General features: G+C 45.9%; 2 protein-coding genes across 4 annotated transcripts; both read left to right on the forward strand.

Annotated features, from left to right (window-relative positions):
• Window positions 1–4,382: 4,382 nt before the first annotated feature.
• On the forward strand, window positions 4,383–30,103 carry LOC137353108 (heterogeneous nuclear ribonucleoprotein L-like). 2 transcript variants are annotated; one of them, XM_068019101.1, is made up of 13 exons: window positions 4,383–4,513; window positions 11,555–11,685; window positions 17,301–17,538; window positions 17,921–18,006; window positions 19,032–19,128; window positions 19,538–19,610; window positions 25,092–25,151; window positions 25,858–26,141; window positions 26,388–26,509; window positions 27,752–27,953; window positions 28,472–28,529; window positions 29,552–29,647; window positions 29,758–30,103. In XM_068019101.1, exons 1-13 carry the CDS (start codon window positions 4,421–4,423, stop codon window positions 29,814–29,816), a joined length of 1,599 nt encoding a protein of 532 aa, XP_067875202.1. In that variant the 5' UTR covers window positions 4,383–4,420; the 3' UTR covers window positions 29,817–30,103. The 2 variants fall into 2 exon arrangements, with proteins under 2 accessions (XP_067875202.1, XP_067875203.1); XM_068019102.1 differs by having other exon boundaries at window positions 4,383–4,492.
• Window positions 30,104–40,035: 9,932 nt separating this feature from the next.
• On the forward strand, window positions 40,036–67,430 carry ech1 (enoyl CoA hydratase 1, peroxisomal). 2 transcript variants are annotated; one of them, XM_068019105.1, is made up of 10 exons: window positions 40,036–40,134; window positions 45,917–46,082; window positions 49,353–49,441; window positions 50,256–50,380; window positions 52,781–52,829; window positions 56,930–56,994; window positions 59,719–59,789; window positions 63,194–63,265; window positions 64,817–64,967; window positions 65,192–67,430. In XM_068019105.1, the coding sequence occupies exons 1-10, from the start codon at window positions 40,098–40,100 to the stop codon at window positions 65,294–65,296; spliced, it is 930 nt and encodes a 309-aa protein (XP_067875206.1). In that variant the 5' UTR covers window positions 40,036–40,097; the 3' UTR covers window positions 65,297–67,430. The 2 variants fall into 2 exon arrangements, with proteins under 2 accessions (XP_067875206.1, XP_067875207.1); XM_068019106.1 differs by lacking the exon at window positions 40,036–40,134 and adding an exon at window positions 40,265–40,347.
• Window positions 67,431–67,778: the final 348 nt, after the last annotated feature.

The following is a 67,778-nucleotide window of genomic DNA, read 5'->3' on the forward strand; positions in this document are numbered from 1 at the left end:
CCGAACCCTGGCACCGGGCAGGCAACACAGCTGTCCGGACTCTCACCCTTTGCCGCGGAGAACAGTGTCAATCCCCCTAACTATACTGTCCCCTACTACCACTACATTCCTTTTTTCTCCCTCCACTTGAATGGCTTCCTGTACCATGGTGCCATGGTCAGGTTGTTCATCCACCCTGCAGCCCCCACTCTTATCCAAACAAGCTGAAAGAACCTCAAACCTGTTGGACAATCGCAAAGGCTGAGCATCCTGCATTCCTGCCCTCTGGGTCCCCTTACCTCCCTCAGCTGCAGCCACACTCTCCTGTCCCTAACCACTGACCAAATCAGAAAACCCTATCCTAAGGGGTGTGACCACCTCCTGGTCCAAAATGTCCAGGTAACTTTCCCCCTCCCTGATGTATCGCAGTGTCTGCAGTTCGGACTCCAGTTCAATGACTCTGAGCCGAAGCTCTTCAAGCTGCAAATACTTACTGCAGATGTATTTGCCCTGGATCACACTGGCATCCAGGAGCTTCCACATGCTGCAGCCATGACACATCACCTGTCCTGCCATCCTTAATGTGTTTTAATTAACTACTTAATTGTTTTATTAAATTATTTTTTTTATATATATTTTATTAAGCTTACCACTAGTTCCTTTATTATTTTAAACGTTAGGATTAGAATGGACCTTAATTACTTACTAGACACTCACCAAAAAGGTAGCTTATTCCCAAACCAATCACCTACCTGCTTGCCTGTGATGTTTGATGCTATGTTTGATTTAAATTAAATCAAATTAAAAGCTTACCTGTATTCTCCCTGCTCTCACTGTTGATTGTGACGTCACTCAGCTGTCACTTTTCGAATTTTCCCTGCTCCGCTCCTGCTGCTCCCGCCGTGCTCCTCTCTCTCTCTCCGCTCCTGCCGTGCTCCTCTCTCTCTCTCCGCTCCCGCCGTGCTCCTCTCTCTCTCCGCTCCCGCCGTGCTCCTCTCTCTCTCGCTGTGTCTCTGTCTCCAGTTTGCGACTCTGGGCTTTTGGAGCGCTTTTTAAACCTCTGCTCCTGCCGTGCTCTCTTTGTGGGTCAATCTGCCTACATTTACCAACACCATCAATTAATGAAATTTACGGTTACCTTTTACTGATGTCACACAGGATGTTTCAATGTGTGTTTATCCTCCAATTCCCTGGCAACAGAAACACTGCCATGGATTTTCCAAACTTAAAAGGTGTTTCTGGTTCACATTCTATTGTAACAGGGACCTTGAAAGACCTTAATAAAAGCAAAATACTGCAGATACTGGAAATCTGAAATAAAAACAAGAAATGCTGGAAATACTCAGCAAGTCTGCCTGCATCTGTGGAGAGAGAAGCAGAGTTAATGTTTCAGGTCAGTGACCCTTCATCAGAACTGACAAATATTAGAAATGTAACAGGTTTTAAGCAAATAAAGTGGGGGTGGGGCAAGAGATAACAAAAGGGAAGGTGTTGACAGAACAAGGTCACAGACTCTGCTGAGTATTTCCAGCATTCCTTGTTTTTATTACCTTGAAAGACCTTGTAATTTTTAACTCTCTTCTTAAAGGGGAATGTCAGTGAGTCTTGAAGACTGACCATTTATTCAATCTCTAATTCTAAATGGTATAATAAATTAACTATTTAAATTCTACCTAAATAAGCCTATTATACCTATATTCCATCACAGATAAAAACAGAAAAATTCTGGAAATACTCAGCAAGTCAGGCAGCATCTGAGACGAGAGATGCAACAGTTAACATTTCGGGTCAATGACCTTCCATCCGAGCTGGTAGAAGTTAGAGATCGAGAGATCTTCAGAATTCTCTATCCCAGAGGTCTGTGGATGCCCAGTTGTTATGTTCAAGACTGAAATCGATAGATTTCTGGGCGCTAGGAATCAAGGGTTATGGAGATAAGAGCATGGTGGTGCAGGTTTGAGTGGTCATATGGCCTTCTTGTGCACCTATCTTGTATTCTTATTAACAGCTTATAAGTAATTTGACAGGGAAAAGGGGGAAAGAAATGTCTGTGATAGGCTGAAGTGATTAAATGACAAAAGGAATGATGGGGGAAATGCAAAAGTGGGTGGTAACGGGACAGATTAGAAAAACAAAGATGGGTCCAGAGGAGTGGCAAACAGTATCAGTAGAACCATTACCAGCACATTCTGTCTGAGAAAATGGGAGTGGTGGCTATGATCTGAAGTTGTTGAATTCAATGTGGTTATCTGTCATGGGTTATGCAGGCAGATGGGAGAAAAGTTTGGGCATGTTCTCCCCATGCCCAACCATTGTAGGAATTTGAGGCACGGTATTACATAACTGCTCCAGTTTTATTAGCTACCCTCTTTTATCGGGGAATGTTGACAGTAGGCTGATCTGTATGGATGGAACCTGTCATATTGATCTCTGGGAGAGGGCGCAGATCCCCAGTATTTCCCATCTCTGTGGGACCTATAAATATCCACAGGTATTTCATTCATGTTTTATTTGGGAGTGGCTGTACTCTGCTTTTGTTTTTAACTGTGTAGATGAAGTCATGGAAGAGATAGTAAAAGCAAAATACTGCAGATGCTGGAAATCTGAAATAAAAACAAGAAATGCTGGAACCACTCAGCAGGTCTGGCAGCATCTGTGGAAAGAGAAGCAGAGTTAATGTTTCGGGTCAGTTCCAAAGAAGGGTCACTGACCCAAAACGTTAACTCTGCTTCTCTTTCCACAGATGCTGCCAGACCTGCTGAGTGGTTCCAGCATTTCTTGTTTTTATTATGGAAGAGATAGTGTTTGCTGGGAGACACTGGAGGAATGTTTTGCCTGTTGAATGTTATTTTTAGACTGGACAGTATTCGGCCAGCTTATTCACAGCGCCTAGTAAAGATCGATTTTCTAGTGTGTGTCCTTGAATAAAGTAAACCAGAGGGCATTAAAATTTTCGTCAGGAAAAAAAGCACCAGCAATTTTTCTAACATTTGTGCAGGAGACTTCCTACAAATCAAAATTAATGCAATTTTAACAACCGACATAAGCAGCTAGCAGTGAGGTATGAGTGCGAAATGCAGTGTTCAATGATTTGAGAAAGATACTTATTTAATTTTCATGTACCTGACCGCTCAACAGTTGCAGAGCTGCTAATTAAGTGGGCAGCATTTCCGATAACTATAGCAGGCTTTCCATTGTGACCTATAAGACTATGGGCTCTGCTGTCTGTGTGATGTAAACAGGACACCTCAACAGTATATGTCTGCTATTGGAACAGCAAGCTGACATCAAGGCTGGTGTATGCTTCAGTCTATTTTAAGAAATCTAAGGCAGGACCATTTCCTGATAAAAATCTGTAAATTTGCCACGTAAACTGGTACAGTTATCCTGTTTAGTATCCTGTTACCATTTCATTAAATAAATGTCATAATACTGCATGTCCAATCACATGCAAAGCTGATTCTAGGAGTTAAGTAAAATGCAATGGTTAGATTGTCAAATGTTCATTGCCTTTACTGAGTAAACAACATGTTCACTTGAACAGTAAAACACAGCCAGCACACAGTTCTACATTCTGCCTTTCTAAAGTAGGGTTGTGCCTGGGGACTATTTACAACTTTCTCTGGCCAGACTTTTGGTCATATGCCCTAATATATTTATGTAGTTGTGTCATATTTTGTCTAAAAAACGCTCCTTGGCATTTTTTTTAAAGTACAGGCGCACACATAAGTATTAAAGTGAAGTGGAAAAGTCAAAGCTTCCCTCAACTAGTGAAGGTAGAGTTTTGTAAAGACGCAGTAGTTAGCACCGCAGCCTCACAGCTCCAGGGACCCGGGGTTCGATTCTGGGTACTGCCTGTGCGGAGTTTGCAAGTTCTCCCTGTGTCTGCGTGGATTTTCTCCGGGTGCTCTGGTTTCCTCCCACATCCAAAGACTTGCAGGTTGATAGGTAAATTGACCATTATAAATTGCCCCTAGTGTAGTAGGCAGGGAATATGGGATTACTGTAGGGTTAGCATAAATGGGTGGTTGTTGGTCGGCACAGACTCGGTGGGCCGAAGGGCCTGTTTCAGTGCTGTATCTCTAAATAAATAAAACATTCACTGCTACCTTCGGTACAGGGTTAACAGGGGCCTTTGTTATAGATGTACGTTTGTTAGCGTGAGTGACGTGCCGCCTACCAATCAGCATGCAGGAAAAGGCGCCTGTAGCGAAGCCACCAATCAGATGTTAGGGTAGGTGGGTCCTCGTCAGCAGCGCCCAATCAGAGCGAGGCCGAAGTGTGTGCTTTGTTCCCGAGCACCAATGGGAGTGGAGGGTGGTCCGGGCGCGGTGTGCCAATTCACCAATCGGCGCGGACCGGGGCGGGGCTAGGCCGGCCGCGCGCCTATTTATTGCGGGCGCCATGTTGTCTCCTTGTGGCGGAGTTGGAAGGCGACAAGATGGCGAACAGGCAGCAGGTGTACGATGGGCGCGCGGCGAAACGCCAGCGGACTGAAAACGATGGCAACCGAGTAAGAGGGACCAGAGACCGGGTACCGACGGATGGAAAAAAAAAATAAATATATCGCGCGGGCGGTATAAACCGCACGCTGGCCGCTCCGCCGTTGTACGGTGTGGAGCCGGGCCGGCAGAGCCGGCGCTGGGAGTGGGATCGGGATCAGCGTGAAAGGCAGGGGAGGGAGGCCCCCGCTTTGTGTTGATGAACCAACCCTTGCCCCCTATTCTGTCTGTGTGTACTCGACTCTGGTAAAGTCGCTTCAGCCGCGCCCTGGAGCCTGCGGCCTACTTCCCGGCGCGGTCTCCCGCCCGCCATTGTCTCTCTCGACTGCGGGAAGGAGCGGCGATTCCTTCAGTCCCGAGTCGCGCTTTCTCCAAGCCCCCTTGGTGAAGCTAGAGGTCGAGTTGAGTGTCGGATTGGGTTAGTGTCCTTACCCCCTCTCCCCCCCCTCTCCCTCCTCATCCTCACCTGCCCCTCCGGCCGCCATTAGGGGCGCGGGTTTTCCCACCCTGAGTGGCAGGGCGGGGACTGGGAGTGTTGGCGCTGGAGCGCGATTCCTTTGTGCGGTTGCACGGTGAACTGGGTCGTTGAGTGCAGCCTTGTTGGCTTTGCGCTGGGAAGAATCCCCTTTCGTTACTGGCAGTGTGCTTTGGGGTGAGCCGTAGAGTAATTGCGACACAGAAGGTGGTCGTTTGGCCTGTTTGTGAGTCCATTCTCCCTTTCTGTCCCTGTAACTCTGAATGCTTATTTCCCATCCAATTTCCATTTGCAACCATTCATCGTCTTTGTTTCTATCACTCTCCTGGACAGTGAGTTCTGGATCATTGCCACTCGTGTAAAGAAAGCATGATCTTCACATCACCCTTTGTGCCTTGCCCAAAATCTTGAATCTCTGTCCCTTATTCCTGTACCATCAGCTAATTGGAACAGCTTTTCTTTGTCCAGCTTATCTAAACCTGTCATAATCTTGTACAATATTGTCTGCATTTAACTCCGGACCCCATGCAGTGTTATGCCATCCGGTCAAACATGGGCAAGGAAATCTGATAACCACTGACCCCTGCTGTGCTGTGCCCCCACCCCCCCCCCCCCCCCCTCCCAAACGTTGCTGATCAATCTGTGGCTTTCCACGTTGAACATCGTAGAAGCACTGTTAGCAAGGGCACGAAATGTGCTCTGGGTGCAAGACTTCAATGTCCATCACCAAAAGTAGCTCGGAAGCACCATTATTGGCTGATTTGGCTGAAATAGTTGCTAGAATGGGTCTGCGGCAGGTGGTGAGGGAAAAACCTACTTGACCTCGTCCTCACCAGTCTACTTGTCACAGTTGCATTGTCCACTGTTTGTGGAGACAGGCATGTCTTCACATTGAGAGTACTCATCTTAGTGTTGTGTGACACTACCACTGAGTTAAATGGGATAGATTTCGAACAGATCTAGCAATTCAAAATTGGGCATTCATGAGGCACTGTGGGCCATCAACAGTAGAATTGTATTTGACCACAATCTGTTACCTCATGGCCCAGCATATTCCCCAGTCTACTATTACCATCAAGCTGGGTGACCAACCCTGGTTCGATGAAGAGTGTAGGAGGGCATGCCAGGAGCAGGACCAGGCATACCTACAAGTGAGGGGTCAACCTAGTGAAGTTGCAACTCAGGATACATGCCAAGCAGCATGCAGTAGACAACGTTGAGATCCCACAACCAAAAGATCAGATCAAAGCTCTGCAGTTCTGCCACATCCAGTCATGAATGGTAGTGGACAATTAAACAACTGACAGGAGGAGGTTCCACAAATATCCCCATCCAACAATGGGGGAGCCCAGCACATCAGTGTATAAGACTAGGCTGTAGCATTTGCATCCATCTTCAGCCAAAAGTGGATGATTCATCTTGGCCTCCTGTTGAAGTCCCCAGTATCACAGATGCCAGTCTTCAGGCAGTCCGATTCACTCCATGTGATATCAAGATATGGCACTGGATACTGCAAGGTTTATGGGCCCTGACTACATTCTGGCAGTAGTATTGACTTCTGCTCCAGAACTAGCTGTGCCCCGAGTCAAAGCTGTTCCAGTACAGCTATAACACTGGTATCTACCTGGCCATGTGGAAAATTGCCCAATATGTACTGTGCACAAAAATCAGGACAAATCAGACCCAGCCAATTACTGCCCTATCAGTCTACTCTCCATCAGTACCATGATGGAAGTTGTGGACAGTGTTATCAAGTGGCACTTGCTTAGCAATAACTTGCTCAGTGATGCTCTGTTTTGGTTCTACCAGGGCCACTCAGTTCCTGACCTCATTGTAGCCTTGGTCCAAACATGGATAAAAGAGCTGAACTCGAGGTGAGGTGCGAGTGACTGCCTTTGACATCAAAGCAGCATTTGACTGAGTTTAGCACCAAGGAGCCCTAGCAAAACTGGAGTCAATGGGACTTGGTGGGGGGGGGGGGGAAGAAATCTGCTGGTTGGAGTCATATCTAGCACAAAGGAAGATGGGTGTGGTTGTTGGAGGTCGTCATCTCTGTCCCAGGACACCAATGCAGGAGTTCCTCAGTGTAGCATCCTAGGCCCAACCATCTTCAGCTGCTTCATCAATGACCTCCCCTCCAACATAAAATCAGAAATAAGTAATCATCAGCAAACATCCCCAGTGTTCACCATTTGTAACTTCCCAGATACCAAAGCAGTCCATATGCAGCAAGACCTGGACAACATTCAGGCTTGGGCTGATAAGTGGCAAGTAACATCTGTGCCTTTGACATTCAATGAATGGCATTACCATCGCTGAATTCCGCAACATTAACATCCTGAGGACCATTGACTAGAAACTGAACTGGACCAGCCACATCAATGCTGTGGCTACAAGAGCAGATCAGAGGATGGGAATTCTGTGGTCAGTAACTCCTGTTTCCCCAGTGCCTGTCCACCATCTAAAAGGCACAATTCAGATGTGTGATGGAATGCTCCCCACTTACCTGGATGGATGCAACTCAATGTTATCCAGGACAAAGCAGCCCACCACCAATGCACAGTGGCAGCAGTGTACTATATACCAGATGCACTGCAGCAACTCACCAAGGCTCCTTTGATAGCACCTTCCAAATCAGTGACCTTGTCCACCTAGAAGGACAAGGGCAACAGATGCATGGGACCACCACCACATGCAAGTTCCCTTCCAAGCCACATAGCATTCTGACTTAGAACTATATTGCCATTCCTTCACTGTTGCTTGGTCAGACAACTCCCTTCCTAACAGCACTGTTGGTATACCTACATCCCAAGGACTGCAGTGGTTTAGGAACCACTACCTTCTCAAGGGCAATTAGGGATGGGCAATAAATGCTGGCCTAGCCAGTGATGACCACATCCCAGAAATGAATAGAAAAAAAAACTCCTGTATCAGATCTCCCTCCACCTTCTTTGCTCCAAGGAGCACACTACCAGCTTCTCCAGCCTAACCTTGTAGCTAAAATCCCTCATCCCTGGAACCATTCTGGTAAATCTCCTTTGCACCCTCTCAAGAACCTTCACGTCCTTCCTAAAGTGTGGAGACCAGATCTGGATGCAGTACTCTAGTTGTGGCTTAATAATATAAAGTTTCAGCATAACTTTCTTGCTTTGGTACTCAATACCTCCATTTATGAAGCTCAACATTCCATATGCTTTGCTAACTACTCTCTCTCAATATGTCCTGCCACCATCAAAGATCCCTCTCCCTGTACACTTTTTTTTGAACATCTGTAGGCTAAAGTCTTGAACTTGGCATTCTCTAAGCTGAATAAACTAATATTTCCAAGTCTGCAGTAAAAAAAAACATGGTAAGTACTGTTTTGTATTCAAGGAACTTAATTTTTTGCAATTATTCGATTGTAAGTATTTTGAATGGAGTCCCAGTAGCCCCAGTATCTGTGTTCTTGAAACTGTCTTGAAGGCAGACATCCCTTTCTGTCCACCTATGTAGAATATTGTCCTGCTGGAATATGGAGAGGTCAACCACAATTGGGATCTATAGGTTTTGCTTGGATGTATCTTATGGATTCTGTAACATATTAATTCTAATTATCCAGAAATAAATCAAAAATCATGGATGAATTTTGTTTGGATTAAATTCAATTGGCAGCTCACCATCACCATCTCGAGAGCAATTAGGGCTGGGCAATAAATGCTGGCCTAGCCAGCGGCGCCGCATCTAAGTGAGAAAAAGAACGTAATCATTTAATTCCAATGAATATTTTGTGGAGGCACCATGCTGCTTTTAAATGTATGCATCTTGATATCTAACAATTGCTAACTTCTAGCTCTAAACATCCTTTGAGTGCCCTGCCTCAGCTCATCTGCTGCAAAACTCTCGATCAAGCCTTTATTACCTTTTAGATTTGACTGTTCCACTGCTCTCCTCCTTGGACTGCCATCCTTCGTGCTAAATTTAAGATCGTCTGAAACTCCACTCCTGTACAGTAACTCATACCAAGTGCTGTTCACCCATCGTTCCTCACCTTACAATGGCTCATCCTTGTTCTCAGATCCCTTCATGGCTTTGCCCCTTCCTAACTCTAACCTCCTGTAGCCCTACAACCTTCCACAGCAACTACATTTATCTGGTCTCTTGTGTATCCCTGACTTTAATTGCTCCACTATTGGAGGCTGAGCCCTTAGCTGTGGTAGAGTTCCCTCCCTTCACCCTTTCCTCCTTTTTGAAGGTGTTCTTTAAGCCATATGTCTTTGACCAAGCTCATCTGCTCTTTATCTCTGTGGCTCAACACAAAACAGTCTGCTTGATTGGCACCCCATCCATCCCCTTAAACATTCACTCCCTCCACCATTGGCGCACAGTGGGAGCAGTATGTACCATCTAGAAGATGCACTGCAACGACTCACCAAGGCTCCTTCGACAGCACCTTCCAAACCTGCAGCTTTCACCTAGAAGAACAAGGGCAGTAAGCTCATGGGAACACCATGACCAAATTTCCCTCCATGTCATAGACCATCCTCACTTGGAACTATATTGCTGCTTCTTCACTGTCACTGGGCCAAAATCCTAGAACTCCCTTCCTAACCACACTGGGTGTACCAGCATCACATGGACTGCAGAGCTTCATGAAGGTGTCTCACCACCACCTTCTCGAGGTTAATTGGGGATGGGCAATAAATGCTGGCCATACAACAATTGAGTTCAATATGTAGATTCCCAAAAGTGTTCTCAAAACACTAGATGCTATTTTGGGTCTTTGAAGACAAATATTCCTATATATTTTGTGTTGAAATGTCTCAGCTGTGGTCTCTTGCTTCTCTCCATCAATATGTAAGACCCCCAGGACTCTGATTCAGAGAAAACCCCTAGACCTATGAATAATTAGGCCAAACCAAAGGGTGAAGCAAGGTCAGCAAGCATCAGAGCCCCAGCTGACAAAACACTGCATTGGTTAGTTAACATAGCTATAGAGGAGATCAGTCCATAAAAGCTGCAGCCATCAAGCTAAATACTGCCAGTGCCATTCACATCCTATGAACAAACTTTAAAAAGTCTAACTCGTGGGCAGTTTGGAGCATGAAGCCAATTAAAAACTGATGGTAGTAGAACAGTCTCTCCACTTCTGGATGGTTCCTGGCTTTTGTATGCTCTGAAGTATTTGATATTGCATAGTCGTTGCTATCCTTCCATCTACAAAAATGATGGACACGCAGCATACCATCCAGTTAGGTGGGTTATCTTGTTGCGCCTTTGCTGGGTATGCAACTGTCTTCCATCCTGTGGATGCTTCTGATCTATTAACTAACATCATTTTTTGTACAGCGTTTGTTATCGAAACGCACTTGCAGGACATACTTCCTCTTTCTTGCCTGTTCCCCAAGTGAAAGCCATCACTGCTAATCTGCGTAACTTTCTTGGGCAAGCAGACTCATAGGCATTGCCACTAGACTTCACTATTTTCTCATGTTTAGTATATTCATGAGGTCACCTGTAGAAGTTGACCTCTTGCCCTGTGATTTTTTTTTTTTATGGCACCCATCTTCCCTGGCAAAGCTATTTCCTTTTCTGTTGGCCTTAAGGTAATGGTTCCAAGTAAAGGCCTGCTCGGGTCTGCAAAAAAATAAAGCACTGACCCGAGCCCGACAGAACCACATCCGACCCGGCCTGAATTCTTCCACTTTGCTGATCTGCACAAGCTTAAAATAACTAACAAACCCACCTTTCTAGTCCAAAAATTAAGTTAACATTGGAGCCACTTGCCTCTGATAGAGCGTGTCTGACCCAAGCCTGAATGCCGGACCTGGAAGTGTGACCCCACGCATGTCGTCGGGTAGCAGGCCTTTAGTTCCGGGCTGTTGAGTAGTTTGAATTGCAGTATACATTTGCAAGTTTGGAAGTACTTGTTATAACTAGAACTACCACATCCACTACATACTTTCACTTCAATTTCAGTTTCATTTTATGTTCTGTACCTTACTCAAATGTCTCAAGATTATCATTGCTTTGCAGTTTGTGAAAATTGGCATTTGGCCACCAACTTTCTAAAAATTGTTTCAGTGCCTTTAGTACTTTAAAGCCATTGTTATGAAGCATTCTGACCTTTTGGTGAGATTGCCAATCAGTCTTGCATTAGGTATTCCTAACAGAAACTGGATTGAGACAACACTAGCATGAGACTATTGCCGCTGCCAGTCGCAAGACATTTAGACTGTCGTCCTGGCCTTGATTTCATTTCCTATCTTGAAATGAAGAACCAGCTGGGCTCTCCCTATACTGCATCATTTCTATTCTATTGCATGCTGTTCTAATTTGTGTTTTTTTTTTAGACAGGGTGGTTAGGCTGCATTTTTTGATTATTTAAGCTTCAAGTATGCTAGTACTAAAGAGAACATATATACAGCAAACTGAGGGTGCCTGTAGTTATTGGGTATTCTGAATTGAAGAAAAAAGTCATAGCAAAGTATATCTGGAACTAAAGGAATGAATGGAAAAGTTCATCTCACTCTGGTTCTGAAAGTAGGTTTACATTCTTGCTGGCAAATGGGGGAGAATGCAGTATCTAAATGTTTGTACTACTCTCACTCTTTCTTTGCAGCAACAGGATGGCAGCTATCTTGAAGATCCTCATAAACCATCCCCATCCCCTGTGGTACATGTCAGAGGCCTGTCTGATGGAGTGATGGAGGCAGACCTTGTAGAGGCACTGCAGGAGTTTGGTGCCATTAGGTAAGCTGTTAAGTTGACACAAGATGACAGTTTGCCTGATACAAATATTTTAAAGTTCACAGCTGATCTCTTGCTTGAGGCTGTGCATTTGGGCTTATTCAAAATGGGTGCTGTGTACTTGGTTCAGAAATGATATTTTTATAATGAGGTTCTTAAGTGCGTGCATCAATGGCTACAGTGCAACACAAAAATTAACAGGCAACCTTGGAAATAATCCCCCCCCCTTCTCTCTGATTGTAACTAGACTCTGACCGTTCTTGCTACTACACTGACCTATTTTCTCATGCTACTTGATGCAAGTGTTTCCTCAAGTTTATAAGTAGAATTGACATTCTGCTTACTGATGTGATTCCAGCTAATTGCCTCAAGGCAGAGACCAATGTGTCTAGTTTAATTTGTCAAGTAACATTGATTTTAAAAAAAAGTCAAATAGAGCCCAATTAAAACCTGACTTTAATTCATTCATGGAATGTGGGTGCCGCTGGTAAAACCAGCATTTATTGCCCATCCCTAATTGTCCTTGAGAAGGTGGGGGTGAGCCATCTTGAACTGTTGCAGTCTCTGTGATGAAGGTACAGCCACCCTGCTGTTAAGCAGGTGTTACAGGATTTTGATCCAGTGACAGTGAAGAAATAGTGATACATTTCCAAGTCAGGGTGGTTTGTGAATTGGGTGGTGTTCTCGTGCACTTTCTGCCCTTGTCCTTTGAGATGGTAGAGGTTGCAGGTTTGGGAGGTATTGTCAAATTCTGGTCTAGTTTTTGCAGTGCATCTTGTACATAGTGTATACGGCAGCCATGGTGCACAGGTGGAGGATGGGGTGCCATTTAAGTGTGCTTTCTCAATTTTCTTGAGTGGTGTTGGAGTTGCATTTATCTAGGCAAGTGGAGAGTATTCCATCATAGTCCTGACTTGTGCCTTATAAACAGTGGAAAGACTTCAGGAAGTCAGGAGGTGAGTCACTCCCCACAAAAACAAACCTCCGTTTGCTCTTGTAGCCACAGCATTTGTGACTAGTCCAGTTTCTTGTCAATGGTGACTTGCGGGGTGTTTGAGGGATTTGGCTGTTGAACGTCAGGGCGAGGTGGTTAGACTCCCTTGTTGAAAATGATCATTGCTGGCACTTAAGCAGCACAAATGTTACTTGGCATTATTAGCCCAAGCCTGAATATTGTCCAGATCTTGCTGCATGAGGGACAGACTGCTTCAGTATCTGAAGAGTTACGAATGGAACTGAACATTGCGCGGTCATCGGCAAACATCACCCCTTGTGACCTTATGATGGAGGGAAGGTCATTGATGAAGCAGCTGAAGATGATTTGGCCCAGTATACTGCCCTGAGGAACTCCTACACAACTTTCTTGAGGCTAAGATGATTGGCTTTCAACAACCCATAATCTTAACCTTAGCACTAGCAATTCACAGGGGAATGATTGCACAAATACACCATGTGGTCTGGAAATTGTCATGCATGTGCACATTTCTTGCAGCCAATTGGCTTGGATTTCATTTATAAAATGTAACAAACGTTAACTGAGAGGGTGAGCAAGAATGAAGAATTACTTGCCAAAAAGTTTTTAAAATCAAATTGCAAACTAAACTGCCTAGGACTTGATGGTACAAGGTTTGTAACAAATGAAAATTTAAGTTTTGCAAAAAAATTATTTTAAACTATTCCAGTCATTGAAATGAGTATTTTTGCTTGAGGTCTGTACTAGCCTTAACATGAGGGTGCATTGACTGCCCATCACATTGAGATGCCATGGAAGTTGATGCCTGTAACTTGAATTGAGGATTTTTGTAGCCTTTAATGCTTCTGTTCCAGAGGCATCCAATGCTAAATTCTAGATACAGAAACTGCTAACATTTACTTTGGTCATAGTTGCTTCGTTGCAAGGGAGAATTGGTCAAATCGGGGATCAGTCTTTCATTTTAGAATTTTGAGTTTGGTACTAAATAAGGCATGTTACACAAATATAACCAATCTGTGAAGCTATAAATGCTTAATCCCTGTGTCAGCATCACTTGTGAAACTAGTGTCAACTGCTAAATTGTATGTAGACCCTTTACAGAATTCAGCCTCTGTGTGCATGCCGACTCTGCAAGAGCGACTTGCCTAGTCCCACTCCCCAGCCCTTTCCCTGTAGCCCTGAAAATGTTTCCTGTCAGATAATTATCCAATTCCCTTTTGAAAGCCATGATTAAGTCTGCCTCTATCACACTCTCAGGTAGTGCTTTCCAGATCCTAACTACTTGTGTTTATTAGTAAAGTTTTTCCACATGTCACCTTTTTGGCTCTTTTGTCAGTCACTTTAAATTGGTGTCCTCTGGTTTTGGATTGTTCTGCCACTGGGAGCAATTTCGCTATCTACTGTGTCCAGACATCTTGTGATTTTTGAACACTTCTATCAAACCTCCTCTTAATCTTTTCTCCAATCTAGACACATAACTGAAGTTCCTCATCCCTGGAACCATTCTCCATCAATCTTTTCTGCACCCTGTCTAGTGCCTTCACATCTTTCCCAAAGTGCGCCCAGAATTGGACACAGTACTGCATTTGAGGCCAAACCAATGTTTTATACCGGTTCATCAGAAACTTTGTTGCTTTTGTAATCTGTGCGTCAATTTATAAAGCGCACGATCCCAGATGCTGATTAACCACTTTCTTAATCTGCTCTGTCACCTTCAGTGATTTGTGCGCATATACCCCCCAAGTTCCCTCTGCTCCTACACTACCTTTAGATTTGTATCTTTATTTTAAATTGCCTCTCCTTGTTCGTACTACCAAAATGAATCACTTCACGCTTCTCTGCATTAAATTTCATCTGCCACTTTTCTGCGCATTCCACCAGCCTGTCTGTGATCTCTTGAAGTTGATCACTGTTCTTTGTTCACAATTCTTCCAAGTTTTGTCATCTGCACATTTTGAATTGTGCCCTGTACATCCAAGTGTAGGTCATTAATATAGATCAAGAAAAGCAGGGGTCCCAACACTGACCCCCTTGGGAACCCCACTATATAGACCCCTCCAGTCTGGGGAAAAAAACAACTGTTCACTGCTATTCTTGTTTCCTGTTACTCTGCCAACTTCGTGTCCATGCTGCTACTGTCCCTTTTTATTTCATGGGCTTTAACTTTGCTGACGTGCCTTTTATGTGGCACTTTATCAAATGCCTTTTGGAATTCCATGTATGCTACATCAACTGCATGATGCTTATGAGCCCTCTGTTACCTCCGACTCAAGTGAGTTGGTTAAACATGGTTTCCCCATAAATCAGTGATGTCTTTCCTTAATTAATCCGCATTTGTCCAAGTGATTTTTTTTTTGTTCCAAATTATCATTCCTAAGAGCTTTCCCACCACTGAAGTTAAACTGACCGGTCTGTAGTTGCTGGGGCTTATCTTTTCAACCTTTGTTACACCCTTGTTTAAAATTTGCAATTCTCCAGTCCTCTGGCACTAACCCTATGTCTAAGGAGGTTTGGAAGATAATGGTCAGTGCCTCTGCAGTATCCACCCTTTCCTCCCTTAGTCTCCTTGGATGCAACTCATCTGGCCCTGGTGACTTATCAACCTGAAGCACAGCCAGCCTATGCAATATCTCCCCTTTCTCAATTTTTAGCCCATCCAGTGTCTCAACTACTGCCTCCTTTCACCGTGACTTGGGTAACATCATCCTTGGTAAAGACAGATGCAAAGTACTTATTTAGTACCTCAGCCATGCCCTGTGTCTCCATGCATAAATCCCTATTTAGGTCCTAAATCAGCCCCACTCCCCTTTTATCGCTCTTTCTATGTATATGCCTGTAGAAGACTTCAGGATTCCCTTTTATGTTAGCTGTCAGTTTCTTGTACTCTCTTTGCTTCTCATTTGTTATATATATCTATATTCAGCCTGGTTCTCAATTGTATTATCCACCTGACATCTGTCATGCATCCCTTCTCCTGCTTCATACTGTATCCTTTTTGTCATCCAGGGAGCTCTGGACTGGTTTGCCCTACCTTTCCCCCTTGTGGGAATGTACCTTGACTGCACCAGAACTTTCTCCTCTTTGAAGGCAGCCCATTGTTTCTTTTTATACCTTTTTGCTTCCCAGTCTTTGATTCTAATTTACCTGGGCCTGATCTGTTTTTGCCAAAGTTTGCCCTTCCAGTTATTTTACTTTGGATTGGGAAAAGGACAAAGAGCATAGTTAACCTTAAACCTTGATTCTGTAGTCACTGTCTCCTAAATATTTCCCTACTGACCCTTGACTCACCTAATTCCCTAGAATTGGATACAGCAATGCCTGACGTTTTCCCCCATTATAACTACTCTATAATTCTAGCACCTCTAATTTCCTTGCAAATATTTGTTCCTCTGTATCTTTCCTACTAGTCGCAAGGGGTGGCACAATTTCTGTACATGCAACAGGTTGTGTGCTGAGGAGAGCTGCCAGAGTTGGGTGAACTGGCACAAGACGCATCACATTGATGTGGGCTATAATGCTTTCCAATTACCAATTGCAAAAAAAATCAATGCAGAAAAGAATTAACACATTTATTTAACTTCCTCTACATGGCAAGTATCTCAGTTGTACATTGTAGGTTCTCTGTTTCAGGTATGCATTGAGTAATTGTGGCCTGTGTCATTGGCTTCCATATAACTGCTCAATATTCTGAGCACTTGTCAGCTCATTTGTTCTCCATAAATTTCTATTACTTAACAAGTTGTTTCCTATTTCTTGGGCAGCATTATGTCAGGCATTCAGACTTGTAAGACAATTATGTAATTTATCTTTGAGAAATGATACGAAAGCTCAGATTTTTTCATGTTTAACATCCAGATTTGTTGATTTGGAGTTTTACTTCAGGAGCTGTTTGACCTATATTTTTTGGACATCTGCAATGGTAGATGTACAAGCTGGTGCAAAAATTTTTTATTTTATTTAGAGATACAGCACTGAAACAGGCCCTTCGGCCCACCGAGTCTGTGCTGACCATCAACCACCCATTTATACTCATCCTACACTAATCCCATATTCCTACCACATCCCCACCTGTCCCTATATTCCCCTACCACCTACCTATGCTGGGGGCAATTTATAATGGCCAATTTACCTATCAACCTGCAAGTCTTTGGCTGTGGGAGGAAACTGGAGCACCCGGAGGAAACCCACGCAGACACGGGGAGAACTTGCAAACTCCACACAGGCAGTACCCAGAATTGAACCTGGGTCGCTGGAGCTGTGAGGCTGCGGTGCTAACCACTGTGCTGCTCTGAACCCTTGCAATACTTGTAAAATGTTTCTGCTTACAGTACAGGCTTGACTTTAATGTCTGTCTGAGAACTGAATTGTGGTGTCTGATGATAAATGGCACTAACCACATGGGACTTGGCTCTTAACACTGCCTTTTAGTGTTTCTTTAGAGACTATGCTACTGTGAACCTTGGTTCAGCTGCCATCTTTAGGCTTGCGTAGATCATGGGTAAAAGCTGAGATGAAAGGTTAAGCTATCTTGAAAATGCTGCACTCTGCTGTGCATTGCAGGGTGCTCATTTGTTTAAAATAGTAATCACATGACTATATGCACATGTTGTACAGAAAGCTGATGTCAATGCATTTGGGTTTGCAGCTATGTCGTGATGATGCCCAAGAAGAGACAGGCATTGGTGGAGTTTGAGGATCTGAATGGTGCATGTGCCTGTGTGAACTTTGCAGTTGAAAGCCAGATCTACGTAGGTGCGCAGCCTGCTTTTGTGAATTACTCCACTAGTCAGAAAATTTCCAGGCCTGGTGATTCTGATGATTCCAGGAATGTGAACAACATATTGCTCTTCACAGTGATGAACCCTATTTATCCAATTACAACGGTGAGTTGTTTAAGTTAATTGCTGCATTATATGGGGTGTAAAATCCAGAGCAAGGTGAAGTGAGTGTTGGTTTTGAAGATTATAAACTGAGTGAAATCTTCCTGGAAATGAGCTCACATTGACGAGACTTGTATATTTTAGTCTGATGCATATAACGTTGAAGGAGTCCTCGGCTAGAAAGGATATAATCAGTGAAAATGCTGGGGGTAATTTGCCTCAACAGAGCTTTCCATCATTGTACATCTTTGCCCCCTTATCCTCCCAAATTCAATATTTATGGACAAGGGTTGTGTGTGTGGGGGTGGTGGGAGTGGTGGTGGCTGGTGTAAGAGCACAGCTGAGTGCATAGTAAACTCGTTATGACAAATCTCTTATTTTTCAGGATGTTTTGTACACAATATGCAATCCATGTGGCCCTGTGCAAAGGATTGTAATATTTAGGAAGAATGGAGTCCAGGCAATGGTGGAATATCCTTTTGAGTGCTAACATTTCACATGGGAGGGAATGTGTATAGAAAACATTTGAAGGAAGTTGGCTGTTCCATTCTTTTAACACATCCTTAATAAGCTCATTGGCAGACTCTTATAAATAGTTGTATGTAAATGAGTTGGGGGTGTATGACTGAATCAGCATAAACTGACTTTCACAACACTTTGGCTGTGTACCAGATGTTGGGTTTGTATTTATTGAGTTGCAACTTAAACAATGAGGATACCATTGAGGAGTTTGTATGATTTGAGGAATGGAAAGTAGAGGCCCAGATCTGTCCTGGCTTTGTTTTTGCACCCTCTCTCCACAATGATCCCTGGTGACATCATCCATGGACATGTTCTGCTTGTCCCCTCCAATGTCTGACTGCTTATCCAACATCTCAGCCTTGGATGACTGGCAGTATTCTTCAGCCAAGACTAAACCATTGGCCTCCTCATCTCCTTTCTCCCCCAAACACATGAGCACACACACTCCAGCCACTGTCTCAGACTGAACCAAGTGCTTGCAAACTTGGCTTTAGTTGACATTAAAATAAGCTTCTACCTCTTCCCTCTCAACTCTTTCTCCGACTGGCCTCTTGTACACCTTTTCACTCCTCTTGGCAGCTGAGTATCAGCTGACTAGGCCCACACTTTGGTATTTCATCCTTGATCTCTCTGCATCCCATGTCTCATTTTGAAACCGTTTTTAAAGGCTAACTATTTCACCAAGCTTTTGGTCACCCTTCCGAACATCTCCTTTGGCTGAAGCATTTGGGTTTTTCAAATTTATATTACTGAAGCTCTAAATTACAGTACTTTTTTTTTCCTTCCAAGGTACAGGTACAACCATTCTTGAGTTTTGTGTTCACTTATTAGGATTTAATAGGTTCTTGTATCGGAGTAGAAAAGAGGGTAGCTTCATTGTAGTACTGCAGTGTTTTGGTGGCGTATTAATTGAATACTAGTGATAGGCAATTGTTGTGCTTTCTACTTAATCTTGTTTCCTTAACCTGAGGCACATTTGACTCTGTACAGAGTGCTCAGAGAGCAAAAGCATCTCTCAATGGAGCAGACATTTATTCTGGATGTTGTACTTTGAAGATTGAGTATGCAAAGGTAAGTTGCCTGCCAAATTCAACATAGTGACTAACAAGGAGATGAGACGTTGAGGTTGAAATTCAATTATAAGCTGAAAATTCCATTTCTGAAGTTTTAAATGATTGTGAAGGGCAATGTGGGCAGATCTAAATGCATTTAAAGCCTTAATCCTCCACTTAGTATGTTGATTATAGTTGAGAAAGTAAGATTAGGATTTTGCGTGTATGCTGTATGCAAGTATTTGACACCCAACTGCAAATCAGCAGTGTGTGTACTGAGGCTCCAAATTGGCCTAATGTTGGCACTGAGATTGGGTTATGTTGCATAAGGACACTAGTTTTTGGCTTGGGTCATGGCTGTTAACTGGGAGGCAGATGTTCGCTTAACCCATTTATTGAACTAATGTAATTTGAATTCCACTCTATAGCCTACTCGTTTGAATGTCTTCAAAAATGATCAGGACACTTGGGACTATACAAATCCCAGTTTGGGAGGACAAGGTAATAAATTTAGTATGTATATTTAGAATTATGCAAAATTAATTATGAATTGAAATTTTACACATTCCACTTGTTTACAAATTACACTTACATCTAATCCTACACCTGTTTTACAGTTATAACTTTTGGTGCTGTCAGTTAATAAGAATTCAGAAAAGCTTCCAGCAACATTGAAATACTGCACCATGTAGAATTCTAACCACTCACTGATTTGTCTTGCGGTGATGGACTCTTGCTTTTGGTATACAGCTTTCATTTTCCCACTGATTTGATGGCTGTGGAGGCTGAGACTAGCTCAACAGGCAAGCCCTCTGGGAAGACAGGTGCATTCTTGGCTATTTTAGTGGTCCCTTGGGCTGCTGATGAGCTTTAATGTGAGTGGGGTAGGCTTTTCATGGTATAATGTTTTCTATTTTTAATCTGAAATTGTTTTTCTCAGCTTTCAGTTCTGTTTTATTTGGTTGAGGGGTGATGGTGGAGAAGAGGTGAGGCGCAAGTCCCACTTTTGCATTAGATGGAACTTCTGGGTACAGATCTACCTTGAGTACGTGAACTCTCATTTGAACCAGTGCTGTGCATTCTAGTTTCTCCACCTGAAACGTCCGGTCTCTTAAGTATCTGGTCTGCTTGAACTTTATCAGTAAGGCAAGGTTATTCACAGCATACTCGTATCCCCAGCAGCTACCTGGGTTGTGGTTATAGGGTGGTATGTTTGTAGCAAGCTAACTTTTTTTGCTTTGGCTGTTGCCAGAACCATAATGTAGCTCCTCCTCTTGCCAAAATGCAGCTTTTAATACTGGATTTAATTAGGAGATGGCAGGACTTTCAATATTCTGGTTGTGCAGCCAAGTGTTTTATAAGGCTATTGAGGCTCCTTGGATTTAGAAGTGGATAACTGTACCATGGTACCAGTTTTGACTTGAGCTTGAATGGAGGGTAAAGCAATGATTTTTGAAGGAGTGAGATTTTGCAGCATCCCTGGCTGCTTATCATTTCACTATACTTCACTGGATGGTGTTCACTCTTCACAGTGGAGCTGTTCCAGCTGTTGATTCCACATCAAGACAATCGCCGATTAGGAAGATTATTTGGCTCCTCTTGGGTTCTTTCTGAATAGTGTCTCTACCACCCTCCATTGCTGCATCAAGTTGTTTAATGATTACAGGGGTATTGCCTTCATTACTTTATCCATGAATCCATTCAGTGTGTTGATCTGTCAAGATCTCTAAATTTGCCTCTTAGTTTGCTTATGCTGCCAGGACATTTTACTTCTAAATCCGAGATTTTACCTTCTCCATCCCTTTTTAAACACACCTTTAAATAATTCCTCGTTTCTGGTATTTGGATTAATTAAGGCCTTCTCTCTCAACTGAAGAATGTCAATTTCCATTATGTAATCCATTCACACGCTTACTTCCTGAGTATATTTTAAGTTTTTTTTTGACATTGAAATTAAGCAATCTCCCATTAAATCCTCCAGTGATGCAGCTGGTTTTAAGACTGAATCTTAAGTTTTCTTGTCCATGATTCAGAATTATTTGGATTAAGATTTCTACATGGTTGCAAGTTCACGTGTTGATTGGTGCTGGTTTGAAATGTCAACCTTAAGTATTACTGCAGAAGGAAATGAGCTGAAGCCAATGGCCAGGATGACCAAATGAAGACCAGATCTTGAATCATCCATCTATCCTCTGGGCATAGTAACCTCCTGGTTGTGGTACTGGACTAGGATAGCACATTATGCATGACTCGTTTCGGGCCAACTAAGGAATGAGCAATAAATACTGACTTGACAAGTGTTCCCCACATCCCAGGAACAAGCCTATAAAGATATTGGTGCTGAACAGTGAAAATTTGAGGCCATTGATGTAACTTGCCTGTTGGCACTAAATAGGTGGCCCATACTCTGCATTCATCTAACTGTAGCACTGAAATTAGCTGTTTGAAGTGGATTACAAAAAGGGTTATTTGGAGTGGTGTAGCAGTATGGCCCAAGTGGTAGTGCTGATCAGAGGTCCTGTTATGACTAGGTTTGAATCTGATAGGACAGCAGAATTGTAAATGGGTGTATAAAGTATGTAGTAAAATTACCTCATCAAAGATTTGATCTCCATCCCATTTGCAATAAAGCTTCCTTTTTCTGCTGTGTTTTGCAGAAGACATATTCAATTGAAGTCCAGATTGAGACAATGCAGCTTTTTAATCTAGGTGTTTTGCTCCAACCTGCTGATTTTCTCTAATGTGTAGAACTGCTTAGCCTTTGCTGCAGTTTTATTGGTAAACCTTCTAGTGTGTTCTGAAAGGGTCCCTTGTGACCTAACCACCGCAAAGGTGGTTTCATGGGTGTGAAGCAGCCAACCCAGTGCATGGTGTTCCTGAGCTCTCTAATGCAATTAAGGGTCTGCTGGGAGTTGTGCATGCATTGCACACCTTATCTACATTTGGTGCCTCCTTTTGTTGTTTTGCTTCACCTAAAGTGTCATACAGCAGTCACTATAAATTTTTGTATTTGAGCATTTCCATAATGGGTAATCAGTGTGAGTTGTACAGATTAAATTTAATGATGGAATGTAGCTTTAAGTATAACATGTTTGTTGAGGTGAGGGGCCTGTGTCAAGAATGTTTCCTGACTTAAACTGACTCTCATTACACTGTCAAAGCAGAATGTTGCTGGAAGTTTTTAAAAATCTTTTGCACACCCCATAACAAGGTTTGACTTTCCTGGCATTTGGCACCTCTTCCAGTTGGTGTAGGTGGTGTATGTAATATTACATTGTCCACATTGACTGAATTTTCTGTTGACTGCACACATTAGTATAGATTATGAACACAAAATGAAGTAAAGCTCTGAATTTAGGTGACTGCATCTAAAATTTCAAAGTTTAAAACAAACTGCTGGCTGAAGATAATTGCTAACTAGATTAGTACTGCTTCACCAAAGTGCAGGCATTAAGGCATACAATTTTCTGCAGCCAGATATCATAGACATCACTTGATAAATTTTTACTGCAAATCTTGACCGTTACTTTGCCCTTTAAAAAATTAGCCTTTTTCTCGGGTGTGTATTTTGCGTAGAGCACTGGACGTCTTGTTTTGTAAAAGCCTTCCATTGCCTTATTGAAATGTTTGGAAATCCTCATCTCCTTGCTCTCAAGAATGGGATGGACACTTATTTTGCTAATCTGGCATTGTTGCTCATTTGTACGCAATTGAGTTAAATTGAACAAACTTCATTTGACTATTTTTGTGTATGAAGTTCATCACTAAGATTCACTGCAGGGTTATAAATGGAATAAGACCATTTCAGCTGTGGCTGCTGTTAACAGTAGTCACCAGGAAGTGATTTTTGGGGTTGAGATTTTTTAATTGCTTACCAGTTACCAGGGTAACTTGGTACTTAACTATCTTGACTTGCGTAGTTTTTTTTTTCCTAAAGTCAAATTGTTTTAACATCTGATTTTGGATCTACCCTAATCTTTTTGGTACTAACTCTAATGCCAATTGCAAAATACTTTTTTAATGGCTATCCACCCAATGTACTACCTAATGTGCATGTTGAAATTGCCATTAAGTGAGGATGGAAGACATACCACTAGTTCACATGGCAAGGTGGCTTCTTACCCCAACCCGCTGTCCTCTTATCTCAGTAGCCACATGCATGGATTTTAGTTACATGTGCTTAAGATGGATATATTTTAAATCAGTCCCATAATGTAACTCATCATTGCATTGAACAAAATGGAAAGTCAAACCTGAAATTTTGGCAGCCCAAATGGTGACTGTAAATTGTGACAGCATGTATTTAACTAGACTTGTATAATTACTTAATTGAATTCCTTCACTTCATGCACAGTGGCATTTTATTTGGGTATAATGAAGACTGTACCTGAATCTAATCCTGAAGTGCACTATTCACCTGTAATAAGCACATCTAATGCAGAATTGCTATTAAATAATGCCATTAAAAATGAGATATACATGTGTGACCATTGGGGAAACCAAATATGCATAGTTTAAAATTAACAAACTTCTAGCAAGTTTGCAAATATTTCTGGGTTTAAATCTTGGTGTTAAGAGCATGAGCTGATTTGAAAAATGATCAGCTGTGGCTATCTATGTATGACCAAAATAAAGCAAACTGGAATTATTTTAATTGTTGAACTGTGCTAGTAGTCAGTTAATTTTAAACTCTGCTCGTGCATTATATAATTAAACCATTTGCTGGGTAAGGGCACACACAGTGCAGCAGTAATAGGCAGATCTTTCTGGAGAAGCAAGCAGAACTCTTTTCCTTTATTGAACAAGAACCAATACATCGAGTGTCATACATTGACCCAAGATTACCCTGCAGCCACAACGATACGACATGCCATGACTTACATACTGTGAGGCAAACCACCATTTTCCTAGACTTCTGAAGTGAAGGTAATGGAGGCAGTCAAAAATGAGGCATATTCGCAAGAGATGTAACTGTTGCATTTTTTTCAAGATTTCTTCAGATAAAAGGTCAAAAACACTGCCTCATGTGAACTGATACAGAATTGTCTCAGGGGTTTTCCCTCACTTTGCTTAGAGGAGTTATCGTCATAAGGCAAGTGCATTCATACAGCGCTCTTGAAGTACATGCCGAGTTCCTTCCACCAGTCAACCCAACCTGCCGAAACACCAGTTTTCTACATTCCTACATTTCAGAGAACATTCAGACATCTGCCATAAACAACTGATACTCGGCAACATGCAACTTCAACAGGAGGGATAAGAGACACATTGTGTGAGGCACATCAGTACAGCCATTTTGCTGCATAAATGATACATTACCAATGGTACACTACTTCATTTGGACACCTATGTGGGAGATGTACACAGATCCTTCCTAAGTAAGCCTTGCTACCACAAAGCCCAAGACCAACACATTCAACACTACTTTCAGGAGAGCGACATGGAGGAACACTGGGTTTTTATATTCACAACTTTTTACTGAACCATTTGACATCTGTGAAGAATCTTTTACCTGAACTGTGAACATTGAATTGTTGCTAGATGCAATTGTTAGAAGCTAGTACTGCCTTTGTAAAAAATCTCTATTCATTGCTGTAAAACATGTAATGCAGGGTTGAAGCATATGTTTGGGGCGCCATCTTTCAAAACTGCAATAAGTTGCTGTTGAAGCATTGGGTGGTAAGGAAAAAATGCAGAAATTTTGTGCACATGGACGTTGTTCTCTAACTCTGGCTGTAAGTAGACCTTTTTATGCTTGAACCTTTGTGGTAATAGATCTGTTTCACTATTGTATAAAATTCAATGCCAAAGTCTTAAATATGTATCTCTGTACTGTGGAAAATACTGTAATGTACTGAATGCTGATTTTTCCTCCAGTATTTGCTCTGATTTTTCTGTTAGTTTATTTTGGGTGCCATTGGCAGCTTGGGAAATGAATTTAACTTTTTTTTTTTTCCCCCGCACACCCCTTCACTTTTGTAGGAGATCCTAACAAGCGACAGCGCCAACCAGCCTTGCTCGGAGATCATCCATCTGAGTACGGTGAGAATTGTAGTTGGTGGGGATGGGGTGCTGATATGCCTGGCTGACAGTTTAAAGCTACCCAGATTTGAATTTTCCCCTTTCCTTTTAGAAAAGGGTTTAGAGAAAAAGTACTTGGCGTTCCCCCTTTTATTTTTGAGCTGATGTGTACTGGTGCAATTTGTCTTGTCACTAGTTTACTGTGTTTGCTGCCTGCGACCATTCGCACGTAAGCTTGACTAGTGAATTTGATGCTGCCCTTGTTTCAGGTACAGTGAGGTTCCAGCATGGATTGCTGGATAACCACCAAAGGGAATAAATTGACTGGCATTGAGTTTGGATTTTGGCATCTCCTTTGCTGTACTTAAGACCAGGACAATTATAGTGATGCTACAGCTGGGGCTGGTTGACTTGGCACTGATCTGGGAATCCAGCATGGTATGGCATGGCTCAGCACAGGTTACCCTCTTACCACACAAACTCCTCCTATCCCATCAATCATTGAAGAATTATCAATTCCCTTTACCCTCCCTTTGGTACACTTCCTGTCAGCTGGTGAGCAACAGTATGATGGTCACTATATTCCATAGTGTAGAATGGCCTGACAGAAGTCAGACAAGCCTGGTCCCCCTTGTAGCTTGATAAGTGTGTGTGTGTGTAGTAGATTTCCACTGAGTGTCACCACTTGAACAGAGCATATCTTCTAAGTCTTTGATTTCCTCCTAAGGAGCCCCACAAGGAGGATATAGTCACTATCCAGATGATGATTATGGTCCACCTGCCCATTATGAGCGCCGAAGGATGGGAGGTCCACCTCCAGTGGGGGGTCCACACCGGGGCCCACCCAGTCAACGCTATGGGCCTCAATATGGACCTCCCCCTCCACCGCCACCACCAGAATATGGTCCTCAAGCAGAAAGTCCAGTGCTGATGGTTTATGGGTTGGACCCTTCAAGGATGAATTGTGATAGAGTATTTAACGTCTTCTGCTTGTATGGAAATGTGGAAAAGGTAAGTTCTTTTTTTTTTTTGGAGAGAATCTACCTCTTTTTGGATTTATAGATGAGGCCATGTAATGAATGTGGATAAACTTACATATTTAATTGAATAGGTGATAATTGCCTCTTGCTATTCGGTTGATGACCACTTTCATCTTGGCAGTGCGACTTTACCTTGGAACAAAAACAAGATTGACTGGATGATCTATTTGTGATTGGGCCAGTGCACCCAAAATAATTTCTCTCCCTGCTTTTCCAGGTGAAATTCATGAAGAGTAAGCCAGGAGCTGCCATGGTAGAAATGGGAGATGGATTTGCTGTGGATCGTGCTATCAGCCACTTGAATAATACTTATATGTTTGACCAAAAATTAAATGTTTGGTAGGTGCTGACTTTTGAAATTTTGCATGAGAGAATAAAAGGGGAGAAAATTGGGAAGACTTCTGAGTAACTGGAATTGTCAAGGTCCTTTTGGGGTTTCATGTCTATCTGGATGTCCTTGTAGAAGCTGAGTCTAGTCTGTATCTTCAAAATATGGGCTTGGCTTAAAGTCAGTTGCATCATAGATTATGGCAAAGGTATAAAAATTGGAACTGCTGCTAGTTGGGAGTCGGGTCCATGTTTGGAAATCTACCTGTTTTTTAAAAAGTGCTAGTAATCTTGGAAAATTTGGTTTTACATTTATGACATTCTAAGTAATGTGTGAAAGGGGTAGCTGCTGAGTACCAGATTGGTGCTGCAGAACCTTGAGCTGATTAAAATCAAATCCCTGTGTCTGAGATCTAGGATGGAGGTCTTGTTGGCACTGGAGAAATCTCCTTCTGATTGAAGGACCTTGAGAGAGAGAGAGATTCTTCCAAAATCACTGGATTGATTTTTTTTTTTCTTAGAGATACAGCACTGAAACAGGCCCTTCGGCCCACTGAGTCTGTGCTAAACATCAACCACCCATTTATACTAATCCTACGCTAATCCCATATTCCTACCACATCCCCACCTGTCCCTATATTTTCCCTACCACCTACCTACACTAGGGGCAATTTCTGATGGCCAATTTACCTATCAACCTGTAAGTCTTTGGCATGTGGGAGGAAACCGGAGCACCCGGAGGAAACCCACGCAAACACTGAGAACTTGCAAACTCCACACAGGCAGTACCCGGAATTGAACCCGGGTCGCTGGAGCTGTGAGGCTGCGGTGCTAACCACTGTGCCGCCCGATTTGAAGTGCAGTTATTGAGACCTTTTTGAGGCTTCCATCCTAATTCCTACTAAGTCTTTTTTTGGAAAATTGGAGCAGTTTGGTTAAGATTCTTTGTGTGTAAAACAATGAGGTTTTGTAGCTAGGGCATTTTATCTTTACTGCCTAAAATAACACTGCTGGAAATATTCCAGTCAGGCAGCACATCTGAAGAGAAACTGTGAATGCTTCAGGTTGATCATTTTTAATCTTTCTGCCTGTTGGTTTAGTGCTAATATTGCTGGTGTGTGTGCATTGTACAGTTACTAAAGTTGGTAAAACTGGTCAACTGTTGTGTGGGAAGGCTGAGGAGGATGTAATTGTGTGCAGCATGGGCACTTGCATTCGAATTGTTTGTGCTTATTGGTATGCTGTTCTCTCAAGTGTGTCCAAACAACAGGCCATAATGGCTGGTCAGTCATATGAACTTGAAGATGGCTCTTGCAGTTTTAAGGATTTCTCTGGCTCCAGGAACAATCGCTTCACCACTCCAGAGCAAGCCAGCAAGAACCGAATTCAGCACCCAAGCAATGTCCTACATTACTTCAATGCCCCTCCAGAGGTGACAGAAGAAGCCTTCTGTGAGGTATGGTTTGGGTATTAACATTTTCACTGTTGGGTGTTTACCTTTCCTACTGGTTCATCTGTTCAAGGCCATTCTATCTTTATCATTGCTTAAGAGACTGAGAAAGTGAACTGACTGCTGTTTAGAATATATGCATTTGAATGTAATTTGGCATTTGGTTGTTTTGCTTTGAGACTAAGGGATCTAAGCTAGAAATGGGCTTTTTTTTTTCTCCAGCCATTTAACTTTGATTTTTGCCACTCGTGCATCTGAGTTATAAGGATTCTCCAGAATGGTGACTGGTAAAACTGAAGATGTAATTGCAGTTCTTGACCGTCCCTGAGTCAGCATTGTTTGTAGTAGTAGAAAGCAGCTGAACAGACAATACAAAAGTGTAACACCCAGTTCTAGTTTAAAGTTGTGTGGTGGCTCCATTTTGCTTGGAAGGTGGGATGTGACTTGAGAATGTGAAACTGCAGTTAAGTTGAAAAGCCCATCTCTAACTTCAGGAAATCTATAACTACTTTCCTCATTTTTAGGTGTGTGATGAGCTGGGTTTGAAGAGGCCATCTGCCTTCAAGTTATTCTCTGGAAAAAGTAAGTACTTGGCAATCAAGTTTGCTCTCTTGTAGAGGGCTCTGAACTGCCAATTCTTTAAAAGGCAGCGCATTATATTAATGAATCTACTGAGCAGCCTGTTTCTGCAAGATGTTTATAACTGGGCTGTTCCTAGCTGTGTGGCAGGATACTTTTCCAACCTGCCTGCTTTTAAATCCAGAGATGCTCCCTTACCTGTCAGTGAGTAATTCTGATTGAAAATTCAGCATGTCCTACAGTCTGGTTTTGTAAGCTTGTTTCTTTGATTTGCAGACTCTCTGCAAATCAGCAGTGTCCTTTTGATCTGTTAATCTGGCTTTCGTATGGTAGACAAGGGTCAACAGTTGCTCTATTGACAATAGTACTGCATACTGACATTCACATCAGAATTTTCACTACCTAGAACAGGGTAGTTTTTATGTCTCAAATTCTTTAAATTTGATGTTTTGGAATGCATAACTGTTATGCCCAATTCATTCCATCAGTTGTGTATCAACATTGCAATAGCAGCATGCAGTGGCTCAGTCTTCAGTGTAGACCAATTTAGAGATTTAACAGCTATTCAGGTAGTCAGCATTGATTCCAGAAAATTGTGTAACTGCTCTGGGCTGCCAGTTTTTCAAGACACTGGTTGAAAGCATTCATAATCTGGGAAAGTTGCAGATAACTGCATTCATTAGCACCTTGAACAATGTCCTCACAATGAATCAAGAAGCTTTCTTAATTTATTGTAAACAGAAAGCTGCTTAAGGCAAGACAGCTATTCCATTAGCTCAGTGAGATCTGCTATAGGTCAGTTTATCCTTTTCCTTAGCTGCTTTCCTTCTGTACTGATCGTAGTCTTCTATTTCCTTCTCTTGCCCAGCTGTCAGAACAAGGCTGAATGGTAGCAGTCCATTGATCGTGTTGCAGCTATCAAATGACTATACAGTAGCTGAAGACAGTTTTAGAATCTTTAATGTGCCCTAGTAGAGGCTGTAATATTTCAGCATGTGGGATTTGAATTGAATTTTTTGTTGTAGGTGAGAGAAGTTCCTCCGGCCTGATTGAGTGGGACTCTAAGAACGATGCCATGGAATCACTGTCCCTGCTGAATCACTATCAAATGAAAAACCCAAGTATGTCTTTCTAAATAAAATCTAACTTGGGCAGTGGTGGGAGGAGTGATGAGACCTGTATTATTGCTGTACCTATTTGAGTCACTGATGCATCTCCTTTTCTCCCTCAGGTGGTCCTTATCCATACACTCTGAAACTCTGCTTCTCCACAGTGCAGCACGCAGCATAAAAACTCAAAAAACTTCAGACAAGATGGACTGCTAGCCATTCTCCATTATCGTGACTGTTGTATTTTAGTATTTTATGCTAAGTTGATAACTTGCAGTACCTTTTCATTTGTGCAAAAGGCATGAGCCACAGTTTGGCACATATTCCAGTTTTTATTTTGGTAGATTTCAGTAACTTTTTTTGTAATCTGTATTGTAGAAGTGAAATGCCCCTTCATTTTTATTGGCTGTGATTTTAAACAATGCAGATCGCAGCACTACAATTTAATAAATGATATAAACCGTTTAACCAGCACAGCTGCACCATTTTTGAGTTTTGAAGATGCTTTAGAAGGGCCTTTCAACGACTTTGAGCTGATGACCTTCACCAGGTGCAGCATTTTATAGTTAGATTGATTTGGATGGATCTGGCTGACTTTTCCTTTCTGTTCGACCCTCTTCCCACTTTGTGGAATGTGCAGCGTTTGAGCACAAGCTCCGCATATGAATCTTTTTCACTACTATAAAGGGCATGGGGACTCCTTGTCTTCTGCAAGAGATCTTTGTGTTTCTATAGGAGCAGTAGGCCATTCAGCCCATCAAGCCTATTCCACCATTCAATACAATCATGGCTGATCATCCACTTCAATGCCTTTTTTCCCCCACACTGTCCCTATATCCCTTTATATCATTGGTATTTAGACATCTATCCATCTGCTTTAAACATGCTCAATGACTGAGCTTCCACTTCCCTCTGGGTAGAGAATTCCAAAGATTCACAACCCTCTGAGTAAAGAAGTTTCTCCTCATCTCTGTCCTGTGGCCTCTTATTTTGAAATTATCCCCTGGTTCTAGACTCCCCAACCAGGGGAAACATCTTAGCTGCATCTACCCTGTCTATCCCTTTAAGTATTTTGTAGATCTCAATGAGAACCTCTCATTCTTTGAAACTCTGGAGAATACAGGCTCTGTTTCCCCAATCTCTCTTCATAGGACAGTCCCGCCATCCCGGGAACAAATCTGGTGAACCTTTGTCGCACTCCCTTCTATGGCAATATCCTTCTGAAGGTAAGGGGACCAAAACTGCACAGTGAAATATGTAAATTGTGCTGTGGCAGTTTGATCTGGCAGCTCACTTATTGAAGCAAATTCAACTGTTTCACAACTTGACCCATCTAATGTACCATATGACTTGGGAAATCCTGGCTGGAAGAGACTTGTGCATCATGGATGTGGATTGCACCTCCGTCTTGGGGTGCAATCCAGTTTTACCTATACAAAGCTAACTAGTTTTGAACAGCACTTGACTAGTCTGGTCTGCACTGCTGCTATTTTGAAAATCAGGTCGTTGCAACAGCACGCTAGGAATGGGTGAGAGATCAGGCTCTGATAATATTAGACAGGGACAGGAGTATGCCAATTAGTCCTTTAATCTTGTTCTGCCAGTCCATGAGATCATGGTTGATCTGCACCCTATCCGTATGCCCATCTTTACCCTATATCTCAACACCTTTTGGCTAACAAAAATCTTATCAATCTCAGTTTTAAAAATAAAGTTGGTTTTAGCACCAATTGCTGTTTGCAGACGAGCTTTCCAAACCTCATCACCCTTTGTGAAGTGTTTTCTAATTTCGCTCCTGAACTTTTATACTCTGCTCCCAGTCCTAGACTCTCTGTAGCAGAAGTAGTTTATCCCAATCTACCTTATCTGTTCCCCTTATACCTTGTAAACTTAGATCAAATTATCTCAGCCTTCTAAATTCTGGGGCATACAACCCTAGTTTGTTTAATCTCTCCTAGTAGTTTAACCCTTGGAGTCCAGGTATCATTCTGGTAAATCTACACTACATTCCCTCCAAGGTCAATATATCCTTGAGGTGTAATGTCCAGAACTGCTGTCAGTACTTCAGGTGTGATTTTTAACAAGGGCTTTTTATAGCTAAAGCATAACTTCTACCTCCTATCAAGAGGAATAGAATACAAAGACCAGCATTCTGTTAGCTTATTAGAATGTCATGCATAGGTATAGAAAATAATGATCTGTGTACCTGGATATCCACTATTCCTAGCTTTTCACAATTAGAAAGTACCCTGTTCTAGCCTTTTATGGTCCAAAATGGATGACCTTGCATTTGCCTATATTAAAATCCATTTGCCACAGTTCATTGCCTATTCATTTATCTATTATCTTTCATTATTCCCTTACCATTGCTTACATTACTGTCTGTGTGCCATGGGCAAGCTTGGATATGTAGCTTTCTATCCCATCATCTGTAGTGAATAGAGTGAATTGTTGAGGCCCCAACGCATGGTTGGCATCCTTCCATCTATGAAAGCTGGCCACGCAGCAATCAATCTGTGTGGGGTGGCTTCTCTTGGTGTACCTTTTGGATGTGAAGGCCAACCCTTGAGGGACAGGTTCTACCACAAGTGCTGCACATGAATCTGCCAAGTGATGCTATGAGTTGCTTTTGATGCTGATGCCTGTTGCCAAGCTGCTGTAGCAACTGGTTGTTGTGGTAATGTACACCAGTCCACAGGATGTGGTGCCATTTCTCTCGCCAGCTCATGACTCCCACATGTAGTAATCAACGTTTAGGACCTTCATGTCACGCTTGCAAGCATCCTCGAAGCAGAGCTTTGGGCACCCCACTGGTCAGCTGGCCCCAGTTACCTTGCCATACAGAAGATCTTTTGGTTTGCGGACGTGTCCGATCCACCGAAGCCACCTCTGAGTGCTGCCACACTTGGGAGCTCTGTCTTTGAGAGGACTGCTACATTTGTGATTTTGTCCTGCCAGGATATACCCACAATGTGCTGCAGACAGCGATGATGGCAATTATTGAGCTGCTTTTCCTGGTAGTTGTAAGTCGCCCATGTTTAACAGCCATACAGTATGCTGCTGAGAATGCAGGCCTTATAAACAATCAGCTTGGTCCTAAGGGTCAGCTTGGTGTTGTCCCGTGTGCATTTTGCAAGTCGGCTAAAGGTGGTAGCTGCTTTCCCTATGCGCATATTGAGCTCTACATCAAGGCACTGATTGTCACCCTGGACCCAAGATAGAATTTGCAAACCACTTCCAGTGGGTGTTAATTTAGTGTGATGGGGGCGGAGATGCAACACCTTGTCCCCATTACCACAGTATTCCTGACTCTTATAGTCGAGGAAAACAAGTTACAGGCATAGGAGAGACACTCCATCAGCCTTTGTAGCTGAGTTAACGTGAGCGACTAGCACGGCATCATTCAGCATAGAGGAGTTCTCTGATCAGGGCGTGATGTGTTTTTGTCTTCGCTTTCAGCCTTGATTGATTGTAGAGTTTGCCATCTGACCTAGTGCAAGTAAACTTTCATATCTGCGGTGAAGGTCAGCAGCACAGAGAAGAAGATGCCAAACAGAGTTGAGGCTAGGACAACCTTGTTTCACTCCATTCTTCACTCCAAAACTGTTGGAAATGGATCCATCCAACTAAGTACAGTGTATGTTATGGAAGGAAGGGATGAGACTGAGGTGCTTAGGTGGACAGCCAATTTTTCTCATAATCTTGTACAACCCTGTTCTGTTGACAGTGCCGAATGCCTTAGTGAGATCTACAAACGCAAGTTAAAGGGGTATACTCTGTTCCCTGTACTCTTGTCGCTAGCATTATGTTCACAGATCTGTGGTATGGAAACTGCACTGTGCTTCCGGGTGCACCCTGTCTGCAAGTAAATGAAGTCTTTAAAGTATGATCCTAGCAAAGGCCTTTCCTGTGATAAGGAGTGAATTGCCCCTGTAGTTGCTGCTGTCTGCTGTCTCTGTCGCCATTGTTTTTGTATAGTGTGAGGATTTTGGTGTCGCACATTTCCTGTGGAACAGCAGAGAAGGTCATAAAGGTGTGGCAATAGATGGGATGTTCCATGCATGAGCAGCTGGCCTGGCATTCTGTCCTTGCCTGTTGCCTCTCTGTTTGCTCAGCGGTCTATGGCCTTCTTGAGCTCCAGCAATGAGGGTTCTTCATCTAACTCATGAATGACAGGAATGTATGACCTAGTCACGCATAGTTAATTGGAGCAGCAGCTCATCCCCACTCTCTTGCTCAGCTAATTTCCTAGCCAAGTCAATGATTTGCCTTCAATTCCATGAGCTTCAATCTCATTTATCAGTCTGTTATGAGGGACTTCTACATCAACATTCATTGGCAATCCCCTGTCCGCTACTATCGTCAGCTGTTTAAAAATTCAATCTGATCTGTCAAGCATAAGTAACCGTTCACTGATCCATGCTGGCTCTCAGCTGAATTTTAAAGATGTTCGGTCACCTTATCCTTCATTAGACTAGCAATTTCCTGACAACAGATGTGATGTATAGCAAGCTGACCTCTTCCTCTACTGTAAATAGTAATTCAAGATAATTATTCACATCCACCATTTCCTTATTTTCATTGACAACATCACTTAGGGGACCCAGGAACTTACACTAGTTGTGTAAGTTCTTTTGTGTTGATTTTGATATCCCTTGCAAGTTTCTTTTCATACCCCTTTTTTTTGTGTGGTTCTTACCCTTTGCTGCACTTTGTATCTTTTGCCAGGAGCTGTGCTTTTTTTTTGTTGCATTTTGTATGCTTTTATGTTGCCTCTTACCTCTTTAATTATGCATGCTGTCTTTTTTTTAAAGAACTCTTTGGGTATAAACTGGCTTGGTTTCACATTTATATCAACACCTCCCACTGTGCGTTGTTTTACCCATTAATAGATTTGCAGTTTATCGTGGACAGCATGACCTCAATCTAGTATCTCAGTAGCTTGTTGCACAAGCACTACATTGAACTTGATCATCTGGTGACTATTCGAGAAATATTCAAGCACTATTAGGCTTTTAACTAAATCTAGTTTGTTAGGCATGCCCCCTTGTTGGTTGTAGGACATATTGCAGAAAATGATCCCAGACATACTGAAGAAATTAACTACTTTGTTATAGAATGGGATAAGCAGACTAGAACATATGAAAGTTAACTCCCCATTTAAAACTACTCTCTTTGCTATATGATAAAAGCAAAATACTGCAGATGTTGGAAATCTGAAATAAAAACAAGAAATGCTGGAATCACTCAGCAGGTCTGGCAGCATCTGTGGAAAGAGAAGCAGAGTTAACATTTCGGGTCAGTGACCCTTCATCGGAACTGACAAATATTAGAAAAGTCACAGGTTATAAGCAAGTGAGGTGGGGGTGGGGCAAGAGATAACAAAGGAGGTCTAGATTGGACATAGCTAACCAAAAGGTCATGGAGCAAAGGCAAACAATATGTTAATGGTGTGTTGAAAGACAAAGCATTAGTACAGATTAGGTGTAAATACACTGAATATTGAACAGCAGCAAGTGCAAACCTGAAAAAAAACTGGGTAAGCAAACTGAACAAACAAAGATGAAATGAAATAAATGCAAAAAAAAAGATTGTAAAAAAGAATGTTAAAAAAAAAGGAAGAAAAAATAACTAAAAATGAAAGTAAAATGGGGGGCTGTCATGCTCTGAAATTATTGAACTCAATGTTCAGTTCGGCAGGCTGTAGTGTGCCTAATCGGTAAATGAGATGCTGTTCCTCGAGCTTGCGTTGATGTTCACTGGAACACTGCAGCAATCCCAGGACAGAGATGTGAGCATGAGAGCAGGGGGGAGTGTTGAAATGGCAAGCAACCGGAAGCTCAGGGTCCTGCTTGCGGACTGAGCGGAGATGTTCCGCAAAGCGGTCACCCAGTCTGCGCTTGGTCTCCCCAATGTAGAGGAGACCACACTGTGAGCAGCGAATACAGTATACTACATTGAAAGAAGTACAAGTAAATCGCTGCTTCACCTGAAAGGAGTGTTTGGGGCCTGGGATAGTGAGGAGAGAGGAGGTAAATGGGCGGGTATTACACCTCCTGCGATTGCAGGGGAAGGTGCCATGGGACGGGGACGAGGTGGTGGGGGTAATGGAGGAGTGGACCAGGGTGTCGCGGAGGGAATGATCCCTTCGGAATGCAGGGAGGGGAAGATGCGACTGGTAGTGGCATCACGCTGGGGGTGGCGGAAATGGCGGAGGATGATCCTTTGGATATGGAGGCTGGTGGAGTGAAAAGTGAGGACAAGGGGAACCCTGTCACGGTTCTGGGAGGGAGGGGAAGGGGTGAGGGTAGAGGTGCGGGGAATGGGTTGGACACGGTTGAGGGCCCTGTCAACCACAGTGGGGGGAAATCCTCGGTTGAGGAAAAAGGAGGTCATATCAGAAGCACCGTCATGGAAGGTAGCATCATCAGAGCAGATGCGTCGGAGACGGAGAAACTGGGAGAATGGAATGGAGTCCTTGCAGGAGGTAGGGTGTGAAGAAGTGTAGTCGAGATAGCTGTGGGAGTCGGTGAGCTTATAATGGATATTAGTAGACAACCTATCCCCAGAGATGGAGACAGAGAAGTCGAGGAAGGGAAGGGAAGTGTCAGAGATGGACCATGTAAAGGTGAGAGAAGGGTGGAAATTGGAAGCAAAGTTGATAAAGTTTTCCAGTTCGGGGCGGGAGCAGGAAACGGCACCGATACAGTCATCAATGTACCGGAAAAAGAGTTGGGGGAGGGGGCCTGAGTAGGAGTGGAACAAAGAATGCTCGACATATCCCACAAAAAGACAGGCATAACTAGGACCCATGCAGGTACCTATAGCGACACCTTTTACTTGAAGGAAGTGCATGGAGTTGAAGGAGAAGTTGTTCTATGTGAGAACAAGTTCAGCCAGGCGGAGGAGGGTGGTGGTGGATGGGGACTGGTTGGGCCTCTGTTCCAGGAAGAAGTGGAGAGCCCTCAAACCATCCTGGTGGGGGATGGAGGTGTAGAGCGATTGGACGTCCATAGTGAAGAGGAGGCGGTTGGGACCAGGAAACTGGAAATTGTCAAAATGACGTAGGGCGTCAGAAGAGTCACGGATGTAGGTGGGAAGAGACTGGACCAGCGGAGAAAAGATAGAGTCTAGATAGGAAGAAATAAGTTCAGTGGGGCAGGAGCAGGCTGACACAATGGGTCTGCCGGGACAGTCCCGTTTGTGGATTTTGGGAAGGAGGTAGAAGCGGGCTGTCCGCGGTTGTGGGACTATGAGGTTGGAAGCTGTAGAGGGAAGATCTCCAGAGGAGATGAGGTCAGTGACAGTCCTTTGGACGGTGGCTTGATGTTCGCTATATGCTTGTCTAATCTCTTACTATGGTCTTTAAATACTTTTCTATTTCCTAATTTACCCATCAAGTTTCCTTTCAACATCCAACTGATTTCATCCTTAATCATTAAGGCTACTCCCCTTCTACTACTTTCCCTATTTCCTGTAGAAGTATAATGTGGTATATTTAGTTCCCACTCCTCACTCTTGCAACCAAGCCTGGCTACCGTGTTGGACCCTCTGAATGTGAATGCGGTGTTGGTCTGATTGTCAACCGTTTAACCAGTGGCGACCTTTCACTAACGTTGTTTAATCTGGTCAGATGCCACTGGTTGATAATGCACATCTGAATCTGTAAATGGTAACACACACCGTGTGGGTCTTATGTTATTTGGCAAACCCCGTGTAATAAACTCTGAAATTCAATTAGGGCGACTTGCTGCTTCTGGATATAGAGAGGCTGAGTGCACCTCTAAGTGTCAAGCTTGCACTGAATGTCCTAAGCCGGGAATTTTTTGTTTTTGTTTTGACTAACTTTGGCTATTGGTCGCTGCGGCCAAGTGATGGGTGTGTCAGTGCCCACCCTAAACAGTCAGGTGAGGATCTAATTTTTCCTTACAAAACATGGATTAGCAAAAGGTGGCTTTCTGCCATTTAATATTTAAACTGATTATGGTTTACCCAGGGACTTGTTGGAGGCTAATTAAGTGGACCACAGCACCATCTTGTGGCCACTTTGAAAAGAATCAATGGTTTCAGCACAGGAGGAGGCCATTTAGCCTGTCGTGTCTGTCAGCTCTCTGCAACTTAGCTAATTCCACTCCCTTGTCTTTCCAGTAGCCCTGAGAATATTTTTCTCTTTAGATAATTATCCAATTTACATACTAATTGTTTTCTAACTTCGACAGCCCTGCTTTACCCTGAAGGGATCGTTCCCACCTTGATAACCTGATCCATTTCCCATAAGCAGAGGGACCTGGGTGTATACATGCTGGTGCAGACACGATGGGCCGAATGGCCTCCTTCTGTGCTGTAACAATTCCGAATTTATGATTGTGAGTTCTAGATTTCCCCCACAATGGGAAACATCCTTTCAGTATCTACCCTATCAAGACCCTTAGAATCTTCGATGTCTCAGTAAGATCACCTCTCAGTCTAAACTCCAATGAGTATGGGCCTGACCTGCTCAACCTTCTGTCAAAAGACAAACCCTTCACCCCAGGAATCAACCTAGTGAACCATCTTTGAACTGCTTCCAATGCAAGTATATCCCTCCTTAAATAAGGAGACAACCAGCCAGCGCTGTGCTGTTTTTATTTTTTTTTAAGCCTGTGTTTGCTGACAACACAACCACTAGCTGGCGTGGTACTGGCACATGTGCAAATGCAGCCTCATCCACTGCAACGTCACTGTCTGCGACGTCTCCGGAGCTGTCAGTAATAAAGGTGGCGCTGCTGAATTTGTCACAAAAAATAAATGCAGCCTTTAACCCAAATCCCCACAGTGGCTGTAATCGCAGCCTCTATCCCACCCCCAATAGTACCTGTGCTAGTACAAAACCAAATAATCTAATTATAAGGCATCTTTCAATTCGCTCTTTGTCCGATGCTCATTATTCTAACATATTGGTTTTGGAAATCGATTCATGTGGTTTATTCTCTTGCAGAATTACAGCAGTGAAAATGGATACTGGGCTATAATTCAGATAGAAGCCATCACACTCCTCTTTGCCTCTCCCTCCCGTGCCCGTCTGCTCGCCGCTTCCACCCCCTCAGCCACTTGCTCCTGCCCTCGCCACTTCCCCACCTTGGCCACTCGGTCCCGCTCGCCCCCTCTCCCCCGATGGCCGCTCGCTCCATGCCTCGCTGCTTCCCTCTTCTTGTCCTCTGGCTCCCACGTTGCCGTGTCATCACTTGGTTGCTCACTCCCCGCCATACCACGACAGCAGCTCGTTTCCCACCCTCGCCACTTCAGACAGCGCGACGCGGTGGGGAGCAATCGGCCAAAGGGGGAAGCGACAAGGGCAGGTGCGAGTGGCTGAGGGAAGGTGGCGTGGTGATAGAGTGGCCGAGGGGGGTGGGGGGGGGTGGCGAGAGCGAGTGGCTGAGGGAATGCAGCAACGAGGCGGGGAGCCAGCGGTCCTGTTCCAGTGTATGATGACCTTTTAGAGCGCATGCGCGAATTAGCCCTGGCAAGCCGGGTGCTGATGTCGGCTGTGCATGCGCAGCAACGTACTGGCAGGAAGACACCGTTTGCGCATGTGCGCAGCTGGGAGCGCACTGATGATGTCGGCACTTGGCTGCGTTGTCAGGAGTCACTTTGTATTTTTTTATTCATTCATGGCAAGGCCAGCATTTGTTGCCCACCCCTAATTGCCCTTCATAACTGAGTGATTTGCTAGGGCAGTCAAAAGTCAACCACATTGCTGTGGGTCTGGAGTCACATGTCGGCCAGACCAGATAAGGACCGCCAATTTCCTTCCCTAAAGGACATTGGTGAACTAGAAGAATGTTTCTGACAATCAATAGTTTCACAGCACCCTTAGCGAGACTGGCTTTCAATTCCAGATTTTTTTGTTAGTTAATTGAATTTAAATTCCACCAGCTACCATGAACCCGTGTCCCCAGTACACGGGCCTCTGAATTGCATTACCACTCAGCCACTGTGTCCCCCCACCGTGACGGTGTGGTCACCAGCTGGTGTGGTGCTGCAGCGATGGATAGTGACTCTGTTTGGCCATCAGGCGGCGCTGTGGTGCACTGACTCTGTTTGGCCGCCAGGCGGCGCTGTGGTGCACTGACTCAGTTTGGCCGCTAGGCGGCGCTGTGGTGCACTGACTCAGTTTGGCCGCTAGGCGGCGCGGTGGTGCACTGACTCAGTTTGGCCGCTAGGCGGCGCTGTGGCGCATTGACTCAGTTTGGCCGCTAGGCGGCGCGGTGGTGCACTGACTCAGTTTGGTCGCTAGGCGGCGCTATGGCGCACTGACTCAGTTTGGTCGCTAGGCGGCGCTGTGGCGCATTGACTCAGTTTGGCCGCTAGGCGGCGCTGTGGCGCATTGACTCAGTTTGGCCGCTCGGCGGCGCTGTGGCGCACGGACCCAGTTTGGCCGCCAGGCGGTGCTGTTGAGGGGTATCGCTCAGTGTCGGGGCTGATGGCTGGTCTCCTGGTCCGGGGAGCGCCGAGTGTCTGTAAGTACCGGGGCGGGGATTGGAGCCGACACCGGGGACTGCGGCCTTGCTGCTGCCCGGGACGCAGAGCGAGGTGTCTGGGCAGCAGCTGCGGAGGAAACTCGGCCGCCGGTTCAGCCTCACCCGCTTCCCGGGAAAGAGCCGTGAGGGAGCGGCCGAGGATTTACTGGGACACCGGGAACATCGGGCGAAAACCAGGGACAAAACACCCGGGTAAATATCCAACCAACTGGGGTGAAACACCCGGGTAAATATCCCCCAATTGGGGGGAAACACCCGGGTAAATATCCAACCAACTGGGATGAAACACCCGGGTAAATATCCAACCAACTAGGGTGAAACACCCGGGTAAATATCCAATCAACTGGGGTGAAACACCCGGGTAAATATCTCCCAATTGGGGTGAAACAGCTGGATAAATATCCAACCAACTGGGGTGAAACACCCGGGTAAATATCCAACCAACTGGGATGAAACACCCGGGTAAATATCCAACCAACTGGGATGAAACACCCGGGTAAATATCCAAACCAACTGGGGTGAAACACCCGGGTAAATATCCAAACCAACTGGGGTGAAACACCCAGGTAAATATCTCCCAATTGGGGTGAAACAGCTGGATAAATATCCAACCAACTGGGGTGAAACACCCGGGTAAATATCCAAACCAACTGGGGTGCAACACCCAGGTAAATATCCAACCAACTGGGGTGAAACATCCGGGTAAATATCCCCCAACTGGGATGAAACACCCGGGTAAATATCCCCCAACTGGGGTGAAACACCCGGGTAAATATCCAAACCAACTGGGGTGAAACACTCGGGTAAATATCCAACCAACTGGGGTGAAACACCCGGGTAAATATCCCCCAATTGGGGTGAAACGCCCGGGTAAATATCCAACCAACTGGGATGAAACACCCGGGTAAATATCCAACCAACTGGGGTGAAACACCCGGGTAAATATCCCCCAACTGGGGTGAAACACCCGGGTAAATATCCCCCAATTGGGGTGAAACACCCGGGTAAATATCCAACCAACTGGGATGAAACACCCGGGTAAATATCAAACCAACTGGGGTGAAACACCCGGGTAAATATCCCCCAACTGGGGTGAAACACCCGGGTAAATATCCCCCAATTGGGGTGAAACACCCGGGTAAATATCCAACCAACTGGGGTGAAACACCCAGGTAAATATCCCCCAATTGGGGTGAAACAGCTGGATAAATATCCAACCAACTGGGGTGAAACACCCGGGTAAATATCCAACCAACTGGGGTGAAACACCCGGGTAAATATCCAAACCAACTGGGGTGCAACACCCGGGTAAATATCCAACCAACTGGGGTGAAACATCCGGGTAAATATCCCCCAACTGGGATGAAACACCCGGGTAAATATCCCCCAACTGGGGTGAAACACCCGGGTAAATATCCAAACCAACTGGGGTGAAACACCCGGGTAAATATCCAAACCAACTGGGGTGAAACACCCGGGTAAATATCCAACCAACTGGGGTGAAACACCCGGGTAAATATCCCCCAATTAGGGTGAAACACCCGGGTAAATATCCAACCAACTGGGATGAAACACCCGGGTAAATATCCAACCAACTGGGGTGAAACACCCGGGTAAATATCCCCCAATTGGGGTGAAACACCCGGGTAAATATCCCCCAATTGGGGTGAAACACCCGGGTAAATATCCAACCAACTGGGATGAAACACCCGGGTAAATATCCAACCAACTGGGGTGAAACACCCGGGTAAATATCCAAACCAACTGGGGTGAAACACCCGGGTAAATATCCAAACCAACTGGGGTGAAACACCTGGGTAAATATCCAAACCAACTGGGGTGAAACACCCGGGTAAATATCCAAACCAACTGGGGTGAAACACCCGGGTAAATATCCAAACCAACTGGGGTGCAACATCCGGGTAAATATCCCCCAACTGGGGTGAAACACCCGGGTAAATATCCAACCAACTGGGATGAAACACCCGGGTAAATATCCAAACCAACTGGGGTGCAACACCCGGGTAAATATCCAACCAACTGGGGTGAAACACCCGGGTAAATATCCCCCAACTGGGATGAAACACCCGGGTAAATATCCCCCAACTGGGGTGAAACACCCGGGTAAATATCCCCCAACTGGGGTGAAACACCCGGGTAAATATCCAAACCAACTGGGGTGAAACACCCGGGTAAATATCCAACCAACTGGGGTGAAACATCCGGGTAAATATCCCCCAACTGGGGTGAAACACCTGGGTAAATATCCAAACCAACTGGGGTGAAGCACCCGGGTAAATATCCAAACCAACTGGGGTGCAACACCCGGGTAAATATCCAACCAACTGGGGTGAAACACCCGGGTAAATATCCAACCAACTGGGATGAAACACCCGGGTAAATATCCAAACCAACTGGGGTGAAACACCCGGGTAAATATCCAAACCAACTGGGGTGAAACACCCGGGTAAATATCCAAACCAACTGGGGTGAAACACCCGGATAAATATCCTAACCAACTGGGGTGCAACATCCGGGTAAATATCCCCCAATTGGGGTGAAACAGCTGGATAAATATCCAACCAACTGGGGTGAAACACCCGGGTAAATATCCAACCAACTGGGATGAAACACCTGGGTAAATATCCAAACCAACTGGGGTGCAACACCCGGGTAAATATCCAACCAACTGGGGTGAAACATCCGGGTAAATATCCCCCAACTGGGATGAAACACCCAGGTAAATATCCCCCAACTGGGGTGAAACACCCGGGTAAATATCCCCCAACTGGGGTGAAACACCCGGGTAAATATCCAAACCAACTGGGGTGAAACACCCGGGTAAATATCCAAACCAACTGGGGTGAAACGCCCAGGTAAATATCCCCCAATTGGGGTGAAACAGCTGGATAAATATCCAACCAACTGGGGTGAAACACCCGGGTAAATATCCCCCAACTGGGATGAAACACCCGGGTAAATATCCAACCAACTGGGTTAAAACAAGGTAAACATCCCACAACGTGGTAAGCAGTTCTCCAATTGGGGTAAAACACCTTGTTAAATACTCCTGTAACAGGTAAAATCTCCCGTGAACTGGAGTAAAAGGGATAAATACTCAGCTGGAGGGAAGACAGGAAGGTAACTACTAGCTGAAAGTGGACAGAAGTTGGTCAAACTTAAAACTTCTAACATGCAGCTTTCTGAGCAGAATTAGAGAATCTTATCCAGCACCGATGCACAGCAGCAGCAGTGTGTACCTTTGAGAAGGTGGTGGTGAGCTGCCTTCCTGAACCGCTGCAGTCCATGGGAGGTAGGGACAGCCACAGTGCTGTTAGGAAGGGAGTTCCAGGATTTTGACCCAGCGACAGTGAACGAACGGCGATATAGTTTCAAGTCAGGATGGTGTGTGACTTGGAGGGGAACTTGCAGGTTGTGGTGTTTCCATGCGTCTGCTGCCCTTGTCCTTCTAGGTGGTAGAGGTCACGGGTTTGGAAGGTGCTGTCGAAGGAGTCTTGGTGTGTTGCTGCAGTGCATCTTGCTTCTCAAAGGCAATTAGGGATGGGCAATAAAATGCTGCCCTGGTCAGCAATGCCTGTATTCAGAGAATGAATTCAATAAAACCTATACTTGTATAATGAATAAACCTGTACGTGGGCCTAGGCCTGGGATGTGGTCCTGCCGTGGTCATACTGGCATCACACAGCCTTAACTGGCATTGATACCGGGTGGGATTTCCCGTGGCTGGTGTCATCCTGCATCTTCGGATCACAGAATTTGGCGATGTGATGAACGGGGGAAAGCGCATTTTACCTGAATCGTAAACACCATACCTCCTCCTTCCCCCCCTCCCCCGCTCCCCCCTCCCTCTTCTGCCTCCCCCTCCCCCTCCTCCCCCCTCCCCCCTCCCCCTCCATGCTCCCCCTCCTCGCTCCCCCTCCTCCCCGCTCTCCCTCCAACCCCCTCCTCCCTCCCCCTCGACCCCCTCCTCCGTCCCCCTCGACCCCCTCCTCCGTCCTCCTCCTCCGTCCCCCTCCTCCGTCCCCCTCCTCCGTCCCCCTCCTCCGTCCCCCTCCTCCGTCCCCCTCCTCCGTCCCCTTCCCTATTCATGGATTTCTGGCCCCTCTGTAAGACATTGCAACACCCATGAGAACAATAACTGTTCAAGTGGTACAGAGTCCGTGGAATGTGATGTAACCCCTGACAGCAATTGATTAAATAAACAGATTTATCAGAGAGAGAAAACAGACAAGTCTATGTAACTAATATCGAGAGAGCAGAGATTCTGCAATGTCATTCCAGTGTTCCGATATCATTTAATAATTGCGGAGTGAGAGGCCCTTTCACTGGCAGAAAGGTCAGATTCCATAGGTTCTGGTAATAACTGGCTTTGTTAGGAAGAACAGGGTGAATGTTATGGCTGACTGCTGCTGGATTGTAACAGACTCTGACAGGAGAAGCCCTTCAGCCCATCTAGCCCCACCTATCCACCGTACTCCCATTATGCATTTCGAGTAACCATTCGTTGACTAGATTGTGTCGAATTCTTTTGTGAAACCAATTAGGTTTTCTTGGCTAGTGAGTTAACTGTGTTTTAAGTATTTAGTTGTCAGGTTTAAGCTAAAAATGATGATTGTTCGGAAAATAATCTTCAGTCGTCGTATCACATGTTTACTTCGAGAGGCCAGAAGGTAAATGGCCCACCTGGGGAGCTGGGGTGGAACATGGATTGGGGGTAATGAGGCAGGCCTGCCCCAGGATCTACTCTGTCAGCCCCAGGACCCCTACCCTGCTATATACTTCAGGCCCCCCTGTCTGCCCCAAGGACCCACCCTCCTCCGGTCTGCCCCAGGACCCCCTCTGCCTGTCTGCCGCAGGTCCCGCCCTCCCCCTGGCTGCCCCGGGACCCCCCTCCCCCTGGCTGCCCCGGGACCCCCCTCCCCCTGGCTGACCCGGGACCCCCCTCCACCTGGCTGCCCCGGGACCCCCCTCCACCTGGCTGCCCCGGGACCCCCCTCCCCCTGGCTGCCCCGGGACCCCCCTCCCCCTGGCTGCCCCGGGACCCCCCTCCGCCTGGCTGCCCCGGGACCCCCCTCCACCTGGCTGCCCCGGGACCCCCCTCCACCAGGCTGCCCCGGGACCCCCCTCCCCCTGGCTGCCCCGGGACCCCCCTCCCCCTGGCTGCCCCGGGACCCCCCTCCACCAGGCTGCCCCGGGACCCCCCTCCACCAGGCTGCCCCGGGACCCCCCTCCACCAGGCTGCCCCGGGACCCCCCTCCACCAGGCTGCCCCGGGACCCCCCCACCTGGCTGCCCCGGGACCCCCCTCCACCAGGCTGCCCCGGGACCCCCCTCCCCCTGGCTGCCCCGGGAACCCCCTCCACCTGGCTGCCCCGGGACCCCCCTCCCCCTGGCTGACCCGGGACCCCCCTCCCCCTGGCTGCCCCGGGACCCCCCTCCCCCTGGCTGACCCGGGACCCCCCTCCACCTGGCTGACCCGGGACCCCCCTCCCCCTGGCTGCCCCAGGACCCCCCTCCACCTGGCTGCCCCGGGACCCCCCTCCCCCAGTCTGCCCCGGGACCCCCCTCCCCCAGGCTGCCCCGGGACCCCCCTCCCCCTGGCTGCCCCGGGACCCCCTTTCAAGCTGGGACCATTCCACAGAGAGACTTGTGCGGAAACAAATATGTGGGGAATGGTTCGCACATTGTGACTGAGCATGAGTTTCCACTCGAGTCTCATTCTGCTTCATCCGTTCGTGTAGGTCGAGGCTTGTTCCGAACTTTGCAAATCGGGATGCGGACGATGTCTGTGGAGATGCCCTCGTACGATTTTGAGACTCTGCGCGTCTCACAAGCGAGAGACAGCGTGCTGCACGTGGAATTGAACAGACCTGAGAAGAGGAATGCGATGAACAAAACCCTCTGGAGGTCACTTTAAATCTGCTGAATGCTATTTAAGGATGAGTAATACTGACTATTTGTTGATTAAAGGGACCGCCCAGTGTAACATTAATTACCCACTGGTTAAAGGGACTTACCGCCCATACAAACCAGAGACCATAGACTTGATCCGCAGACTGTACCGTCTCAACTGCTTTCACCCTGGGCAGCAGACGAATCAGCCTCAACGCTGCCAGCCTCGGGAGGCGAAAGATTGGTCTGATTCCCGCCCAGAGTCCTTGCTGGAAGGGATAGTCCAGGCGTAGAAATCCCTCTCACACTAAGTCTCCTGCCCTCTCAGGGCAGTGAATGTTGTGGCTAATTTCTGTTTACCTCTGAGTAAGAAATTCCGTAATCGGACGGATTGTTGTTCAAGCAACATCAGCAACTTGCATTTATGTAGCGCCTTTAAGGGCGAGAAACATTCCAAAGCTTTTAAGTGCCTTAATCAACTAAATTTGACACGAGGCACATCCGGTTTTATTAGGACAGGTGACTTTAAGCTTGGTGAAAGAGGTAGGTTTCAAGGAGTGCCTTAAAAGAGGAAGGAGAGGTTTAGGGAGGGAATTCCAGGGCTTAGGGCCTCGGCAGCTAAAGGCATGACTGCCGATGGTGGAGCGATTAAACTTGGGGATGTGCAAGAAGCCAGATTTGGAAGAGTGCAGAGACCTCGGAGAGTTGTGGGACTGGTGGAGCTTACAAGGCTAAGGAGGGGTGAGGCCATGGAGGTATTGGAAAACAAGGATGAATATTTTTAAATCATGGTGTTGCTGAACCAGGGGTGAGCACAAGGGTTTTATTTATTCATTCATGGGATGTGGGCGTCGCTGGCTAGGACAGCATTTATTGCCCATCCCTAATTGCCCTTGAGAAGGTGGTGGGGAGCTGCCTTCTTGAACCGCCGCAGTCCGTGTGCTGTTAGGAAGGGAGTTCCTGGATTTTGACCCAGCGACAGTGAAGGAACGGCGATATAGTTCCCAGTCAGGATGGTGTGTGGCTTGGAGGGGAACTTGCAGGTGGTGATGTTCCCATGCATCTGCTGCCCTTGTCCTTCTAGTTGGTAGATGTCGCGGGTTTGGAAGGTGCTGTCCAAGGAGCCTTGGTGCATTGCTGCAGTGCATCTTGTAGATGGTACACACTGCTGCCACTGTGTGTCGGTGGTGGAGGGAGTGAATGTTTGTGAATGGGGTGCCAATCAAGCAGGCTGCTTTGTCCTGGATGGTGTCGAGCTTCTTGAGTGTTGTTGGAGTTTCACGCATCCAGGCAAGTGGAAAGTACTCCATCACACTCCTGACTTGTGCCTTGTAGATGGTGGACAGGCTTTAGGGAGTCAGGAGGTGAGTTACTCGCCGCAGGATTCCTAGCCTCTGACCTGCTCATGTAGCCACTGTATTTATATGGCTACTCCAGTTTCTGGTCAATGGTAACCCCCAGGATATCGATAGTGGAGGATTCAGCGATGGTAATGCCATTGAATGTTAAGAGGAGATGGTTAGATTCTCTCTTGTTGGAGATGGTCCTTGCCTTGCACTTGTGTGGCGCGAATGTTACTTGCCACTTGTCATCCCAAGCCTGGATATTGTCCAAGTCTTGGTGCATTTCTACATGGGCTGCTTCAGTATCTGTGGACTTCCAAATGGTGCTGAACATTGTGCAATCATCAGCGAACATCCCTACTTCTGACCTTATGATGGAAGGAAGGACATTGATGAAGCAGCTGAAGATGTTTGGGCCGAGGACACTACCCTGAGGAACTCCTGCAGTGATGTCCTGGAGCTCAGATGATTGACCTCCAACAACCACAACCATCTTCCTTTGCGCTAGGTATGACTCCAAACAGCAGAGAGTTTTCCCCCTGATTCCCATTGACTCCAGTTTTGCTAGGGCTCCTTGATGCCACACTCAGTCAGATGCTGCCTTGATGTCAAGAGCAGTCACTCTCACCTCACCTCTTGAGTTCAGCGCTTTTATCCTTGTTTGAACCAAGGCTGTAATGAGGTCAGGAGCTGAGTGGCCCTGGGGTAATGGGTGAATAGGAGTAGGTTTGAGTTGGGATACAGGCATCGGAGGTTACCAGCCAGAAGAGCATTGAGATAGCCCAGACTGGAGGTAACAAACAATGGATGAGAATCAGCATCGGGAGCCTTGGCTGTTTTTCCTCTTCCTTGGAAACTCAAGTCAATTATGGCAGCTCCTAATCAGCTGAAATCAGTTAGTTACTAATTATTTACCGGAAGATACATGGGATGCCCCTCACGATTTAATCTCCCACTTCCAGCGCTGGAAAATAACACATTGCCAGACCAGTGCATACAGGCTAAACCAATGGGTCAGATTTATTTACAGGTGAAACAATATACAGAAGGAAAAAGACACAGCTAGAGCATGATTAAAAACTTTCGCAATACATGAGCTTAACTGACTGCTTAACAAAACGGGAAATACCAGGAGTCCAAAATCCTTATAGTTCTTTCTCAATGACCATCTCGCCGATGGTATGGTGCATGGTAGTGATTCCTCACAGGGCTCATATTAGCACGCATTAGCTATGAGGCCAAGAGGCTCTGGGAAGATTTTTGGTTCTTTTCCTTGGGTGTTCAGATGATTCCTTCTCAATGTTGATCCCATTAAAATAATCATTTTAGCCGTTAGTTGGGCAAGGTGTGAATTTGGAGCATTTAATAGTTTGTTTTTTGACACTTGACAGCGGAAACCTAACTCTGCCTGTGTGGCCTGAAATGGAGGCAGGAAATAAAATCCCTTCTCCTACAAAGAACCTCTAACGTGGCATCAATGTCCTGTTGGGCTTTAAACTATACACACTATCTCCAAGGCCTCACCCCATTCCCAGAACTGCCTGAAGTGCACCCTGAAGTATCGTAATGTTAAAATGTATATTATTTATAGAATTAAACATGATCTTGGAGCAATAACTCGATCTCCTTCACCCCTTATCTGCATCTACCCACTGAACAGCAGAGGGACAGACCATAATACAGAGTCCTGCTTATAGCTTGCACTTGTTGTACGTGTCACGCTTTAACCTGTCCTCTGACTCAACATCAAGGGAAAATTGCTATGTCTCCAGAACCGTTTGTATTTGCCTATTCATAAACTGTGCTATCCCAGCCACTTGCTGTGACTCCACGGCCCATAGCTTTCTCCTGTGTAGGATCTCAGTATATTCGCTTCAACTTTTAGCCCTCGGTGGGTTCAAGTCATGTTTCATACAGTAACGACGCTGTCTTGATCCAACAGAGAGATGGTGGAGTGCTTCAACAGAATAGCCGAGGACACTGACCATCGAGTGGTAGTTGTATCAGGAGCCGGAAGAATGTTTACTGCTGGTAAGTGTAGCCTCAAAAGCTGCACAAGGCACATAGAGCTGTAAGGGTTGCATATATACAACGTGTAAAATTCATGTTGTCAAATCATGCATCTCAACTATCACAATAAAACCCCTGGAATGAGGTTTGAGAAGGAAAGTGCTCCCCTGGCCACAGAAAAATGAACATGGTCCGGACGGGCTGAATGGCCTGTCTTTGTATTGTAATCTCTCTGTAATTCTACGTAAACTTTTAGTGGCTTGCTGATCTGTGATGCAGAATATAGTTTTATTCATTGATGCGATTTGTTTGTGTGTTGTGACCTGAGCTTTTAAAGACTCAAAACACAAGAAGATCTGCCTCATTGACTCCTCAGTCAGCGGTTGTGGAACATAAAGTGTGGTGTGGGGCCCACAGATTTGCTTTAAGAGCCTAGGTTGCATGGCTGGCCAGTGCTCAGTATTGTGCGTTGGCTACACAGTCACTCTCCATATTGCAGCACACTGTGGATTTAGGGGATGAATTGGTTGATTTGAGAGAGTTTTGATCTAAACTCCCCTGCTGCTGTTCGTAATACTGCCACGGGATCTTTTATCTCCGCTTGAGAGGACTGACAGGACCTCAGGTTGTTGTCTCAACCGAATGGCGACACTTCCAACAGTGCAGTACTCCCTCAGTACTCCACTGTGAGTGAAGTGAGGGTGTGGATTGAAGTAGTGGAGGGAGCTGAGGGTTGGTTTGTAGGAGGGAAGCCTTAAATGTGTTTGAAACAACGAGGTGCCTGGTGAAGATGTTGATGCTGAGTGGTATCAGTAATTGTGGTGATATTGTGCAGGGATTGACCTGATGGACATGGCTGGAGACTTTCAACAGGCCCACGCAGATGACACGGCCAGGAAAGCTTGGCACATGCGGAAAACCATCCTGCAATATCAGGAGAGCTTCAACGTGATAGAAAAGGTAGGAACTGTGACCGTCATAACACACGGAATTCTTCCTGATTCACACTCCCTGTCAGCCATGGTTCACACCCTGACTCCGAGTCACGGTGCAGCAGTGGTACTTGGGCTCGTGAAATCTGAATGCAACACTGACATGGTTAGTGAAATTAATCCCGCCATTGTGGAAACAGCACAGGTCGACCTGTAAAAGCAAAATACTGCACATGCTGGAAATCTGAAACAAAAGAACAGAAAGTGCTGGAAATACTCAGCAGGTCAGGCAACATCTGTGGAGGGAGAAGCAGAGTTAACGTTTCAGGTCAGTGACCTTTTATCAGAACTGGTGAAAGGTCATCGACCTGAAACGTTAACTCTGCTTCTGTCTCCACAGATGCTGTCAGACAGGTCAACAATAGTTGAGTTGGATTTCACCAGCTCCACCAAGTGTAATAAGCCAGTGGGCACATGCACACTACACACACTCACGTACACATATGTATACTAGCACATCTACACGTACTCACGCACAGGCATACACGCAGACATACCCCTGCACACACACGTACTCGCACATTCTCGCATACAGATACATACCCGTACATGCACACACCCACACGTGCATACATACGTGCAAAAGCGCATACCCAGACACATTCACTCTCAAATACATAGCCACATGCACACATACCTGTGTACACACACGTACCCTCCCCCTCCCCCACAACCCGAACGAGGAATGTAAAATGAAATGTTTTGCTCTATTATTGACCTGCTACTCCTGCTCATCGACTAATGGTGTAATTGATGCTGAGTTATTGCTTATCGTATTGATCTGCGAGTCAGGAAGTGCTGGAGTTATGATCCTGCACCAGCAACCCAAAGCTGTACGATCGAATTCCACTGTGGCCAAGTTGTGAAATTGAATGAAATACCCAACTAATGTCCTTCAGGAAAGGGAACCCCCACACCCCTACCTGGTCTGGCCTACACGTGACTCCAGTCCCACGTCACGCACTTGACTCTTAATACCTGCACTGTCAAGAGTGCCGCCAGGCAATCCGTGCAGCACAATGTCGAGTTGGCTGAATGATCTACTTTTTATTCTTTCCTGTTATCAAATCACTTTGTTTTCCTATTTTATCTCCAGCCCATGCAGCACTCCTGTCTGACAGCACAGACTGGGGACACTCTCCCAGGTCAGTGCCGGTCACCACTGTGCAAGAGACCAGCCACGGTTATACTGCGGGAGAAAAGCCCAACCTGCTCACGCCGAAACACAGGAGAGTTCTGTCTTGCGTGCCAGAAACACTAGATGGTAGTGCCTTTCGAAGATGTATTCTTTTTTGTTCTTTTGGGCCTCCTTATCTCGAGAGACAATGGATACGCGCCTGGAGGTGGTCAGTGGTTTGTGAAGCAGCGCCTGGAGTGGCTATAAAGGCCAATTCTGGAGTGACAGGCTCTTCCACAGGTGCTGCAGAGAAATTTGTTTGTTGGGGCTGTTGCACAGTTGGCTCTCCCCTTGCGCCTCTGTCTTTTTTCCTGCCAACTACTAAGTCTCTTCAACTCGCCACAATTTAGCCCTGTCTTTATGGCTGCCCGCCAGCTCTGGCGAATGCTGGCAACTGACTCCCACGACTTGTGATCAATGTCACACGATTTCATGTCGCGTTTGCAGACGTCTTTATAACGGAGACATGGACGGCTGGTGGGTCTGATACCAGTGGCGAGCTCGCTGTACAATGTGTCTTTGGGGATCCTGCCATCTTCCATGCGGCTCACATGGCCAAGCCATCTCAAGCGCCGCTGACTCAGTAGTGTGTATAAGCTGGGGATGTTGGCCGCTTCAAGGACTTCTGTGTTGGAGATATAGTCCTGCCACCTGATGCCAAGTATTCTCCGAAGGCAGCGAAGATGGAATGAATTGAGACGTCGCTCTTGGCTGGCATACGTTGTCCAGGCCTCGCTGCCGTAGAGCAAGGTACTGAGGACACAGGCCTGATACACTCGGACTTTTGTGTTCCGTGTCAGTGCGCCATTTTCCCACACTCTCTTGGCCAGTCTGAACATAGCAGTGGAAGCCTTACCCATGCGCTTGTTGATTTCTGCATCTAGAGACAGGTTACTGGTGATAGTTGAGCCTAGGTAGGTGAACTCTTGAACCACTTCCAGAGCGTGGTCGCCAATATTGATGGATGGAGCATTTCTGACATCCTGCCCCATGATGTTCGTTTTCTTGAGGCTGATGGTTAGGCCAAATTCATTGCAGGCAGACGCAAACCTGTCGATGAGACTCTGCAGGCATTCTTCAGTGTGATCACTAATACACATAAAGATACTGCATGTAGGGGCTGCCTTTCGAAGATGTATAACGATGGGTAAATTCAGTGCCTGCTAAGTGGAGATTTGTGTTTTGTTTCAGTGCCCGAAGCCTGTTATTGCAGTAGTTCACAGTGCTTGCATTGGAGGAGGTAAGTGCTCGATTCATTTTAATAATCTAGTAAGTACTAATCTATTCTACAAGGGGTGAAATCCCCATTGTACCGTCTGACTCTTGTGCGTTTCCATGCCGACGTGTTGAGTGTACAGTTATTTTTATGAAGAGTTAGTGGAGATTTGATACGTGTGGAAGCCCCTCACCAGCAGCTGTGTCAGGGTGTTACTGCAGACAATCCCTGGCTCAGCTATCAGCTGGTCGTTATCACATTGCTGTTTGTGGGAGCTTGCTGTGCACAAATTGTCATGTTTTTACATCACAACAGTGACTACACTTCAGAAAGTATTTAAGTGACAGTAAAGTGCTTTGGGATGTCTTAAACAGCACAGTATAAATTAGGGCGTCTGATTTTTTGGTGTTTACATGCACCTTCTGCCTTGTCCTTCCAGATGGTGCAGTTGAAGAAGCCGCACATTCCTCCAGGAGAATAGTCAAGCCGAGTAACAGAACAGGCACATTGAGTATTGACTGAATCGGGTGCATCCCTGGCCCAGAGTCTAGTGGGCTGTGACCTGGCTAAGTGTCACAAAAACCATGTCAGATGAGAGCAGGACAATGCACTTGCTCTTCCACCTGATATGCACTTTACTGTGAGTTCAGAGGGATCAGTGGATCTACAGTGACCATTTGAGATAGCATTGCTGTCTTGGAACTATAAAAGGAAAATAAGAAAGACAGACCTATCATTTATAAAGCGCTTTTCACAACCTCAGGACATCCCAAACCTCTTTACAATCAATTAATACTTTGTTGAAGTGTGGTCGCTGTTGTAATGTAGGAAATGTGGCAGCCGATTTGTACACAGCAAGATCCCACGGTGTCCAATGAGATAAACAACCAGATTGTCTCTTTTTGGTGACAAAAAGATAAATATTGGCCAGGACACTGGGGAGAACTCCCCTGCTGTTTCTTGAAGTAGTACCACAGGATCATGGCCTCATCAGAAAGACGGCATCTCTAACAGTGCGGCACCTCCTCAGTACTGCGCTGGGGGTGTCAGCCTAGATTTTGTGTTCAAGTCTCTGGAGTGGGACTTGAACCCACTACCTACTCACTAAGAGGCAAGAGTGAGGGTCACACGAGCGGGAGTGGTGGCCCAGCACTGTGGTACTGGATTAAGAACCCAGCGACTGCGTGTTCAAATCTAACCGCAGCAAGTTATGAAATTCAATTCAATGTATCTCGTGATTTGTGGCTGGCAGCAGAAACTGCTCCTTAAAGCTGCTGGTTTGTTGCCAAGTGTTTCACTAATGTCCTTTATTCCTCCTACCCAGTCACACATGAGCACTTGCTGCACTCAAGACTCAACAATGCCTTCTGAAAATGGCCCATTGCCACCAGTTTCTCAGGGAAACTGAGGGTGGTCGAGATGTAGCGTCACAAAAGGCTCCACAAGTGCAGGAACCACATCTCTTTGGGTTTTGACCACCTGCCATCTTGGATGGTTGGAGGAAGGCAGGGGATAGAAAACATAGCTACTTGGTGCCTTCAGCGAGCCTGTTTACATTGAGGAGGCTCAGGAGGCAATTCCCTGCTCTCTCACTCTGTCTCCCTTATCAGGGAGACCCCAATGTAGATGGAGTGTAAGCTGGGTTGGAAGGACCAATTGGTTGTTGTCGCCTGAATGTGAATTGAAGACAGGATCTTGAGGGAACTGGTTGTCCCTGTTATCTCAGTGTGTCTAGTGCAACCCCTTGATTCCCAGCCATTAGGTCAATGGTTTGAACTGCTTCTCTCTTTGACTCACTTGCTCTGTGTCACTTGCATTTGTGCAGCGGTTTTGCAATGAGGTGCCCAATCCATGGTGGGAGTGGGGGGTGAGAGGAGAGGAAACAGAACTCATCAGAAAGGGGAGTAAAAGGGAGGAGGGGTGGGGGGGAGGTGGTGTAATTCTTTGTGGCCAGGCTTCCCTGTCTTATCGGGAATAAAAGGTAAGAGGAGCAGAAAGTTGCACAAACAGCTGACAGTGAAAGGGCAACACAGACACTGCACCAGACAAATAGTCGCCAATCGAAATATTAACCTCACTGTTCTGCCAAATCAACAGGTTCAAGTACCCGCTCGAACCACCACACACACACACACACACACACCACAGCCAAGGCCCGGAGCCCCACACACACACCAAAGCCCAGGCCCTGAGCCCCACACACACACCACAGCCCAGGCCCTGAGCCCCACACACACACCACAGCCCTGGCCCTGAGCCACGCACACACACACCACAGCCCTGGCCCTGAGCCACGCACACACACACCACAGCCCAGGCCCTGAGCCCCGAGCCACACACCACAGCCCAGGCCCTGAGCCCCGAGCCACACGCGCACGCCCAGGCCCCGAGCCACACACACACACACAACACAGCCCAGGCCCTAAGCCCCCCCACACACACACACCGCAGGGATCGGTGCTAGGACCCCAGCTATTCACAATATACATGAATGATTTAGATGAGGGAACGAAATGTAATATCTCCAAATTTGCAGATGACACAAAACTGGGTGGGAGGGTGAGTTGTGAGGAGGATGCAGAGAGGCTTCAGGGTGATTTGGACCAGTTGAGTGAGTGGGCTAATGCAAGGCTGATGCAGTATAATGTGAATAAATGTGAGGTTATCCACTTTGGTAGCAAAAACAGGAAGGCAGATTATTATCTGAATGGCTATAAACTGAGAGGGGAATATGCAGCGAGACCTGGGTGTTCTCTTACACCAGTTGCTGAAGGTAAGCATGCAGGTGCAACAGGCGGTAAAAAAGGTAAATGGTATGTTGGCCTTCATAGCGAGAGGATTCGAGTACAGGAGCAGGGAGGACTTGCTGCAATTATACGAGGCCTTGGTGAGGCCACACCTGGAATATTGCGTGCCGTTTTGGTCTCCTTATCCGAGGAAAGATGTTCTTGCTATAGAGGGAGTGCAGTGAAGGTTTACCAGACTGATTCCTGGGATGGCAGGACTGATGTATGAGGAGAGATTGAGTTGGTTAGGATTATATTCGCTGGAGTTCAGAAGAGTGAGGGGGGATCTCATAGAAAACTATACAATTCTAACAGGACTTGACAGGGTAGATGCAGGAAGGATGTTCCCGATGGTGGGGGGGTCATAGTCTAAAGATACGGGGTAAACCTTTCAGGACTGAGATGAGAAATTTCTTCACCCAGAGAGTGGTGAGCCTGTGGAATTCACTACCACAGAAAGCAGTTGAGGCCAAAACATTGTATGTTTTCAAGAAGGAGTTAGATATAGCTCTTGGGACGAAAGGGATCAAAGGATTTGGGGCGAAAGCGGGAACAGGTTACTGAGTTGGATGATCAGCCATGATCATAATGAATGGTGGAGTAGGCTCGAAGGGCCAAAGGGCCTGCTCCTATTTTCTGTGTTTCACACACACAGCCCAGGCCCTGACGCACGCGCGTGCGCGCGCGCGCACACACACACGCGCACACACACACACACACACACACACACACACACACAGAGCCCAGGCCCTGACACACACACACACACACACACACACACACACACACACACAGAGCCCAGGCCCTGACACACACACACACACACACACACACACACACACACACACAGAGCCCAGGCCCTGACACACACACACACACACACACACACACACACACACACAGAGCCCAGGCCCTGACACACACACACACACACACACACACACACACACACACACACAGAGCCCAGGCCCTGACACACACACACACACACACACACACACAGAGCCCAGGCCCTGACACACACACACACACACACACACACACACACACAGAGCCCAGGCCCTGACACACACACACACACACACACACACACAGCCCAGGCCCTGACACACACACACACACACACACAGAGCCCAGGCCCTGACACACACACACACACACACACAGAGCCCAGGCCCTGACACACACACACACACACACACACACACACACAGCCCAGGCCCTGACACACACACACACACACACACACACACACAGAGCCCAGGCCCTGACGCACACACACATGGTATTCAGGAAAATAAACTATGTAGCAAACTGAAGGTGCTCTTTCCTTTACAGGTGTAGATTTGATTACAGCCTGTGACATACGACTGTGCTCGCAGGATGCCTGGTTCCAGGTGAAGGTATGTGTTTCTGTTTGCTCTGTCATGTGGAATGGGGGCCAGGGGGTGGTGGAGCACTTAGTTACACCATCCACAGTGATCGAGAAGCATTTACAATTAGCCCTGTACTCACTCACTCACCTTGGTTTCCGGCTAAGCAACACTTCAGTTTCAAAAGTTTGCATCGTTGTTTTCAAAACCCTCCACGGTCTCACCCCTCCCTACATCTGTATTCTTCTCCAACTGTGCAACCCTCCAAGATAGCGACACACTTGGCCTCTTGCAGCCCGCATTTTAATCGCACCATCGTATCTTCAGCTGCCTCGGCCCTGAACTCTGGAATTCCCTCCCTAAACCGCTCCGCCTCACTGTCTCACTTTCCTCCTTTAAGATGCTCTTTAAAACCTACCTCTTTGACCAAGTTTTTGGTCACCTGTCCTAACATCTCCTTATGTGGCTCAGTGCCACATTTTGTTTGATATCACTCCTGTGAAGCACTGTGTTAAAGACGCTATATAAATGCAAGTTGTTGTTGTTACACTTGGGCCACGAGACGGAGAGGCATCTACAGTTACACCATACACACAGGGACTGAGAGACCGGGGCGGTGGTGGGGTTTGGTTTAACATCTCACCCAAAAGACGACACCTCCCGTCATGCAGCCCTCCCCGAGTACTGCCTTGGAGTATCAGCTTGGATTGTGTGCTAAAGTCTCTGCAGTGGGACTTGTACCCTCCATCTACTGGTTCAGAGGTGAAAGTGCCACCACTGAGCTAGGGCTTGACATCTAACCTTATAGTGGGCAGCTAACACTGGATAAAGGACCATGTGTCTCACTCATGGTCTGCATGTACCATGTTCCAGTAGCTGTCAAGCCTCAGAGTTTCCTCATTATCCACATGGAGGACCTTGGGGAGCTTGTTTGGCCAAGAAATTTGATACTCAGGGCTCATGGTGTCAACATATGAAAATATTGGCAGGCCTTTGCGTGCCTTCCCTGTTCACTCTGTGCAACTTTGTGAACTGCACACCCGAACCATGAGAACCTTGTGTTTCATCAATGACCTTCCCTCCATCATAAGGTCAGAAGTAGGGATGTTCGCTGATGATTGTACAATGTTCAGCACCATTTGTGACTCCTCAGATACTGAAGCAGTCCGTGTAGTAATGCAGCAAGACCTGGACAATATCCAGGCTTGGGCTGATAAGTAGCAAGTAACATTGGTGCCACACAAATGCCAGGCAATGAACCATCTCCGAGAAGAGAGAATCCCCCACTATCAATATCCTGGGGGTTACCATTGACCAGAAACTGAACTGGAATAGCCGTATAAATACTGGGGCTACAAGAGCAGGTCTGAGGCTGAGAATCCTGCGGTGAGTAACTCATCTCCTGACTCCCCAAAGCCTGTCCACCATCTACATGGCACAAATCAGGAGTGTGATGGAATACTGTCCATTTGCCTGGATGGGTGCAGCTCCAACAACACTCGGGAAGCTCAACACCATCCAGGTCAAAGCAGCCCGCTTGATTGGCACTCCATCCTTCAACATTCACTCCCTCCACTACCGACACACAGTGGCAGCAGTTTGTACCATCTACAAGACGCACTGCAGCAACTCACCAAGGCTCCTTAGACAGCACCTTCCAAACCCGTGACCTCTACCACCTAGAAGGACAAGGGCAGCAGATGCATGGGAACACCACCACCTGCAAGTTCCCCTCCAAGCCACACAGCATCCTGACTTGTAACTATATCGCCGTTCCTTCACTGTTACTGGGTCAAAATCCTGGAACTCCCTCCCTAACAGCACTGCGGGTGTATCTACACCACATGGACTGCAGCGGTTCAAGAAGGCAGCTCACCACCACCTTCTCGAGGGCAATTAAGGATGGGCAACAAATGCTGGCCTTGCCAGAGACATCCACATCCCGTGAAACAAATAAAAAAAGTGCCTGTGGTCAGTTTCAGGACAGACACTGGAAAATTCTTCCCCAGCTCACCATATCCCATCATTAAGCAAATTTAAATCAACACTTACCCACTAGCCCTCCTCCCCACATTCACCAATGCCCACCTCCCTCAGGAACTTGTCATGTTCAGTCACAAGGAGTTGTAGCAGGCCCAAACGTACCAAAACTATCGGTAACCTATTCTGGGGTTGACTACTTTCTTGATATGTCCTATAATTGGTATCCACTTCAAATGCCCTATTTGAAGGAAAATTTACTGTGTCTGTTGTGGCTCAGTGGATAGCACTTCTGCTGTTGAAGTTCTGCAGGAACTTCAGCGCATAATCTAGACTGGCACTTTAGTGCAGTACTGAGGGAGTGCTGTGCTGTCGGAGGTGGCGTCTGTCCGATAAGATGTTAAACCGAGGCGCTCTCAGCTGGCTGTAAAAGATCCCACAGCACTGTCTGAGGCCCATATTTATTCCTGAACCAACTCCTAGAGTAGATGAGCTCCTCATTTATTTCATGGCTGTTTGTGGGATCTTGCTGTGTGCAACTTGTCTGCCGCGTTTCCTACACTACAACAGTGACCACACTTCAAAAGTATTTCATTAGCTGTAAAGCACTCCTGAAGTGGTGATATAAACGAAAGCTTTTAGTGTTGATCAGTTTTTATGACTAACTGCTGCTCCGTATTTTCCTGTGAGCTGTTGTTTAATGTTTCTTGCCTGGTCGGCAGTCTGCTAAATGAATTGGTACAAATTTGAACATATCCTTTCCATTCTGTCCAGGAAGTGGATATCGGAATGGCAGCAGATGTGGGAACTTTGCAGCGATTGCCCAAAGTTATAGGAAATGGCAGGTAATGTTTTCACTGTAACTCCTGACACTGATTGGCCAGGTGTCTTTTGCACTTGGCTCACGCTGCGCTGTGCACCTTCTCCCACTGTTGGTGTCATTGGTATGCGCCCGTTTACCGGTGCCAGTACTGATTTGTGCCTGCACGTGGTGGCTTCATCACTCTCGCTGCCTGCAGCTTGGCAAGCCCTCCTTTCGGTCGCTTCCTGCTCCTTCTGCTGCCTTTCGCTCGCCCCCTCTCCCGAGCTGCAGTCCCCATTTTCCCTCCATTTACACACGCTCCCCGAGAGTTCCCAGCACTTCTTGTTGCTCCCGGAGTTTGCCGCTTACACTGTGCTTTCTGGCCAGGCGGAACCCAGGAACTGCTACCTGCCCCCAGCCCCCCCCCTCCCCTCTCTTTGTTTTGGCTGAGTTTGGTGACTGCAGCTGCCTAGGATGTCACTGGCTTTGATGTCACAGGCACTGCAACTACATGTGCGGGCAGTGTGCCCTCCTGCACTTGCAGCATCACCGGCAACAGAAGCAGATTCTGTGAGGTCCTCTCTCGGCCTCTGTGCAGCTGCACACCTGCCTGTATATCAACAGCCCTCCTGTTACTGACTCCTGCCAAACATTCCTCACTGTCCCTCCTTCTTTCCTATTCCCTTGTTTCAATCTCTGCCTCCTTGCTGCTGCCCTTCCCTCATCTGCTGACCAGCTCTGCTCTGTATGAGAAAAAGATATGCTTTTTTTTTTAATAAACTGATCCATGTTTATTTTCAGGAAAGAATTACATAGAATTTACAGCACAGAAACAGACTGTTTGGCCCAACAGGTCTGTCCCTAACGAGCCTCCTCTCATCCCTCTTCATCTAACCCTATCTGCATATCTTTGTGTTTCTTTCTTCCTCATGTCTTTAACTAGCTTCCGCTTACATGCATTTATGCTATTAACTTTAACCACTCTATGTGGTACCAAGTTTCACATTACTCTCTGAGTAAAGAGGTTTCTCCTGAATTCCCTGTTGGATTTGATAGTGACTATCTTATATTTATGATAATGTGTCAGCTGTGGCTCAGTGGATAGCACTCTTGCCTCTGAGCCAGGAGGTCGTGGGTTCAAGTCCCACTCCAGAGACTTGAGTACCGCCCCAAGGCTGCTCTGAGGGAGTGCTGCACGGTTGGAGGTGCTGTCTTTCGGATGGAGCAGCAGTCAGTCATAAAAACTGATCAACACTAAAAGCTTTCATTTATATCACAACTTCAGGAGTGCTTTACAGCTAATGAAGTACTTTTGAAGTGTGGTCACTGTTGTAGTGTAGGAAACATGGCAGACAAGTTGCACACAGCAAGATCCCACAAACGGCCATGAAATAAATGATGAGCTCATCAACTCCAGGAGTTGGTTCAGGAATAAATATGGGCCTCGAACAGTGCCATGGGATCTTTTACAGCCACCTGAGAGAGCCTGAGTTTAACATCTTACCCGACAGACGCTGAGGCTCTGTCTGCTCTCTCAGGTGGATATAAAAATAAATCCAATGGCACTATCTTGAAGAAGAGCGGGGCAGTTATCACCAGCGGCCTGGCCAATATATATCCCTCAATCAACATCCATAAAGAACAGAATATCTGGTCATTATAACATTGCTGTTTGTGGGAGCTTTCTGTGTGCAAATTCACTGCTGCATTTCCTACATTACAACAGTGGTAACATTTGGCTGTGTACTGGTTGTTTGACTTTGGGAAGCCCTGAGGATATGAAAGGCGCAATATAAATGCAAGTCTTCATTCATGACCCCTAGTTTTGGACTCGCTCCAAAAGTTTTCCCCAAGTTTCCCCTCATAAGCGAAATGCTATAAAACTGAAGCAGGGTCCAAACTAACATCACACTGGACAAACATTTGATCGGGATTGTAATGGTTGGACAGACTGTGCAGAGGCACCATTCAGAGCCCACCTAATGGACAAAGCTTTCACGATGGGCTGAATGGCCTCATTCTGTGCCGTAACTTTTCTGTGGTTCATCTCAGTTTATAATTTAATGCATAAAAAGTTACTGAGAGAATTATTTTCAAAGCAAAAGCAAAATACTGCAGATGCTTGAAATCTGAAACAAAAACCGAAAATACTGGACATACTCAGCAGGTCAGGCAGCATCCTTAAAGAAAAACGGAGTTAACGTTTCAGGTCTGTGTGACCTTTCATCAGCACCTGCTGAGTATTTCCAGCATTTTTGATTATTCTTAAAGATTTGGCAAGCGTAAGTAAGTTTAAATATTTTCCAAACCCTGCATCCACACTTCAAACACCAGATCTCACTTTTTACTAAGTTCACATCAATCAAATGAAACTCAAGTTTCAAAACGTTCAAAAACTATTGTCTCCAGTGGATGACTGATATAGCAACTCCAGACACAGCACTCAATGAGGCAATTTGGCCCATCCTGTCTGTGCTAGCCCTTTGCTAGAGCAATCCCAAACAAATCCTGCCATCCCACTCTCTGCCAATAGTCCTGTACCAATCCTTAAACTAATTCCACTGCCCCACTTTCTCCCTATAGCTCTGTATCAATCCCAAACTAATCCCACTGCCCCATGCTCTCCCCATATCCCTCTATCAATCCCAAACTAATTCTACTGCCCCACTCTTTCCTATAGTCCTGTATCAATCTCAGATAATCCCACTGCCCCCTTAGTCCTGTATCAATCCCAAACTATTCACACTACCCTGCTCCTTTATTTTGGAAATTCTTTGATTTTCTCCCCCCCCCCCCCCCCCCACCTCCCAGTTTATATTTTGGGGGTGGGGGGGGAACGTCTCCAACCAGAAATCTTTTGGGAGCCAATCTGAGAAACACAGATACTGAACAGTAGAGATCGTGGCAATAAACTGCTGGTGACTGATGAGTGATTCAAACATTTCGGTGATTTGGCATGAAGTTTTGATAAATATTAATTATCCGGAGTGTGAGGGTGGTGATGGAGAAGCTGGTGGGGATGGGGCAATGAGAGCTCCTCAGTCCTGACAACTTGGCTTGACGCTGTTTGAAGTTAGTCTATGCCAGGAGCACAAAACAGGCTGAAGTGAATTAGCTCGTTTCACATCGAGGCCGATTCTCTTCTCCATTGGAGTCTAACCGGGCGCCCAACAGGAGACCAGCACAGACTAACTCCACCCTCTCTGCCTCTGCGGGGAAAGCCTCATGTTCTGAAACCGATTGGTGACAGGGCTGAAGTAGAACGAGACCCGGTGAACCAGTTTAATCTGCGTGTAGCTGAGGCTCGGACCCGAGTTATACTCGCGCTTAGTGAAAGCTGGGAATTTCAACCTTGGGTATGTTTACTTTTAAACAGAATCTAATGAAAGAGGAGGTAAACCAGGAAGGGTTTCATGGTATTCTGTTTATGCTATTTGTGATTTCTAGTCTGGTGAGTGAGCTGGTTTATACAGCGAGGAAGATGATGGCAGATGAAGCACTGAGCTGTGGTCTGGTCAGGTAATCCGCCTGCTTTCGTATCATATTTAACCCTGTGTGAACTAAGTCACTGTGTTTATGGTCTGTAGGAGCGACGACGCCAGCTTCACCTCACTGTGATCCTATTGGCCAGTTGACTTCCGGCCGCTATTTGATCCCGCAGTTCTGACATATCCATGGGTCTGCTCAGTCTGAAAGAGCTAGTGCCCCCCACCGCCAGCCATGACTCACTGGTAGCTCTCACACCTCAAAGGGTTGTATGTTCATATCCCACTCCAGAGACTCGAGCACAATGTCCAGGCTGGCACTCCCGATGCAGTACTGAGGGAGCACTACACTGCCATCTTTCTAATGAGACATTAAACCAAGGTCCTGTCTGTCCTCACAAGTAGACATAAAACATTCCACGGCACCATTTTGAAGACCAGGCAAGTTCTCTTGGCCAATATTTATCCCTCAATCAACATTACTAAAACAGATTGTCACACTGCTGTTTTTGGGACCTTGCTGTGCACAAATTGTCTGCTGTGTTTCCTACATTACGACAGTCACTGAATCTCAGAAGAAGTTAATTGGCTGTGAAGAGCTTTGGGACATCCTGAGGTCATAAAGGAGCTATAGAAATGCGAGTTCAACTAATCCATTGGGTCCGGTACACATTTCAGAGCAACTGTAAAGTCCCCTATGGCTCAATAAGACTGAAGACGGCATGAGAAGGGGTGGCTTGTGGGTGTAGCACAACAGCAGGTCATTATTGAGAGACACTGAGAGTCCAGTTCTCCCCCTGTTCATGAACAGGTTGGTTATATGAGCATCACGTTCCCTTCCAGTGAGAGCCATTGCTCACTTGTTCTGAAAGTGGCTTCTTCTAAAAAGGTTTTTAGTTCCCCGTTGGCTAGGCGGCCGTCTGCACTGTCTATTGTGATACTGAGCCCGACACACGGAGATCTTGGGCTTGATCTGAAATGAGTTATTGCATCTCAGCTGGTGGCAGCAGTCGTCCTCGGCGCCTCTGGGTTGGGGAGGGAGGAAACTGGCCGGGATTTCTGCTCCAGATCAGTGGTCCTTGCTGCTCAATGCATATGTGTGGATGTCCGGTGGATTTGTGCTTCACTGTGATGCCACTCATGCTCAAATAGCTCATCGGGGCCCACATGTGAAGAATGGCGACTTGAGTTAGAGTATTGCAGGTCTGTCTCCCCTTTCAGAACCCAACACATTGGGGAAGGCGATGGGAATTGTCTTCAATATTGACCTATACCGAGATGGAAACCCTGAGACTTGTACTGAATTAGCTAGTCTCGGTTAGAATGGCAGTGGACCACTATGTTTGGCCCCGAGGAACAGAGAGATAATTCCTACTCCTGGCAGGAAACCTGCAAGGATTCCAGATGAAGTTGATGCTAGACTTGGCTTTGCATTCCCCCCCCCCCCCCTTTCCATAGTTCAGTAGACTTTCAACGCGTACTGACCCATGAAGAATGGGCACTGGAGAATTGGCATGACCTGTTGAACCTTGCCCAGCATGGGAAGGGCTAACGTCACAAGCTTTTTTTCTCCTCTTGTCCAAAGCCGAGTCTTCCAAGACAAAGAAGCCACGTTGGAAGGCGCCTTCGAGTTGGCATCCGAGATAGCTAGCAAGAGCCCGGTGGCAGTGCAAGGAACCAAGCTGAACCTGATCTATTCCAGGGACCACTCTGTTAAGGAGGGTCTGGATTACATTGTGAGTATGAAACACATGATTGAGGTTGATGTGCTAGGTGGGTGGGCAGCCTTGTGACAGAAACCTGCAAAATATTTCAATTCTTAGTCCTGGTGAGCAATGCCAAAGGAGAAAGGAATGAGAAAATAAATGATAGAATCTTGCAGAAAGATGAAGAGAAAGTAGGAAAATTAACAAGTGAACAGGGTAGGACTCACTGAGACCACCTCTTTGTTTTCCTTCAGGCCACATGGAACATGGCAATGCTGCAAACGGAAGACCTTGTAAAGTCAGCTCAGGCTGCGATGGAGAAAAAGAGCCCCAAAGATGTACCTTATTCCAAACTGTGATGTAAAAGAGCCTTGGAATATCTGTTCCATTCTGCACTAATAATCTGACTAATTCTGATGATTTTTTTGAAAAAAATAAACTTAATCAATATTTGTCTACAAAAAAAATTATATTTATAATTGCAATAAATCTATTGAATCATTTTTTACATCCTTTATGTGCCAGCTGCTTTCAGCTTTTGATTTGCAAACCTACCACAGTAATCGTGTGAAAATCATTCTGTTTAACACAATAAAGGTTAAATCACTCGTAGCATCAGAAAGACATGAAGTAAAAATGGGAACCGTGCAGTCCGTCTGCGTACAGTGTCCTGACCAATATTAATCCCCCAACTAATATCACTAAAACAGATTAACTGGTGGTTATTTGATTGCTGTTCGTGGGAACTTGCTGTGCGCAAATTGGCTGCTGTGTTTTCCTACATTACAATAGTGACGACACTTTAAAGCTACTTAGTTGGCTGTTAGGCGGTTCGGCATTTCTTGAGGATGTGAAAGGCGCTATATAAATGCAAGTTCTCGCTTGCTTTCTTGCAGCACACGCTCTGACCACTTGCAGCTCTTTAACCATCTACCTGCCAAGATTTTTCCATGTGTTGTTACTGCTTTGATCATGTGAGCAACTTGTCTCCTGGTCTTGGCCAAACAGCTGCACAGAGGCACACGAGGGAACCAGCACCTCACAAACAGCTGGACGGAGGAACACCAGGGAACCTGCAGCTCAAACAGCTGGGTGGAGGAACACCAGGGAACCGGCAGCTCACAAACAGCTGGGCGGAGGAACACCAGGGAACCTGCAGCTCACAAACAATTGGGCGGAGGAACACCAGGGAACCGGCACCTCACAAACAATTGGGCGGAGGAACACCAGGGAACCTGCAGCTCACAAACAGCCGGGCGGAGGAACACCAGGGAACCTGCAGCTCACAAACAGCCGGGCGGAGGAACACCAGGGAACCTGCAGCTCAAACAGCCGGGCGGAGGAACACCAGGGAACCGGCAGCTCACAAACAGCCGGGCGGAGGAACACCAGGGAACCTGCAGCTCACAAACAGCCGGGCGGAGGAACACCAGGGAACCTGCAGCTCACAAACAGCCGGGCGGAGGAACACCAGGGAACCTGCAGCTCACAAACAGCTGGTGAAGGTGCACATGAGAAGTTCTGCTGATGACTGCCCCTGAGATTGTCCTTTGCAGTATAGGCAGGGGTAATCAGGCTCTCCAAAATGGACGTGGGATTCTCGTGGAGAAAGGAGGGCGCCGATAATCTTGTGCTATGGAACCATTCATGGAGGCATTGTGGAAAGCTCCCAATTTCCCATATGGCCAGTCCACCCAGGACTAGGGATGCAATGCACCTGATGTCCTAACAAGCAGCATATGTGTAAGAGAGGTTCAGTGGCACAGCCGTGTATTCAAATCAATTATTATTCCTTAGAGCCAAGTTAACAGCTCCTTAAGGTTGGAAGTAGTCATGTGTTAACTTCCATTTAATATCCCTTCGGATATAATCAGTTTCTTAGCTCAATCCCTGGTTCCAACACAAAAAATTTCTCCACATTGATGGCTTTGAAAATGTTGATCCAGTCGTGTTTGGTATAATCTCCCCGTTTATTTCCCCCCCTAATTAAACCTGTTTTAAAAAAAGAACTTACATTTCATTAGCTCTATTCACGATCTGAAGATCTGCAGTCACTGTTGTAACGTAGGCCAGGAGTTCCCAACCTCTCTGCGTCTGAGGACCCCTCTCTGCATTATAAAAATTCCACAGACCCCCCCTTTAACACAACACAAGTAGTTTTTCTGTCTAAAATTATAATTACTAAAAAACAAACATTGCTTGTTCTTATATATTTCATGATTGGTAATTAAATGTGTCTGTAATTTGGAAGGTGCACAAATTACACACTGCAGTTGAAATATATCTCCGCTTCCACTACAAATAAAACCAAAATTCAAGTAGCTGCCTTCGTGTTTGCTTAAGTTTTCAGGCTTCATGGTGAGTTTAAGTCTTATACTCACAGCTTCACCTCCTCAGTGTTCTTCAGCCCTTCCGGTTGAACTTGAATGTATTGTTCTCTGGGTTCTATTGTTCTGAAGCTGATGGTCATATTAAAAATATATCCGTATCTGCTATTGTGTGCATTTACAGCGATTTTTCCCCCCATCCTTTGTAATTTATCTTGCTGCCACTGAAATATCTCTATTGCACCTCATTTAAAGAGAACGCTTTATGTAAGCTGAGAACATGTTAATTTCTGACCTTTCAGCGTGTAATAAATGTATGCCAACAAAGGATGGACATGAATGCCAGTCTTGCCCACATCCCAAAAATCCATATGTATGTTAAAAATATCCCAGGCTGGTGAGTAAAGTGATATCCCAACCTCAAATGGGCAAATATATCAGATACCCTACATGGATGAGCAAGGATAGTCCCAAGTGGGTGAATAAAGGATCAGTGACCCCAAACCCTTCTGAA

This window comes from Heterodontus francisci, chromosome 40 (assembly GCF_036365525.1).
Source record: "Heterodontus francisci isolate sHetFra1 chromosome 40, sHetFra1.hap1, whole genome shotgun sequence".
Lineage (NCBI taxonomy): Eukaryota > Metazoa > Chordata > Chondrichthyes > Heterodontiformes > Heterodontidae > Heterodontus > Heterodontus francisci.

Excerpts from the sequence above, each read along its gene's own strand:
- ech1 (XM_068019105.1), top strand. The coding sequence starts at position 40,098 with ATGGCTGGTCTCCTGGTCCGGGGAGCGCCGAGTGTCT. Across the intron at positions 49,442-50,255 it reads CGGAAGAATGTTTACTGCTG|GGATTGACCTGATGGACATG; the intron begins GTAAGTGTAGCC and ends GATATTGTGCAG. Across the intron at positions 64,968-65,191 it reads AGGAGGGTCTGGATTACATT|GCCACATGGAACATGGCAAT; the intron begins GTGAGTATGAAA and ends GTTTTCCTTCAG.
- LOC137353108 (XM_068019101.1), top strand. The coding sequence starts at position 4,421 with ATGGCGAACAGGCAGCAGGTGTACGATGGGCGCGCGGCGAAACGCCAG. Across the intron at positions 26,142-26,387 it reads TGTATGGAAATGTGGAAAAG|GTGAAATTCATGAAGAGTAA; the intron begins GTAAGTTCTTTT and ends CTGCTTTTCCAG. Across the intron at positions 29,648-29,757 it reads CTATCAAATGAAAAACCCAA|GTGGTCCTTATCCATACACT; the intron begins GTATGTCTTTCT and ends TTTCTCCCTCAG.